Here is a 60,000-nt window from a genome sequence, read left to right on the forward strand (position 1 = left end):
GCCGAATGCCCCAATTCTGTGTTTGCTTCCAAATATGGTGTCCCCAACTCCTGTGTGCGTCTCCCCGTCTTTCTCTGTACTCGCCCTTCCCAGTTGCACCCAACTGCTCCTGAATTGTCTTTTGCACCTGAGAAGGTAGAAAAGTTTCTGGCCACACTCAACTCTGACTCTGCAACTGGAGCGGACAATATCAGCTCATGTGTCCCAAAACCCTTCTCTGCTGCTCTTGCACTTCCTCCCTCTTCCCTTTTCATCCCGTCAATCATCCTCGGTCATCTTCCATCTGCTTGGAAATCAGCCAACATCACAGCATTACATAAAAAGGAGAAAAAACGGATCCCCTCAACTACAGACCAATTCGCTTACTTACAAATCGCTAGCAAGGTCATACAATCCATCATCACAGTTGACAAACTCATTCCTTTTCTCGAACAACCTCATCTCAGATCATCAATTCAGATTCAAACCTGATCATTCTGCTTCTCCTCTCCCAACAATGGATGGAGGCCCTCAATACCAGTCATGAGATCAGGGCCATCTCTCTGGACATATCTCGAGCTTTTGATACAGTCTGGCATCCTGCCTTACTCTCCAAACTGTCTGCCTATGGAATCCAAAGCCAACTCCACTCTTGCTTACTGACTTTCTTTGCTCTTGCAGCCAATGTGTGGCTCTCAACGGAAACCTTTCATCTCCTCTCGCAGTCAAGGCTGGAGTAACCCAAGGCAGTGTTCTAAGCCCCATCATATTCCTAATCTTCATCAATAATCTCACTGAATCTCTGAAAAATCCTCTGAATCACTTTGATGATGACTCCACTCTCTGTTGTGACATCTCCCATCATTCTGACAGACAGACAGACAGCAGCCTCTTCCCTCTCCTCAGACCTTGACAAGATCACACACTCGTCAAACACTTGGAATACGTCATTTACTTTCTCAACAACCCTCTCAAGGAGGTTCAGTCATTCAAACTCTCGAGTCTCGCTCACAGCCATCTCTCTTGGGCAAGCCACATTTTAAAGTTTGCCTCCAAAGCCAGACGTCAACTGGGCATCCTCTGTCATGCAAGTCCTTCCCTGGCACATCTGAGCTCCTATCCACTGACGAGGCTTTCATCTGCAGCTTGATGGAGTACTTCTCTCCCCTCTGGGCGAACTCCCCTGCCTCACATCTTTCTCAGCTTGACGCCGAGGAAAACAAGGCCTTCAAGATCAATGGATTCTGCCACGATGAAACTGAGTCTATGAGCCTTTCACTTCACCAGTGCTGACAGGTTGGAGGTCTCTGTTTTCTTCCGCCTCATTTCTGGTCTTGCACCCTCTGCCTTCTCTGTGCGTTGTCTCTCCCCAGGTATCTGCAGGACGCATGTGGTACACCAGCAACCCCCTCCTCATGAATCTACCCAAATCCAGAACCACTGATCTCCACTCGTTTAGTAATCTGTTTTCCCACCTGGGGAACCACCTTACACACTCTCTTCAATCTCTTTCTTCCCTGCAAGTGTTCAAGATAGCTGTTCACCACCATCTCAGGTCACCCCAACCCTCCTCCCCCCCCACCCATCCAAAGCCATGATCTTTTCTACACCCGTTAAACTACCCCCCACCCCTCCCCCAAATTTTGTTGATATATCCACCTTGTCCACCCCTTACATTCTCCCCTACCCCTTATCGTTACCTGCATCCCTTGTTTGTCCATTTCCGTCAACTTTCTCCAACCACCCTGCTGTTGGCATTTCCGTTTTCTCCTGCTGTTCCCTTTGTTATGTTGTGTCCTGATCTGTTTTGTGTCCAAACTCTTCCACGAGCCTTGATCATGCATAAGAAGAAGAAGAAGGAAAAAAAAAAAGAAGAAAGAACCACATATATTAGAGCATATGGCCATGGAGACCACAAATGCATAATGCCCATACAAACTTGGAGTTTTCAAAACCGAAATAACTTGGATCGTAATCACAGCTCAATTAAGTTGTAACAACCACAGAAATCATGTACAGTACTACACATTGATAATGACGAATACAGTACATCAAGATGAATGTGCAATAGAAATAAATAAATAAAAATAATTTTTTAAAAGGGGGATTTGGTAATGAGAGCTGCATGACGCAGTACCCCACACTTCGGCAATCACAGCATCACCCCACCAGACCAATTGTGGATCCACTCACCTTCACTCAGGAAGGACATAGCTCTCCCAACTGACCTAAATCACAACGTGCCCCCACCAGATCACGTTTCCTTTGCCTACACTCCAAACTTGATGCAAACTTACTGTGACCACTTCACTCCTTTGGTTTCATTGCTTGAGGAAAAATTAATCTTTCAATCTCTGGTTTTATGCTGCATGAAATAAAAACACTGCTATTTTGATGTGGCCTAATGGCTTGTTGTTATCAGAGTGAGGCTGCTGTACTTACGCCAAGTTTATGACACACTCAACCCTGCCACATAAATCGAGCTGGTATCGACTCCTTTTTGAAAAAAAAAAAAAAACGAAATAAAACTGCCATGAACAAGTACCGATGTCACAAAGGATTGTATGTTTGGAACAAAAGTGAACAAATATATTTCAGCGTGCATGAAAATGGGGAGAGGGTATGGGGTGGTGGGGTCAATGCCAGCTTGGGTTTAATGTTGGATGTTATAGCTGTGGATGCGTAACGAGGGACTGGGGGCATTTTGAATGTTTGGCAGGATTTCAGGCACGAAAGCCTCAACTATCTACACGTCGAGTTCATTTCAGATAGTGAGTTAGTACAGTACCGTACGAGGTGCATCTAAAAAGTAACGGGACTGACTTCACAGAAATTTTATTACAAAAAATATATTGAAATCACAGCTTGTCCCCTTCAAAATAGTTTCCCTCCAGTCTCACACACTTGTCCATCCTCTTCTTCCACGCTTCGATGCACCCCCGGAAGGCTTCTTCTGGAATCCTCCGGAGCTCCGTCGTCACGGCCCTTTTGATGGCCTCCACATCAGGAAATCGGGTCCCCTTGAGCTTGGGGAATAGGGAAAAATCACAACGGGCCAAGTCTGGTGAATATGGGGGTTGCTCCAGAGTTGGCACGCTCCTCTCCACCAGAAACTGTAGGATGCTCAGGGCACTGTGAGCAGGGGCATTGTCATGGTGGAGCACCCAGGCGTTGTTCTCCCACAGATCCCTCCTCTTGTCCCAGACTGATCCCATGAGGCGCCTGAGGATCTCCTTGCACACGTATTGATTCACTGTTTGACCCTGTGGTCGCAACTCAAAGTGGACGATGCCCTTGATGTCAAAGAAACGCGATGAGCATCACCTTGACCTTCGACTTCAACATCCTTGCTTTATTTGATCTTGGTGATGCCGGACTTTTCCACTGACGACTCTGCCGTTTGGTCGCGGGATCGTATTCGAATATCCACGATTCATCGCCAGTAATGACTCTCCCGAGCAGGTCTCGATCGTCCTCGAGGCGCTCAATAATGTCTTGACAGACAGTGACTCTTTGCTTGGGGACAACAGTTTGGGGACCATCTTTGCGCACACCTTGTGCATTTCAAGATTTTCAGTGATGATGCTCCAGACAGTGTTCTTGTTGATGGAAAGTTCCTCAGCAATCATCCGCACCGTGAGTCTACGATCTGCGCGCACCATCTGTTTCACATGCTCGATGTTGTCTGCCGTTCTGCTCGTTGAAGGTCTTCCAGACCGTGGATCGTCTTCAACCTCCGCCCGTCCCTCTTTGAACCCTTTGTGCCATTCAAATTCACGTGCACGTGACATAGTTTCTTCCCCGTAGACTTGCTGCAGCATTGCGAAGGATTCGGAAGGTGTTTTGCCAAGCTTGGCAAGAAACTTCAGATTGGCTTTCTGCTCACGACTCATAGCGTGACGACTCAGACTAGACAACGTGTAAAGCACGACCTGTAAAGAATCATACAATGAGCGCAGTCAACCATCACCAATCATATATATATATATATATATATATATATATATATATATATATATATATATATATATATATATATATATATATATATATATATATATATATATATATATTACTGGAATGTTACGAAAGACTGTGACGCAACCTGTTAATTCAAGTTGTGTAAGTGGAGCACACAGCAGGCTCAGTCCCGTTACTTTTTAGACAGACCTCGTTATAATGGTTATTAGTTTCAGATAATGGTTTTCCCGCTTATTCCTCCCTCCCCCCTCTCTCTCGCTCTTTTATGATTATACACCTCCCTTGATTCACCACCACACATACAGTACCTGCGGTGGTGCACAAGCACAGTCCCACCATTCCATCGGAACCAGAGGGACTAGGCTTTTGGCACAGACTATTACACCGTGCGAAGGGACAGGTACTTCTGGCCATCTGCACATTTCTAAAGAGGGGGTCCAAGCAGACACTCAGCAGTACACCAGACACAATATAAGTGAGACAGGGGGAGGAAAACAGAAAGTAGATGTGCTGGCTCCACTTCTGCGACTGTATCATGCCTTCTCCTCTCTGTGATCATACCCAAGACATCTGTAACACTACCTAACAACTGCCCATGTTTCTCGATGTTTGACCAAGCTTGCCAGCGAGATGCACACCTGGCATGGACATCCAAACAGTAGACCAGGCCTCTTAATACCATCAACCATTACCTTCTATTACATCTTATACAAAATCTCAGCTCATGGAAGAGTAAGGTGACAGGGGGCACAAAGACAACGCACTGCCATTTGAGCAGTGGGGCTAGAGTTGAACACAAGAAGTAATGAAATGAATGAACAGGAAAGGTGAGGAAACATAATAACCTGCAAGTCAGAGTTAGGTTAGGTAGGGTTTATAGGAGTAGATACGATCGCAGGTAAGAGTGGGAGGATGTCATGAGATAGCCAGCTTGAAGCACTGGAGGGAAGGATGGGATTGAACCTATGCCAGAAAGCAGTTTCACAAACCAGATCAAAGAAGAACAAGATTGGAGTTGTGTAGCAAGACTTGATTTTGGAAGTCTAACCAGGAAAGGGTTACTGTAATACCGAGTGTGTCCGAGGAGAGCTGCTGGATAAGGTCAGAAGGCTGTGAGAGCAGAGGGAACCAAACCAGATGAGGGGTGGTAAAAACAAACAAACAGAGGCCACAGGCCTGTCTACGATGTGAGAACAGTGGATTTGTGCTTCAACCTCATTAAGGGAGATTCCATTAATGTTGAGAACTTTACGTTCTAAAAAAAAAATCCAAGAAAGACACATGTGAAGTGAGGGTGCCAGCCCACAAGGGAAAACAGTACTCCAATGGGATGTAGAAATAAAAACTGTCGGCTTTGATAAGTTTTAAATTTTTCAAGGAACAACCTACTCATAGAATGACAGAGGTAACCTCATCTGCAGCTGGCTTTGAAGGTCAGCTTGGTTATATGATCATCTGGGAGAGGTTTGTGAGTCCAATACTTCCTTGCTTGCCATTTCTTTGTTGATCTTGCCTGTTAACCCCCGGCTTGCCGGTTCTTTATTCATTTGTTTCCGTCCTCCCTCCCTCACCCTGAGTGCACAAATCAGGCTTGTGGCTACAGGATCAGGTTAAGATTCTTGGAACGTTGTCATCTTGATTTAGAGCCCATTAGGAATTGTGTCCTTGGAGGGGAAATAAAAAAACAATTTTGTTTACATTATTCATGATTATTTTCATATTAAAAATTGTGTTTAACCGTGCTTTGTTCACACTACTTTTAGAACCATTTCACTGACAGTCTTTGCCCCTAAACCCCACCTCCTTCGCCGAAACTACCCCTTCCACACAGATGGAGAGCTGCATTAAACCATGCGGCAAGCCGCCCAAAATTGATTGCCCACTCGTGCTCTGTAGCATCATACGTCATCGCGTTTCCAAGTACGTCGGTCGATCTCACCACTCACCCAATCTTTATGGTTCACCATTTTCACATTTTATTTTGTATTTACAGTTGGCCTTAAACAATATACATTAATTCTATAGAGGATAATAAGATAGCAACATAAAACTGTACACAAAACATTTATACACCGCTTAACAAAAAACGTTCACAAATAATCAGACAGTCCCCTCTTGTGTAATAATCATAATCACGAATCAGTGCAGAGTTATATATTCATTAAACATATTAGCCACCTGTGCAGTGTAGCATATTAATTTTTTTTTAATTGATGTTGTTGTTGTTGTTGTTGTTCAATTTCATCAAGGTCAGGTCAGGTATGGGAGCATGTGCCAGAACAGTGCGTCGCTGCGTCCACTTTCCGCCGGTACTCCAGGGGCCTCCGTCTGGCCATCCCCCAGGCAGATGCCAGGCCCATCCCCATCTCCTTGAGATGATGGTCAACCTGTTGCAACCATGATGCACGTGGTCGGCCCACTGGCCTCCTCCACTCATGAGACTCCCTCGCTGAGAGAATCTGGTGAGCAGGATCAGCGTCAGGAAAACGAGCCACATGTCCATACAGTCGCAACTGACGCTCACGGACTATGCAGGTAACAAATCTCATCCGAGCCTCTCTCAGCAACCGCTCGTTGGACACAAAATCCGACCAGCGATAGCCAAGGATTCTCCGAAGAGACCTGGTACCAAAGGAATTAAGTCTCCGTCTCAGATCCTTGGTCAGAGTCCAAGTCTCGCACCCATAGAGCAAGACTGGAAGTACCAAGGACCTGAAGACTCGGACTTTCGTCCTCCTGCACAGGTACCGGCAGCGCCACACCCCATGATCCAGTGAATCCATGACTCCCCAGGCCCGACCCAGACGTCTATTGACCTCTGACTCGCAGCCAGCAGAGACATGAATATCACTGCCAAGGTAAGTGAATCTCTCCACGACCTCAACATCCTCACCACAAACAGACACAGACAGGACAGCAGCATCCAAGATGTCACCGAAAGCCTGGATCTTAGTTTTGACCCAAGAAACCCGTAATCCCAATGACTCCTACTCCTCATTCAGCACCTCGAGGGCCCCCAAGAGGATGTCTAAAGTCTCCGCAAAGATGACTGCATCATCTGCAAAATCAAGGTCCGAGATCTTGACATTCCCAAATGATGCACCGCAGCTTGATCTCTCCGACATCCTCCCTAAAATCCAGTCCATACAAGTGCTGAAAAGTGTGGGGGCAAGTACACATCCCTGACGAACTCCAGTAACAACTGGAAATAAGTCAGAGATGGTACGACCACACTTCACAGCACTCTCAGTACCAGAGTAGAGTTCAGACATCAGATCGATCAGTTTCGGTGGCACCCCACGAAGACCAAGAATCCTCCAGAGGACATCCCGATTCACTGAATCGAACGCTTTACAGAGATCAACATAGGCTGCAAGCAGCCCCTGCCGAAACTCTCGTCTGCGTTCGGTGAGGACACGAAGAGCAAGGATACGGTCAATTGTTGACCTCTTTGGTGTAAAGCCTGACTGCTCTGGACGCTGGTGCTCAAGCAGATGGTGGCGAACCCTATCAAGAATTATCCGAGCAAAGACCTTGCCCGGCACTGAGAGCAGCGTCACCCCTCGGTAGTTGTTGCAGTCTTGGCGATCACCCTTCCCTTTCCAGAGAGGGACAACAAGGCCCCTCTTCCAGTCAGTTGGGATGATGCCTGTGTTCCAGGCAGAGCACAAAACTGCATGCAACGACACGAGTGCAGCATTTCCACCAGCCTTGAGAAGTTCGGCATGGATGCCACAGATCCCTGGAGCTTTGCCCCGTTTCAACTGGTTCACCGCAGCCCGTGTTTCCACAAGCGAAGGTGGACCACAGTTGATTCGAGGGTCAGCAACAGGGATTGTAACACCCTAGACGTCCAACTCGACAGCTGGGGGATCAGCCTGGTACAACCGCTCAAAGTAACTGGCCCAGCGGGCCTTCACTTCGGACTCCTCTGTCAAGAGCCTACCACTCTCTGCTCGAACTGCAGTGCTCCGATGGATGGGCTTGGATGAACGTAATGCATGAATTCCCCTGTAAGCGGGACGAGAATCAGAAGGTTCATTCATCAGAAGGTTCATTTTCAATCGCTGCATAATGCGGAATCAGGACAGACCACCAGTCTGCTTTGACTACTTCTTCTTCTTCTTCTTCTTATTCTTCTTCGTCTTGAATCGGAACCTCATCTTAAAAATTTCAAACAAGTTATTTAATATGATTTAAAGTGTAAAATTTAATGGGTGTTTTTTCCATTAACCTTACATTTAAATGCCTCAATGTTGCTCGAACAAACGGAACAATAGACAAGTACTACAATGTGGGGAACCGCTCGGGCATTCAGCAAGTAGCTTAAAATGGCTGTGGCCTAAGACCCGGTCCACACAATAATATGGCTTTGTGGGGATATGTCTTTTTTATGCATGCGGCTTTCGGTACAAGCTCCTTCATGATCCAAGGAAATTGTATTAACAAAAAGAACCACATCAAGTTCATACTCTGCAATTCCTGTTCGTTCGCCCACTGGTCTATCAAATTAATCGATTCGTTTTATAAGTCTGCTGCGCTCTGAGAAGTCTCATCCTTGACAAAAGCATCTCAACAAAAAATACTCATTCCTACAGAACAATTTTGCATCGAAATGAGTGTTCGTGTATTTTATTAATTGTTTTTTTTTTTTTAAATCAAAGCTCAGTGGAATGAAAAGCAAACTCAAAGCCACCATTTTACAATACAGTTATCATTATTTACTGGACGAAGAGGGAAAGACCAATCTGAACTGGACCAAGCAAGTTGTTGGCTTGATTTCCCATCTCCTCCCAGGATTAAAACATAAACTTCCACAAAGAGGAAGTTTGAAGTACTGTACAATACTTTCATAATTTGTTTGGAGGAATTTATTGGTAAAAGAAAAGTCCAACTTTGAAAGATAGTCATTACTAGAAGGGCACTCGGTGGAGCGCATACCACGTAATGCCTGATCCACGAGAACATATCGGGCCCAATACATTTCTGAAATATCACGCTATACAGTACTATATCGGTTTAGCCCTATCTCACAATGGTGAAGAATCACTTTAAAAATTGTAGTAGTCGGATCCGGATCTTCACCAAAATCGAATCAGTTCGTCCTTGTCACACACCCAACCTGTCCACAAAAATTCATCCGAATCCATCCAAACTTTTTGAGATATCCCGTACACAAACAAACAGACAGACAGAAAGGGGTGAAAACATAACCTCCTTCACCTTCGGTGGTGGAAGGAGAAAAAAATAAAAATGAAAAATAAAAAAAAAAACCTTCAACATTTACTCCATATTTCTAACCAAGCGTTGCAATAATAATATTATCCCTTTACCTGCAAGGATGGAGAAAGGACGCGAAAAGGTAGGTAATTCTACATCTGCCAACCTCCACGACATCTCCGCTAGAGCTGATCTTAGTGCTAGCTATATTCTTGTTCACAGCACGTCTGCAGCGCAACAACACGTGCATCTCAAAAGCAGTTTGGATTGTAAGAATGAGAGCGGTGCTTCACAAGTACACTTGCCACAAGATTGTGTGAGGCTGGAAGTATTCCTTTGAAAATGCACAACTTTGTCTCAACTATATATATATATATATATATATATATATATATATATATATATATATATATATATATATATATATATATATATACACACACTGTATATCATTGCACAGGTTGAAAGTAAGCCGAAAAAGGTGATACAATTATAATTAAAATGCAACATTTGGGTTATTAATGTGATTTTTGATAATCTTTAACAGGGTTCATTAAATCTTTAGACATGACATGGCTGGTTGAGGCAAAAACTTCAGGATATTTTGTTACCAATTTCTTCAAACAATTATTACCTGAACTTTAAGGCAAGTCTGCACAGCAATTGACAGCCCGACTCTAAAGCTGCTCGCATTTTTCAACCAACGACATATATTTATTAATTGACAGAGCAAGAGAAGAAAAAAAAAATCACGATTCGAGTTTATGTGATTGTAGAGATTAAAGTTTACTGTAAACACCCTCCCCTCCCCCCCCCACCCACCTTCACCACCCTACCCTCCCCAGCTTCCCATGCACTCTTTCAAGGGTAATGCAATACAAAGTAGTGGGAATGCATACGACAGCCTCAGCACTCCAAATAAGCTCCCGTGGAAGAGCAAAAGACAGTAGAATGACACAAATAGAGCGGTGGTGGAATTACCCAACATGAATGGTGCATTAGGGTACAGAGAAAATCCACTGTGTGTACTAAGGACATCACATTCAAAGTAAACAAAGATCATCAAAATGAAAACCATGTACGAAAAAGAGAGATTATATTCGGGGACAAAGTCTGAAGTTTTTTTTTGTATACATAGTCGAGGCTCATCGAAGAGCTAGTACACTGAACGGATCAGGATGTAACAGACAAAAACAGGACGCAATACATGCACGCAGGTGGTGGACAGGACGGACACATGGGGTGGACAAGATGGACACCGGGACGCATGGGGTGGACAAGACGGACGCCGGGGATGCATGGGGTGGACAAGACGGATGCCAGGGATGCATGGGGTGGACAAGGGGGACGTATGGGGTGGACAAGGGGGACGCATGGGGTGAACAATACGGATGCCGGGGACACATGTGGTAGACAAGACGGACGCTGGGGATGCATGGGGTGAAGACAGACACAGGGGACGCATGGAGTGGACAAGACGGACACAGAAGGAAACTCTAATGGAGGGAAAACCAGAAAATTGGAAGGAGGAGAGATTGGGGTGGGGTTAACGAAGGTGGAAAAGATAATGGTTTTGGTTAATCTGAGATGATGGTGAACAGCTGTCTTGAAGACCTGGAGGGAACAATGAGATTGAAGAGGATGTGGAAGTTGATACCACAGGAGGAGAAAAGAGAAAAAGAAAAGAGGAACAAATGAGTGGAAGTGAATAGTGATCCTGGAGGTTGACCTCAAACGAGCACTAGAATCCAGATAAAAGTGTACCTAATAACCATCCTGTAGAAGCAAAATGTGTGGGGGTGGGAGCAGTGGTGGTGGGAGGCAGAATTTTGGAGGTGAAGTGAAGTGAGAAACGTTCTACTTGTAAGGAACAGCTATTGGTAAGGTGACCACATGGAGTAGTGAATGTAAATTCTGCTGTTTACGTAATTTGAGTTATACAATTACAAAATTTACACACTTTGAAGTCTTACCCCATTGGTTTGGACTTGTGGGTTTCAAGAGAATGAAACGGACACCTTTTGTTCTTTTTGCTCATCGGAATGGAGTCCAACAGGTCACCAAGCTTTCTTCTAAAAACGAAGAACAAGACTGAGCATGTAACAATGCAGAGGTTCAAAGGGGAATATAGATTACAGTCAATCTGAGAATTAACAGACTCACACTTACTGGCACACAGACCTATCACAATAGCCTCTCCTGTCCCTTCTGTAATGTGCAAGGCTAATCAGGGAAGTTTTGTTTTGAAGTTCCTTTTTCTTTTTGTCCCATACGTTGATGTCATACAAGCCCATATTGACCAATTCATACATCTTTCATGTTTACCCCGTGCATGCCAAAAGTGGGATTAAGCAATTGGCTCACTTCTGTCTGTCTGTCTGTCCGTGTATTTACAAACGTCAGTTTATGATCGAGGAACAACTTGATTTGAATTGAATGTTTTATTTTGAACACGAATCGGATTTATTGAACCGGTAGTTTCGCAGTACTTTGGCTCTGAATTTGGCTCGATCACACATGCGCAGAGGAGAGAGATAATTATTTTACTCTGCCTGTCTGGCTGCGAAACAAAATGTTAAATAATTCCAAACAAGAAACGTACTGTTTTTAAGGACGTCATAGAAGGACACGGCATGCACGAAAAACTAATGCAACGTGTTAGATAGGGTGGTGTAAAAGACGCTGCATGAGTGGCGGTAAACTTCTGGATTTTTCTTCTTTTTTATACGACCTTTAAAAAAGTCTTTACTTTATTTAAATTGAATTATATATACACTGTAGAACACAAATTGCCTTCTTTCCTCTTCCAAAAACTTCTAGTTTTGCAGTACTTGGACATGTTAAATAAGGTGGTGTATAAGACTGCACAACGGCGGTAGACTTGCGGAATGTTTTTTTTAGCCGCATCTCGCGTAGTGAACGTGGCTCGAAGAGAGCTCCGCGTTGTTGTTGTTGTTGTTCTTCTGGTGAAGACAAAACCTTTAGGACTCGGCTCTTTTATATACAGGATCCGGATCTCCTTAAATACTAAACATCTCTACACATCCTCGCATTGACGGTGCCTTTTGAGAGCGTCTATCATCAACTTTTAAATATATTCGGACATTTGCTTTAAAGTTTCGAAAAGTTCACGTTACTATTTAAAGATTATTCCATTTAATGTGTTGTAATTTCGTAAATACACGATTTTCTCGTCATGAACAGGAGCCTCCATGACGGGTCTCGCTATTGGCTCCATCAAGGCACGTGACGAAATATCGGAAGTTGTTGTTATTGCCTTTAGGACGCGGCTCTTGGACACATTTGTCCTTGTTTTTATACGACCCTTAAAATAATTTTATTTCAATTGAACTATACCCATTGACACCGCGCGGGGTAAGGTGTTCTATAAACTCTTGTATCTCTGTTATTAAAACAAGAACCAACCATTGACAAACATACCCATGCAGGTAGAACAGGCTATACAACTTGCGCGAATCCATCACGTAACTACGGTACACAGACAAAAGGCCATTGGGTGCCAAGACCAACGGCTCCAAAGCGGGATTTCCACTCTCCATGAGAGCCGAGTACAGGCATTCGACGCTTCGTCGACAGCCAACGCACGGCAACTGATCTCGGAGGGAGTTCAGTATGTCTCGCGATGGGATCGTGGTTGCTCCGACCAGCTCCGACACCGACAGCAGTCCATAATGCTGCAACGAAAGAAGGCGGCGGGACAATAGCTTCATTAACATGCAGTCCTGGACGAGTCGAGCAGAAAAACCACAAAATCAAACCTTTTGAACTCATCACAGCAACCGACGGTCCATTCACCTTGAAAAACTGCTTTTGATGAGCTTGCTTGACCCGAGTACACTCTGCAGACATAAGGTTGTCTGGGAACTCCATCACCAACTTGAAAAAAAACACAGATTATTGTCCAAACACAACGTGCGGGTCAAAAACACATAAAGTTTGCAGCAACAACAACAAAGAAAGGGGATAAAATTACAGGGGGGGGGGATAAAACCACAGGGTGGGGGGATAAAACCACAGGGGGGGAACCACAGGGGGGGGTACTATGGGGGGGGGGGTCGTTCCTCACACATCCAAATGAATGAATGTTCAGTGACCCAGACGTCATACACGGAGCCAATGAAGCCGCTCAAACGTCACCAAACGTCACATCACCCGGTTTAACCATCCCGAGTTAACAAACAAGGTAAAGAGCGGAACAATTAATTCAAGGGTTCTTCAAAAGGCCGCTCACGTCGCCCTTGCCGCGACCACAGGTGCTCGACTAGCGGACAAAGGGCAAACGGACGCGCCCTCCCGGGATCAGCGACTAGGAAACACCGTAGGCCGCAAAGATCGAGGCATTGAACGAGAAGAAATCGGGCGAAGACTTTCACGGATTCGGCCGGGGTATTAGAGGGACACGTACCGTGAGGTTCTCATCGATGGGGAGCGGGATCTGTCGCTCTTGGAAGAGGAAATCCTCCTCACCGTCTCGACAAACAGCAACCAGGCGCGCCATGGCTTTCGGCAACGTTGACACGGTGCGGTACGAAGAAGGCCTAAATCCCAGGATAGTGATGCACACAACGCCCTCTCGCGGATCCGGTGGGGAAAAGGCAAAAGGACGAGGTTTCCGACACCCAGTGACCGGCAACAATGGTCCGTCACTTCGTCAACCGTCGAAATATCGCGAGAACGTCCTCTCGGAAACAGTTTTACCCATTCAACGACCGCAATGGATTTTCGTTTCGCTAAATCTAGTTAAGGAAACAGAAATGCTAATCTAGTTACAGAAAGCCTCGGCTTCAATAATCAACGTGGAAGTGGTAGCCGACCGTAAACTACCACCCTGGGCCTGGTGTTGCACAGACGGATTGCCACATCCATTCATTCTGCAGCGCACGTGGCTTCGGGTTTGCAGCATTGAGGGGGAGTGCGTGGCTGTACCGCTGATGCAGTGCCCCCTCTAGGTTGGAGTAAGGATTTGCAAAAAAATATATATATATATATACATATACATATACATATATTTCAGGCTGTCAGCGCGATGACTGTCTTCGCAAAACTCTCATTGTATCTTCAACATGCACCAACAACCGCAGCTGCTGACGGGTATTCCGGCTCTACGTCCTCTCTGATCGAGTATACGGTGCGCACGATGATATTATGCATTCGAGGCCACGTGCGAGACGGCTCAAGTCAGCGTTTTATCGAGGGTTTTCCAGAGCGATCCCACAATGCCGTGCGCGCCGCCATGTTGGTTTCATTCGTTTCCCTGGCAACGACAGCATGAGCAATTAAAGCTCTGCAATCCAGCACGTTCATCTCGTTATTCTGACTAACTGCAATGGAAAGTTGCGCGAATTATTTGTCCTTAGTTAAATTAGGTCTTGTTTACCTTTTCTCGTTTGTTTAGCTTTTCCAACCAATTTGGCGCCCGCGCACTGCATCATGGGTACTGAAACCGCTCCACATCTGGGAAGACATTCAAACACAGGACAGATAGCTCAAAGTGGAGCACGCACATACGTCCAAGTTATCCTGCCATCTCGTTACGCTGCATTAAGGGACGAGCATTCTCCATATACAAGGTTGCTGCATCCTGTATGTACATCTGACTTTCCAAATGGATTACGAATACTGTACGTTGTCATATATATTGTATTGATGGATAAAATATACATTTAAGCACCATCAGCCAGGATAGCCTCATTGTCTAAGATCGTGCATATACAGTGGCCTATGTAAATGCTATTCTCACCAATATGGATAAATATATATTGTTGCGGACTGGGGGTCCGTTGAGAAGACCCCGGGGGGGGGGGGTAGCTATCTCGGGTTCCCACCAGACCCTGGAATTTCAGGCCGTCACACACGGATAATTCCGTGACGCGGCGGGTCGCTAACCGATCGTGAATGCCAATAACTCAACCACGTGACTTAGGGTCCTCCGTCTAGTTTATCCAGTTACCTAGAAAAAGAACCACGTGATCTAATTACCGGGGGACACGCCCTCGGTATGCTTGGTCTGAACCGGATCACCTTGTCAGATCAGATGCAGCCGAGCGACACTGCCAAGGACGTACCGGCTCAAAGAACGGATCGTTGGGAATAAAGTCCCGGCAAGGTTAGGACACGGACGATGCTGGATCAATGAAAGAAAAGACAAAAATGAGCTGGGAACATTTCCACAAAAGGATTTATGACAGGCAGGAGAGGAAAAATATGCGGCACAATGAATAGATTTTATTGTTGTATGAAAGCAGGGCTAGGAAGAAACGTGAAAGGTGTGATAATAATACAAAGAACTTAGAAAAGCAAACACAGAGCAGAGTTATCCCGATATAATTCTTGCACACTCTTAACTTAAGCGAGGACAGATGCCATGACACACACACACACACACACACACACACACACACACACACACACACACACACACACACACACACACACACACACACACTCCGATGAAGAAGAGTTAATGAGAAGAAAGAGGAGAGGAGATAGGCTAACGGTCTCTCAATACCTTGCACGATTGACCGACCACACCACCAGTACGTTTTTGGGAGATGCTCTGCTGGGTGATACCTCCCTGACAGCTGGCACGTCATCTGCTTCAAGGCACTTCGTGTAGCTAAGCGTGGAGCCACAGAATGTGGCGTGACCATCAGGCATGAAGGAAGGACTTTGGGTGGAGTCAGAAGCCAGTGGGTGGAGGAAGGCGGAGTCTGGGGCAGTGGATGGAGAAATGCGGAGTCAAAAAGGAGTGGGTGGAGAAAGGCGGACAGGATCAGGTGGGTGGGTGGAGCCAGTGACAAGGCGGTGAAGAAGGCGGAGTCAGCAGGCGAGTTGGTGACGAAGGCGGAGTCAGAAGGTGAGTTGGTGACGAAGGCAGAATCAGCAGACGAGGGACGCTCGAACGGCCCCGCGACCCGTCCTTTTATAGATCCTGTGGTGCGGTGCGGGGGCGACGACCCGAAGCGATGTCGTCATCCGAATCGGGCGCTCTGGTTGGGCCCCGGCCAGCATATGGCTCAGCCGTGATGGCCGGAAGCGGCTCCACTTTACATCCGGCCAGATGTACTCCACTATATAATTATTAGAGTCAGATATAGATATACGTGAAGTAGTTCAGAAGACCGGGACCACATGTGAACCAGAGCCTCAGGTGAGTTTTGGGTGGTAGCCTGATGCACGGAACAGTGACGAACATAGCTCTTGAGATCTTCATCTACAACCTGCCACCAAACGAGGCTTCATCTCTACCCTGCCACTAAAATTGACTTCATTGTCCGCATATGTGGATATGATCCATGTAGTTCAAAACACATCTTGTTCTGACCTTTTGAGGTACCAAACCCTGTTGCCCCACAGTAGGCAATCAGAATGCAAGGGCAGCTCATTTTTCCATTCGTCCATGATTCAATTTGTTTGCTTCAAGTGATTGGAGCATTATCGCAGTCGAACACACTCATCGTCTGGGGTTAACTGGCAGTGGCAACCTACTGAAGACGTTGACAGCACAGAAATTCTCACTGCCAAGACGATACCTCATAGAAAAGTCATAACCTGCCAACCTCTCAGCCCAATGCTGAATGTGTGCAGAGGCCTGTGGATTAATTCCCTTACACTCATTTAACAGTGACCACAATGGTTTGTGGTCGGTTACGAGTTCAAAATGTCAACAAAAGAGATACTGATGCATCTTTGTTACACCAAAAAACATGCAAGAGTTTCTTTTTCAACCATGGAGAAGTTATGCTTTACAGCTGACAAAGTGTGTGATGTATAGGCGACAGGCCGTAGAATACCATCATTGTTTTGTTGCTGGAACACACAGCCAATGCCATACGACAAGTAATCACAGCTTAGAACCATTGGTTTAACAGTGTCGTAGTACACCAGTAGTTTAGATGAACGCAACAACCGTTTGCCTCAGCAAATGCCTTACTCCACTGGAGTGGCCACTGCCATTCAACACAACACCTTTATGTCGGAGCTGGTGGAGAGGTTCAAGAACGATGCTCAGATTCGGAAGAAAATTACCGTAATAGTTCAACATACTGAGGAACTCTTTACGTAAGCTCCGTAGTGTTCGCAGGAATAGGAGCATCACTGGTAGCCTCAGTCTCAGCTGGGCCTTATGCCATCAGTACTGACAATACAACCGAGAAATTACACTTCTGGAAACAAAAATCTATACTTGTCACATTTCACCTTAACACCGGCTTCGACGAGACGTTTGAGAACCGCCTCAAGGTTACAGAAGTGTTCAGGCTCAGTGCGGCTGGTGATCAAAACATCATCTTGAAAAAACTACAGCATTGGGAAAAAATTGCTTTCAGCAGATTCTCCATATTGTGTTGAAATATGGCATTGGCCAATGTGATGTTGAAAGGACAGCGATTACAAATAAACAGCCCCTTGTTAGTGTTACAACATGTATACTTCGTGGAGTTCTCATCCAGTACCATCTGAGTGTGAGCAGATTCTAAATCTGGATGGTTAAACATCTTTCCACCAGAAAGTGTCACGAACAAGTCATCTGCCTTGAGCAGTGGATCATGGTCCTGCTTGGAATACCTGTTGATTGTTTATTTGTAATCACTACAAATCCTAACACAACTGTCATACTTTAATACAGGGACAATTGGACATGCCCAATCACTAAACTCAACAGGACTGATAACCCCTCCTTCTGCAGGTGGTCGAGCTCTGCCTCAACTTTTGGATGCATCATGTGACGTACAGACATACAGTAGCTTTGAAGAAAACTGGCTTAGCATTCTCATCCACATAGATTTGGCTTTGACACTTTTAAAGGTACCGACACCACATTCAAACAAAGAAGGGTATTTGTTAAGAATGGAATTGTGATCAACATCACAAAAATCTATTTGATCGCAAGCCAATCAATTTTGATGGATTCAAGCCAATCATGCCCAAATAGTGTAGTTCAGAACAATGTTTGAAACGACATATAGGTGGGGTAAGTGATTGGCACCACAACACCAGAATGATTTGCCTGTTGGAGAACGAGACGAACTGCTCCCACGCTTTGGCACACAAGAGCTTGCCCTCTGAACTGAGGTGATGTGCTGAGAATATTGGTGAAACTGAGGTTTACTGGGCCTCTCACCTGATGATGATGAGTTCAATTTGTTTCCATTAAACTAACCCGACTGGGAGTTCTGCTCCCTGCTGGTAAGACCTTCCTTCTGCAGGTGCCCCTCATCAAGAGTCATACAGGCATTAGAAACTGACACAGCTTTAGCAAGGTCAAGATCGGGAACGGCCAACATCTTCCGGATAATATTTTCCTTGTTGATGCCAAAAACGAAGAAATCTGTCAGCATCTCCTAAAATGCGGCACCAAATTCATAATGTTCAGCAAGCCAGCGAAGGCAAGAACTTGTACACAGAACTTGAACGGTGTGTGTAGGACACAGTTTTCCCGGGTTTCGGCTTGTAATGTTTAGCAACGATCTTGACAAGTTAATCACAGGCTTTGTCCTTTGCTTTATCGGGGGGAACGAGGTCCTTCATCGGGGCATATGTTAAGTTGCCACACACGGTGAGTAGAACAGCCTGGCACCAATTAGCATTTTCTGCTGCCGACATATTGTTAGTGATGAAGTATTATTCCAAACGATCGACAAAATCTTCCCGGTCCTCATCTGGCTGTTACCCTGACAGAATCCCCACACACGCCATCATGAGCAATGCCAAATGGGTAATACGTCAAACTTGTCGCCAATTGTGATGTATCTGCAGGATTAAGGGGTGAAAAGCAAGGCAAACAACCAAGTCGGACCAGAATGTTTACTCCCTGGCATGCACGCACTGTGCATGCATGCCTGGGTCATTTCACACAGAACATGCCACCATCCACCACGTTTTTAAATATTGTGCTATATATTGTTAAGGTTCTAGGAACCGTACGCATACAACATACAGGTGTCCCAAGTCAGTTAAGCCGTTAAGTATATGTGTAGACAGAACCCCTCCTCGTGTGTAGTGGGAAATTGAAGGAGTGCGTTGCGATGTTCATTTAGTTAGGGTAATAAATCTTTATATCACGTCCTCCATTGCCACCCACGGTACCCGAGCGCTTGCAGCCTTCGGTTCGCTGGCAACAACGTACCACGGTCCACCTCTGGTCTCTGGAGGCTCGTTTTTCCGAGACAGAATCTTTGCTGTCGCAGTTCCTATTCGGCTTCTCCAAACGCTCCAACTCTTTCTTGACGAGTCCACACGCATGGAGTGGGCGGGCCTCGCTGGTGCCTGGCCGAGGCCCCGCCCAGAAAGGGTGGACCCATGGGAGCCCCGTCCAATCAGGGCGGACAGTGACGTCAGTTTTGACCCTCCCTGGCTGCAAAAGTCCTTTGCCTTCAACTGGGTTTATTTTGTCTGAGTGTGTGTCTGAGTGTGTGGCACCAGTCTAATAAGTAGAAACTGTACAAGTGTGTTTGATCGTTGTAAATCTTGCCTGTATATCCCGCGATAAGTCTGCTCTGTGTCTTCTTTTGTAAGTTGCTGTAAATTGTCGCACTAAATCTTTCTTTCCCCTGCATAACACCCCAATAAACCTGTTTCTGTGCCACATAAATTTCCTCCTCTATTATAAATAAATTATTGGAGAAATGTTCCCAGTTCGTTTTCGTCTTTTCCTTCATTGGTCCAGCATGGTTCAGATCTGAGTTTTAGCCGGGTTCTTGGTTCCCGTTAATCTGCTCATCCGAGCCAGCACGGCTTTGGCAGTTCCGCTCGACTGCACCTGAACCGGAGTTGGTAGTCGGTAGTTGGAACTCTACCGCAGTCGGTAGAGTGACCCAGTTCGAGCAAGACGTGCTGAGGGCATGGTTCCCTGGTAGACAACACCGCGTAGTTAATTAGGTAAATTGGTTCCAGACAAAAAGACCCTTCGCTACGCGGTGGAGGTATTGGTGTCCACGGTCGGTTCAGCGACCCACCACCTCACGGAGTTATCCGTGAGCGACTGCCTACAATTCCGGGAGTCTGGTGGGAGACGATGTAACTTCCCCCACCTTGCGGTCGTTCTCGCCACCGCTCCCCGGCCCGCAACAATATTGTTTCTGGCCCTATCTCCTAATGGTGAAAAATCACTTTAAAAATTATACTACAGTATCTGAATCTGGATCTAGATCGTCACCAAAATTGATTCAATTCATCCATGTCACACAGGAAACCTGTGCACCAAGTTTCGTTGGAATCCGTCCATAACGTTTTGAGATATCCTGCGAACAGACAAACAAGGGTGAAAACAACCCTCATCCACCTTCGGTAGCATGGGTAATAAAACTGAACAACATGATGTTTGTTTGTCATTAACCGTGATGTATAGCGCCACCTGATGGTGGCAGATGGTATTACAAGTCATCTGTGGAGAAGACTTGCATTGTTGCACTAACCACATGACAGTGTAAGCGCTTTACTGACCCCCACCAAAGGGAGGGAGGTTTACTCTCCTGTAGGGAGGGGATTTTACCCTCCCTTGGGGAGCAGGTGTTTTATTTGAATACCATCTTGGGATTTTCTGCCTCTTCCACAGAAGCACACCAGGTCCATCCCCCAATCAGGTTTTATTTCAATACAATACAGAATCTATAATACTGTATACAGTGTGGTATATAAAGGCCACTTCGGTTTTGTACCATGTTTGTGTGGACGGACTACCTTCATCCTCTCAAAGAATACTCAATTCCTCTTGCACATTTGAACCATTTAATACATATGCAAATGGAGAACCAGAGGAGATTCAATAACACAAGCAAGCAACATGCTCTTCCTTTGATTCTGCAGTACATGGATTATTTTGAGTTCTTATATAATTTGCAGGGGTAAAGGGGTAGAATCATGAGACAATGTCTGGTCATCCTCGAGACAGAATGGCGCCAAGGCTGAAGTTTTGGGGTTCAGGGAAGAGATCACTCATAGCCTTATTGCAGCGGCCATTTGGGTGTCAGCTTGAATTCAAAGGGCTGGGGAACATTTACGATCTGAAGTTTGATAGAAGTTCAAAGAGACATTTGGACATTACCTTCACACACATTCCATTTAAGCTAGACTCCTACTTCCAGCCAGCATTTCAGACACCAATATATAATTATTTATATATCAGGTCAGGTATGGGAGCATGTGCCAGAGCAGCGCGTCGCTGCGTCCACTTTCCACTTTCCGGTACTCCAGGGGCCTCCGTCTGGCCATCCCCCAGGCAGATGCCTGGCCCATCCTCATCTCCTTGAGATGCCGATCAACCTGCTGCAACCACGAGGCACGTGGTCAGCCCATTCTCCACTCAGGAGACTCCCTCGCTGAGAGAATCTGGTGAGCAGGATCAGCGTCAGGAAAACGAGCCACATGTCCATACAGCCGCAGCTGACGCTCACGGACTATGCAGGTAACAAATCTCATTTGAGTCTCTCTCAGCAACCGCTCGTTGGACACAAAGTCCGACCAGCGATAGCCAAGGATTCTCTGAAGAGACCTGGTACCAAAGGAATTAAGTCTCCGTCTCATATCTTTTGTCAGAGTCCAAGTCTCGCATCCAATGAGCAAGACTGGAAGCACCAAGGACCTGAAGACTCGGACTTTCGTCCTCCCGCACAGGTTCCGGCAGCACCACACCCCATTATCCAGTGAATCCATGACTCCCCAGGCCTGACCCAAACGTCTATTGACCTCTGACACAGCCAGCAGAGACATGAATATCACTGCCAAGGTAAGTCAATCTCTCCATGACCTCAACATGCTCACCACAAACAGGCATTTCACAAAATTCTCCAAAGAGACCTGGTTCATCAAGTGCGGCACTTGCCTATGTAAGAATCCCTTAATAAACTAAATAGGAATAATTGATGATTCTATTCTAATGAATAAGATTAAAGATTATTTGGAAGGCCAATCTGTTTTGGGGAAGAGGGATGTTTTACTTAGCAGACTAGTAACCTTCCAATACAGTAAAGGGATATCAGGTCGTTTAAAATGCAAATATATATTATTCAAAATAGATACATGTTCGAGCACTTCGATGTAATAATCATGTTGTATTCAAATACATTTCCCATGAAAGGATTATCACAATACATTGTGCTATATGCTAAAAACATTTACTTTTTCAAGTTAATTAATTATCAATCAAGTTCAATTGGCAACATTTTATCTTGGAGAAATTTGCATCCAAAACCCCATAGGTTGGATCGTTAGCCCGACTCCACCCAAAATTTTTAATCTGACATCCACCATTTTGTGATGTTGTTACAGGTTTCAAGTCTTAGCTTTAGTCTCAGGCTTCTGGTGTCAGCCCCACCAAATTGGAAAAGATATATAGAAGGAGCCTAACGCATGCGAAGTGTCACCATCTTGGTTCGCACTGCTCAAGTCACTAGAAAATCCAATCTTGTTGTTTTTGAACACATCTCAAACTGAATACTCTGTGAAAATGCCATTTTGTGCAGCAATACACCATTCCAATCGTTAACAGAAGGGTTGTGGAAAGACATTTCATCGGTCATTGTACACGTTCCTGAACAGGAATAGTGTAATTTCATCCTGAAATATCACTGCAGTAGCACAGCTTTCATAATGCGTTCATCACGTGTCGGCCATTGCACAGGTGGGCCACAATGTCTTGTCACCCCTTGTAAAAATTGTGACATTGCCTTTGTGTGCAGTGTTAATTCGTTTATTTTTTCCATTTTTTTTGTCAGATTGAGTGAACGTAACCATGGGTGATACGGGCAATTACACCATTGAACAAGGGATTGTTGTCAGTGTCTGGATTGCCACTTGAGTGGCCACCTCGAAGCTCAGACCTGTTGACATGTGATAATCCCCTTTGGAGCTTCATAACAGAGATTGTTGTCCAGCAGGGCTACGAAACCACTGATTATCTTAAACAAGCAGAGAGACTTGCTTTTAATCGTACCATCTACAAATGATCCAGAATATCCCACAGAACATGCGGTGCAAAATTATTCTGTGTACCGACAATGATGGAGCACAAACAAATCCACTGAACACTTAAAAGGCTTGTGTCGTATGCTGTAAATGTATGTGGTATAACTTGTAGAACCCTTCAGTGTCATCAGCTGATATGATAAAAGACAATGTCACAATTTTTACAAGGGGTGACAAGACATTGTGATCACCCTGAAGTCCCACGCATGTAAAATGCTGTAGAGAAGGGTCATAATTCATAAAACGTACACATTCCATGAAATACTGTCTGAAGCACGATGCTAGTGTACATATATGAAAATTGTTTCCTCTCTTTCATAAAATGCACCTTGGGACTAAATATTACTGGGTTATTCTTCAGGTATTTCACCCAATCAAAAAAAGGGTATTTTTTTTTTTTAATTTTAAAAAAAAGGGTTTTAAGGGGTTTTTTTGTATACCTTGGCGAGGCTCGTGTGAGAGCTAACACACAACGCACAGCAAGGGGGGCATGAGACAAGAGGGGCGGGAGTGGGAAGGACAAAACAGTGGGGAACAGAGACATGAGGAGATCTGTGGAAGGGAGAGCGATGGGGCAGGGAACATGGGGAATACAAGATGGACATTACAGGGACTTTCAGGAAGGAAAGCAGGGAATTTGAAGGAGGTGGGCTTGGGTGGATTATCGGGGGTAGAAAAGATCGAGGACTTTGGGTGGAAGTCTTGAAGACTTTTCCAGTTTTCACTTACATTTCCCTCAAGACACAGTGAGTCCGGAGGTTTAAATTGCTCCATACTGGATAGTTTACCGCTGCCACCATGTAACGTTCACAGCGATAAATAAGCGGAGAGTCGAGTTTATCCAACTCCCTTTACGTGTCCAACATGGCGTCAGGAGAGCACACGCCCCACCCATGCCAAGTGCAGCACTTGCCATTGGCTACATCAATTATTGGCTGCTCTTAGAGCACCCTTATTCTGGACATTTCCATCTGTCTGTCTGTCCGCGAAACTTTGGTCAAGCCTAGGGGCAAAACCACTCAACCGATTCCAATGAAATTTGGTAGGTAGGACCAATATTTCTGGGAATCATGTGCTTTCGAATATGGGACCCCTGGTCCTAGCAACGGCATAGCAACGGCCCTTTAAGGTGGTCAAACAATCAAAAATAAATAAATCGAAAAATCGAAGCTTAGAGTTCTGTGCGCAATCTATCTAGCTCCTTTCATGCCAATTTGCAGCCCTACCAAAAAATATTTGTAGGAGGAGATAAGTTTTGTGTAATATGTGTAATATTTGTGTAATAAATGAAGGTTTTTGCGCGTAATTTCGTTTTTCAAAGCCTGAGTTTTCAAGGCTAAATAGTGTGAAAATACTGAACGTTTTGTTTCATGGACGTAATCCAAATAAAGAGATGAGCAATTTGCCAGATTTTTGTTATTACTCGAGTTGTTCTTCTGAAGATGGCATCTGTTGAGGTAAAATGTATGTGACCGTGTATCATTGAAACGGTGTGTATTTTGTTGACAAATTGCTTCCCTCACCGCTAATCTCCCCAGGGAAAGTCTTATTTGTTGAACTGCAATGTAATATATTGTTGCGGATTCCGCGCCCGCCGGCGTGCTGGTGGCCACGTAACTCGAATCGCGGCACGTCGCCCACCGGACGGACAATCCCGTTGTGACCCTCTCGGACTAACGCCGGGAACTAGTCACGGGTGGGCCTTTCGGCCTCACCACGATCGTGCCAATCGGCCCCCCGCGTGGGATAGGGTTGTTCGCCAAATTCGACCTACCTAAGTACCCACACGGAGGGTAGACCGGGCGATCGCACCTCGCCGCAGGTCGACTTCGGACACAGGCCACTTTAAGCGACCCGTTCCGTACTATCGGGATAACCGAGCAGTGTTATCGTCAACCTCGACGGTTCCGATTAATTATCGGGCGTATTTAGGCCACGACCAACCCTTTACGTGAAGTAAGATGGAGATTCAATTAAAGAAAAGACGAAGCGAAACGGGAGAAACAGTTCAACATAAAGCACATTTATTCTGCGGCAAACGGAAAGCACACATATACAATTACCACAATTATGCACCAAAAGCAAATGTAACAAAAGAAGAAACAACAATTACGCACCAAAAGCAATTGCAACAAAAGAAACACAATGCAGATCTACTACCGACTACGCGAGCACATGGCAACACTTACACAGTTTTACTTCACAGACGGCGCCGACAACACATATACTCCAAAGCAAAAGAAAAAAGGGGCCACCCTCAACGATAAGGGGGCAGACGGGCCTGGGGCCGAGACCGCGTCGAGCCTACCCGTCTGGTGATGAGCCGCAAAATGGCGGCGGCGCCCCGACTCCGCGGGCCTCGCTGGCACTGCCTGGAATGGGGTGGGAACGGGGCCCCCTTCTCACACTATCTCAGCGCGGGGGGAAACAGGGGGGGATTGTTGATGCTCGGGGGAAAGAGGATATCTGGCTGGCTTGGGTCCCGCGACGAGCGACTCCACTGCGACCTCGACCGCCTTCCCGGCCTCCCCTCTCCGCAGCTCCCCGACTCTGACACGAGCGCAGACCTCCACAAAGCTTCTTGGCTTCTCCAGCCTCTCCGGACCCCGACAGACACTCTCTCGACTGATTTCGCCGCCGCCACAACTCTCCAACTCTTTCCTCTTCTCAACTCTTCAACTCTTCCCAACTGCCTCGATTCCCTCCGCGCTCGGTGCTTTATAGTCCGACAGGAGAAATCATATGCAGATTTTTGGATCAGGAACGGCTCGGGGGCAGAGCCACGCTCGCCCATTGGACGAAGGAAAAGTGGGCGTGAATCATTCTTGATCCGCGAATCTGCATATAGCGATTATACTCCGACGCGCCTGGAGGCGGGGCCAAATCGCCCCACGCTCGCTGATAGGACGGAACAGAAGTGGGCGTGAATCATTCTTGATCCGATTTCTCGGAAAGGCTGGTGTTTTTGCACCCGCTGCTCGGTGCGCGCCCTGTACGAGTCCAGTATCGGTGCCCACAAGCGGCGCGGGAATGGCGGTGATGCGATGGTTGCGAGGGCGAGTTGTGACGGTAAAGGTCATGGCTGTTGGCGTTGCTGTTGTTGTGAAGCGGCGTTGCGGTTGGTGGTTGGTGTGTGAAAGCGGTTGTGGAGAAGGTGGATGTTGTGAAGGCGGTTCTGGAGAAGGTGGCTGTGGTTGTCGAGATGCGGTTGGTGGTGGTTGTGGTTGTAGTAATGGCGGTTGGTCCAAAATAAAGATAGTAAAAGAAAAACGGCTATCTAAAAGGGTCACAGCCCGAATGAATGACATTTATTCCCCCTAAACAACGGGTTTGGGCTAACTACACATATACTTACAGAGATATCTCACCTACGGGACCTGAATGGTGGTTTGCGAATTTCGTCAACCACAACAATATATTGAATTCATAATTTTATGTGTGTTGTAATTCTCTGTGGTGTGTTGAGTTTCGTGTGCCCGTCATTTTGACGGGCTTTTCCTCTCGTCGATACTATAAAAGGTACTGTGTGTGCCTGTTGTATCGAAAGTACTCCAAGAGTGAGGAATCCAATATTCTCCAACAGTTTTATTCAACCGAACATCGGAACGTTACAAACTTTTCACTGCACACCTCCTGACCTCTCACCCCCAAACTCTTTCTTCCTCATCACACCCTCCAACGTCCAGTCTATGCACAACACCACATCTCCCCCTTTCTTTAACCACATGCATCACACCGTATCTCAATGGATAACAATAATATCAATCAACTAGAAGTTGAAATGTAGTAATTGCCACAGCAGGGATTAACCATAAAACAAGTACTAATAAACATGGCAACAGTTTAAATTAGATTCCTTCTCTTATTCTCAAAGGACTTTACATTACTTCATCACATAATCTTGAGTCCAGACTGGAGGTCTGCGAATTCTGGCATCCCGGCACATGTTCTGATGTGTTTTGCGCTAGTGGTGCGGTGATGTCAGGAAGGAATGGTAGCTCAGCATCATCTCTTGCATTCCTTTGACAGGCAGATGCTAAATGAGACGTATTCCAGATCCGTCCATTGGACAGTTTGTATGTGTGAGATCCTCTTTGCTCCATAATTTGGAGATTTGGATTGCCTTTTCAGAGGATGTCAGGTTTCCTCACTCGGACGAAGGAACCGCATTCAAAGTTCACATCCTTTGCTCCACAGCATTTGTCGGTGTACACCTTTTGCTTGTTCTGCTTCTCTTGTACTCTGAGCGTGGTGTCTTTGTGTGACCGTGTGTTGGGCTTTGGCATCTGTAAACCAGATACATGTAGCTTGGTATGCATCTCTCTCCCATGAAGCAGTTCAGCAGGTGATCGTTGTGTTGTGGCATGTATGTTTGAAGAAAGTCCATTGTAAATGTTTTCCAGTCTTTCCCTTCAATGTTAGCAGTGAGCAAGCTTTCCTTTAAGCTTCTATTGAATCGCTCAATTTCCCCATTCGCTTGTGGGATAGTACACTGTTGCCTTCCTGTAGATAATGTCTCTGTCTTTCAGAAAGGTTTCAAATTCCTGTGATGTGAATTGTGAACCATCGTCAGATATCAACTCTTTTGGGATACCTTCTCTGCTAAAGACAGTTGACAGGAATTTGATCACTGTAATGGAAGTGACCTAGGAGGTGAAGGCAATTTCTGGCCATTTGTTAAAGTAATCAATGAGAGTGATAGCAAAACGACAATCCAGTGGCGCAGAGTCGAAGGGCCCCACTATGTCGATTGCCAATTTCTCCCAAGCGGCATCGGGATAAGGAACCAGCTGTAGTGGTGATGCGTATGTTACCGCTGTCTTGTCATGCTGCTGGCAAGTGATGCAAGCCTTGATTGTGGACTCAACGTGCGCATCCATTCCCGGCCACCAATACAGATCTCTTAACCGCTTCTTTGTCCTTTGTCCTTCTTTGTCCTTCTAACTATGCCCTGGTGCGTATCGTGCGCTAATTTGATGAAATGTGGCTGTAACGCCTCCGGGACAAGAAGGCGGTGAGTACCTCTCATCACGCAGTCCTCTTGTCGTGACAGTTCAGTCTGCAATCTGAAGTAAGGAAGCTGATCAGGATCCAGGCCTTTTGACGTTTTTGGCCAGCGCTTTGAAAGAAATTCACACAATTTTGTTTGAATGGGGCAGGAAATACAGGTAGTTTTGAATTCTTCAGCTGTCACTGCAGTGAGGGTCGATGTGAGTGCGACAACCTTAACATCTTCCTCCAGACTGGGCTCTAAACTAGGTAGTGGAAGGCGAGACAAGCAATCAGCTGTAACGTTTTCAGAGCCAGGCTTGCACTGAATGTCTTAATTAAATGACAGAAGCTGTGCAGACTATCTGGCCACGTTGATTACAACTCTTCCCAATCCTTTTGTGGAAAGCAGTGTAGTGAGAGGACTGTGGTCAGTGTGTAAAGTGAAATGTCTACCCCAGAGATAAGTCCTCCACTTCTCTGTCGCCCACACACATCCAAGTGCTTCCGTTTCCCCTGTGGAATATTTTCTTTCTGATTCGGTCAGCATTTGGGATGCAAATGCGATAGTTTTCTCCGTTTTGTCAGCATGAATTTGGGTCAGGACCGCTCCAAGGTCATAATCGGAGATGTTAGTTGTCACAATGGTGTGTAGCTCTGGATCAAAGAGAGCGAGAGCTGGACTACTGACAATCAGTTCTTTAACCGAATCGAAACTTTGCTGTGCTGTGACTGACCAGGAGAAGGTGTATGGTCCCTGCAGTAATTCTCTCAGGGGTTCAATGACCGATGCATAGTTGGGGTTGAACTTCGCACACCATGACGTGAGCCCGAGTAAAGAGCGCACGTCTTTCGGTGTGGGTGCTTCTGACACCGCAACATGGGCAGGGTCAGGTTTCAATCCTGTGTGTGAGGTTTCAGTCCAGAAACCCACTCTGATGATTCGATTGGCCCAATTACATCCAGTTTAACGAGCTTTTTCAGTTCCTGTGAAACAGAATCTCTCACAGACAAAGGTAAACGGAACAGCTTTTGCTGGACTGGAGTCACATTGGGTCGCATTTTAACGTGATGAATAAATCCCTTTGCTCAGCCCAGGGTGCCCTCCATGCTGTCACCTGTAACATTTGTGACTGGAATTTGATTTGCAGTGCTTTGGGTGGTAGAAGTGATACGACCATTCAGTCGTTGCATGTCGAGTGCAGCAACCAGGTCTCTGCCCAGAATGGCAGTGCCGCTCCGGACTATATATAAAATTCAGCGGGCGCACAGTAATTCTGGAAAGTCACATCCGCATGCAGGCATCCACGCACAGGTATCGGATTTTTCAGATAGCTAACCAGGTGTAGTTTTGGCTCAGTCAGTGACACATTGTTGAAACATTGCAGGTAGACGGATTCGGAGAGTATTGACACGGCCGAGCCTGTATCTAACAGTAATTCAACGTCCATCGGCTCTCCCCCGGCAGCAGTAACTTGTACAGTGCACGTTATCTTATCAGAATCTCGAGCCCTATTGTCTCCACTCAACACATTCACGTCAGGGACAGTCACTTTGTGAACCTGTTTGGAGCCCCGGCATACTTTAGCAAGGTGTCCTCTCTTTTTGCAACTGTTGTACTGGGCGTCGTTTGTAGTTGGCTGTGTGATTTACAGATCCACATCTATAACACATTTCCCTTTGAGCCGGTTGAGATCGCTCATCTGACATCCCTCTCACAACGAGTCTCAAGGGTCTCTTGCTGCTCTGCGAATCCTGTGTCTGAACAGGGTGTATGGCCTGTATGTTGCTAGCAGTGCCTTGGCCTATGATCTGAGCCTCCGCCATTGCCGACTCAATCTGTCTAGCCATGGTTATAGCTTTCTGTAACATCAGTTCCATTTCTAGCAGTAAACATTCTCGATTGCGAGGTGAGTTCATTTTCTCGATGAGATGGTCCCGGATCATTTCGTCGGCCAGCTCTCCAAACTCGCATGTGAGGACAATCTCCCTTAATGAAGCAATATATTGTTCCGTAGACTCGCCATTTTTATGAACCTTGTTGACGAAATGGATATCGTTCTTTCACGACGTTAACTCTTGGGACAAAAAAGGTTCCTCAAGGCCATAAGTGCAGTCTTGTAGCTATTATCAGCTACCGTTAGTGCATAGAAAGAGTGTCTGACCTTTTGTGTCGAAGCAATGCATCAAAAGTGTGTGCTTTCGTGCATCAGTGAGTGCATTATCCTATATCGGCAGCACATCGTTTTCAAAGACACGAGTCCAGGCCCTTTTAGGCATTGAAGGCTCATCCGGGTTTTGTGGAAAGGGTGTTGGTGGATTCAAGTTCAATCCCATCTTCGTCGCCAATTTGTTGTCGTAAAATACTCCAAGAAGGAGGAATTCAATATTCTCCAACGGTTTTATTCAACCGAACGTCGGAACGTAACAAGCTTTGCACTGCACACCTCCTCACATCCTCACCTCCTCAACCCCAACTCCTTCCTCCTCATCGCACCCTCCAGCATCCAGTCTGTGCACAACACCACAGTGCCTACATTCATTCAACATTCCCTTCCGCCCATTGGTTAGACAGTTTGCCTGACTCCACCTGCAATTCCAACCTGAAAGATCATATGGCCGCCATGTTGGTGCTTACTGCTATGTGAAGTCAAAGACGTCTTCAGAGATGTCATATTCATAATTGCCATGCCCTCCCTCTAAGCTTTCCGTTCAGTGTAAAACGACCAAGAGTGACAGTTAAAAGGATATTTAGCTGATAGGCATCACGGGCCTTGTGAAGATCGGCCTCAATGATCGAGGCAGCAATATTTTGTCTATATCACGCAATTTTGTTTGAATGGGGCAGGAAATACAAGCAGTTTTGAATTATTCAGCTGTCACCGCAGTGAGGGTCGACGTGAGTGCTACAACCTCAACATCATCCTCCAGACCGCCCAAATAATGATGTGGCATTCTCTTAAGCATGGCTTTTACCGTGGTTGTTACGCAGACCCTTTCTCTGATTACTATTTTCTCTTAAATGACTCGACTAGGAAATATAGAGCCCATGTCTTTGTCGAAGGACTTCCGGGAGTGTCACAAGATTGTGAAAGAAAACATCCATCATGATTTACTTTTAACGATGTGTATATATACATGTGTGAGGGTGAGGAGGGTGGACAGTGTTGGGGTTTTCAGGGGGGGGGGAGAGAGCAAAGTTAGGACAAAGTTGCAGGGGGAGGTTGAGGACTTTCAGTGGGGGGAGGTGAGGAGTTGTGATGAAGGGGTGGCGAAGGGGTTTGAAGGCTTGAAGTGGGGAAGAGATTGACACCTTAGGGTTCGGAGAGTTTGGGAGGGGTGGTTAATGATAGGGTTTGTGATGGGGTGGGGGAGGGGGGAGAATTGAGTAATTGTTCCATGGGTCCCTGCTTGTATACTTTATCCCTCAAATACTCAATGTACAAAATACACCTGATGGGTGCGTGAACTTATAGATCTGTCATCTAGTAGTGCATCCCAAGGACAGGCAGATAGCAGCTGTGTCAATCTCTAGCGATCTGGAACTTATTACATACTGCTCTGTAAAATGGAACACATCCTTCAATCTTGGAAAATCTCACTCCTGTCCAGTCACTCCAGGATTGCCAAACTGACCCCCCTATCTATTTCCCAAGCTTCAAATCTCGGCTTAGCTATAATGTGTTATCCTGGTGTTTTGCAGGCAGGGTCATTCATCAGTGTGTGTGTGGTGTTCCTAATTGTACTTCGGTGAAAGAAATACTCACATTGTAATTGTTCATCCTTTATACACGTACTCACATTCTAAGTGTACATACTGTTACGGTTGTGGAAATTCGCAATACACCATAAAGGGTCCTCAGGTGAGATATATCGGTAAGTTCATGTGTAGTTAGCCCAAACCCGTTGTTTAGAGAGAATATATGTGATCCATTCGGGCTGCGATTCTTCAGTTAGCCGTTTTTCTTTTGCTGTCGTTATTTTGGTGCAAGAACAACAACGAACATCGCCACAACCAACATCTCAACGATCACGCCATTCACTACACGACGCCAACAATCACGCCATTCACACCACGACGCCACCTTCCACAACTACGCTACCACCATCTTCACCACTCGCCATTCAACGAGCACCGTGCGGTCACAATCTCTGCGGAACGGATGAAAGGAGCGGAGTGGCAGCAGCAACAAGGGTGCGAAGGGGCATCTCCCGCCCAAAACTCCCGCTTAAATATCTCCCGCCAAGATCTCCCGCCCAAAACGCCCGCGCAAATATCTCCCGCCCGAATCTTCCCTCGTCATACGGCGCGTGGAGAAGAAAACCAACAATGCCTGTGGGGTTTTTCCACCATTTCTCCCCGCGCTTGGTGAGAAAGAGGGAGGGGTGGCACGTCCTCTCCCGATTGGCGGAATCGCGGTGTGACGCGGCCAGGGGAAAGGAACACCCCCCTTCGAGGCATTTTCTGGAAGCGTCTCGAAGGAAGGAGGAGCCAAGAACGGGGCGGGGCGCGGGGCGGAGCGAAGGGCGGAGCCCGACCCTACAAAAAGGGTGGGCGTGGAGAGTCCCTGTTCCCTTGTCCCTGGCGGAGAATTGTCGAGAGTTGTGGAGAGTCGCTGGGCGGTTGTCCCTGAATGAGAATTGTCGAGAGTTGTTGGAGAGTCGCTGTTCCCTTGTCCCTGAAGGAGAATTGTCGAGAGTTGTTGGAGAGTTGTCGGTTCCCTTGTCCCTGAATGAGAATTGTCGAGAGTTGTTGGAGAGTCCCTGCTTATGGTTCGTTCGGAGGGAGAGGTTGAGGTTCTGTTCGTTCGTTCGGGTCGGGCGGACGACACGTGCAGGCGCGAGGCACGAGCCCAGTGGACCACGCCGGAGGGACTCGGAGTTGCGGTCGACAAGGGCTGGACGACGTGCTCAGGGAAGTCGCGACTTCCTTTTCTTTTGGGGTTTTGTGTAAATGTCTGTGGGTGGCGCCAATCTTGAGAAGTAGAACTGTTTTAAATGTTGCCGCGTGAATTGCCTTATTCGGTTGTAGATCTGCGTTGGTTCCTTGCTTGTGTTTCTTTACGGTGATTGTAAATACGTGTATTGATTTTATTGTATCCCTGTGACTGTAATATACGTGCCTTCCGTGCTTCTGTATTGAATGTGCTTGTCCGATAGTTCCCCGTTTTGCTTCGTCTTTTCCTTTTATTGAATCTCCATCTTGCAGCACGTAAGGGATTGGTAGTGGGTTTAAAACGCCCGGTAAATATTCTGAACCGTCAAGGTCAACGATAACTCCGCTCGGTTATCCCTGTAGCACGGACCGAGCCGCTTAAGCGGTTCGTGTCCGGAGTCGACCTGTGGCGTGATATAACTCCCGGTACGCTACCCGCGCGGGTACTTAGGTAAATCGACCATTCGGCGATCGGACCCTATTTCGCGCGGGTAGAATGCAGACTGAGTTGTGGTGAGGTTAAACCCCCACCCATGACTAGCTCCTGGCGTTGTTCCGAGAGGGTCACGACTGAATTGCACGTTCCATGGGCGAAGCGGCCGCTATTGGTTACACGCGGTCGTTCGCACGCCGGCGGGGCGCGAATTCACAACAATACTTTATAGCATACTCACATTCTAAATGTACTTACATTAAAGAAATACTCACATTCTAATTTCACATCTAATATATAAAGCTCTTTCTAACCACTGAATGACTGATATTAAAGATTGAGACCTTCCGGTTGACATACAAAACTGAAATTTTTCAAGCCGATGGACATCGAAGCCTCTATACTGGAAAATATCACAGAATCATCACACAACATTCACAAATGTAAATGTAAATAAATGAAAAAAATGCAGCTGAGTGACCCGAGACAATGGGAAACACAGTTCGTATGCTTACACAATGTGTAAGCACACCCCACTCGTACTTTATAGACGTACTCACATTCTAATCGTAATACTTTATAGATGTACTCACATTCTAATTGTAATACTTTATAGATGTACTCACATTCTAATTGTAATACTTTATAGATGTACTCACATGCTAATTGTAATACTTTATAGATGTACTCACATTCTAATTGTACATACTTTACAGACATACTCAAATTCTAATTGAACATACTTTACAGACATACTCACATTCTAATTGTACATACTTTATACAGTAGTGTTGCTGAAAGGAACGGAACAGAATGCTGAGGAACCTGACCAATCGCCAAACAGTCTGGGAGCATTATTGAGCAGGGAGGTAAAACCAGCAATCATAGATGGTGGGTAGTTCTGACTTTCACACGTTCTGTCTCTTTTCTGGCTCATCTGTTGTGGATGCACAAGAGCTATCATCGATGGCAAAACTCGAACAACTGCTCCTTTTAGAGCACTGACTGACTCACACCCTGTCTTTCTCACTCTAAGCACCTGACACCGCATCTCACTCGCACCTCTTCATCATGCACCCAGACATCCCATTTTGGTCTCATTACCCTCTACCCTTACCTTCCCTGCACTTTGGACTAGCACGTTCCCTCATGTACATGCCGGGTAAGCCAGAGGCCGCCAACACCTCAGCTTTTCTTATCACTCTTGCTTATCTACACTTCCACGGAGTGATTCTGATGGCACCTGTCATGTTAACTTATGTAAGACTGTGTAAGATAGATAGCTTGGGTTAGTTTTGCTCTTTGTCTCTTTACTGCATGAATTTGTATCCTTGTATTGTTTTGCCACACCAAATGAATACTGTATATCCCTGTTGTACGAATACCCACTGTAAATAAACCCCTTGCTTTCGCTGTGCCATATGCCTTTCCTTGTGCTTCCTTATAAATATACCGATGTCAATTGTTCAGTTCAACCTGCTCGTGGTCACCTTTCCTCCATTGGTCCAGCACAGTCCGCAGTATTGTTAGATGGGAAATTTCACCCCGTGTAATTTGCTCTCGTTAGCCAGTGTGTACTCACTGTATCACTCTGCAGTAGTCCGATAGTGCGCTAAGGGCACGAACCTCTGTTAATCTAGTCAGCTCCTCATGTAAATGGTGTTAGGTGAGTAACACCGTGAGTTGACGAACTTAATTAATGTTCATGGTTGCTTAGCAACCCGCTGGGCCCCGGAGTTATCCGTGACATGTCGGCATACAGGGTTGGGCGTTTGTGAGGAACCCGAGCGCTGCCCCTCGTGGTAATCCCCGAACCCCGTACTCGCATTCTAATTCTACATACTATCAATAATGTGATATGCCTCAGCGCCGGGATCCTTTGTCCCAGGGAACGGTCGATCGGTTTCTAACTTACGACTGCATTCAGTTATTCTACAACTTTACTGTTCCCCAAGGTCACCAGAATGAGGCAAAATTGACGGCATGTGCATGGGAAGCAGATGGAACAAATATGTTTCTTACCTTTTTAAAGTTTTATTATGAGTGAATATGGGGGAAAACGTGGACGAGATGAGCAGTTCAGAACAAACCATGTGAATGAACAGATACAGAGGGAGAAAGGAACACGTAAACTTATATATGGGAAATAAATAGAAAAAAATAAAACTGAACCCACAATTCTACCACAGATCACATTCTAAAAACATTAAAATTGTGGGCGAGGACTTTCTCTTGGCACGATATGCAGGGTGGAAGGCGATCATGCAGCCCGTTCTGGAAGCCAGTGCCAAAGAAAACCCCTCAGGATGTGCACCTGGAACCAGCCCTCATGACACTCTCTCAAGGCGCTGCTTCTTCACCCTCAAGTCCTCCTGCACGTCGGGAACTCCGTTGTGTCTGTTCTCTCGGCCCCTCTTCATCATTCTGTGAGAAATCATCCTCTGGGCCGTCCCGCCCACGGGGAGGCCCTAGTGAAAATAAATCCATTACCTGCTTCTGCACCCTACAGCGCATTACACCGCTATGGCTGGCACACACTGGGCAGACAGATTGTGGCTGCCTTTTGTGGTGGGAAGTCCTCACCTGGCCAAACCCACGAACAAGAGGCATTTATGTACACCATTATTTTACCCTGACTATTCTGTCAATAAATTACATACAATGCCACCTCAACTTCACTTGTAACAAAACGACTTACTCTGACAGGTCCCTGTTTCATGGCAATCTAACCTACTCGGATCACACGGACCATGTTACACTTACCAGAGTTTTGCTGTGGATGCCCCCCACCCCCCCTTTCCATGTAACAATACTTTATAGACATACTCATATTCTAATTGGACATACTTTATAGACGTACTTACATTCTAATCCTATATCTATATACGAGGTGAGTCGAAACGTATCCGCAATGATTTATTAAAAACTGTGTTGTGTTGACTACATTGCTTATTGTACTTTCAGGTACAAGCATGAACTGTCTGTGCCATTGTGAATCAGCTTCAACCTTGAGCAGTCAGTAGTTGTGCCGTTGTAAGGGAGTTAACATGGCCGTTCTGCTGTCCGTTTGCACCAAAGAAGAGCAGCGTGCAGTGATACGATTTTTGTGAGCTGAAGGTGTACCAGGGACAGAAATACATCACAGACTTTCAGCACAATATGGGCACAGTGCTTTACCATAGCAGAGTGTGTATGATTGGATTACCATGTTCAAAAAGGGTCGCACAAGTGTCACTGATGATGAACGATCTGCACGCCCATCCACAACAGAAGAAAACATTGAAAAGTCCGCGCCACGATTTGAAATAACCGACGGTTGACTACTGATAAAGTGGCACAACATCTGAACATCAGTCATGGTTCTGCACATTAAATCAACAACCGACTTGGCTTTCATAAAGTTGCTGAAAGATGGGTCCCAAAACAATTTACAGAAGAGTACAAGTGCAACTGCATGACAATCTTCCAAAGTCTTCTGAACCGCATTTGTCATGAAGCGAATGCTCTTCTGAGACGCATTGTCACTGGAGATGAGACGAGGATCCACCATGATGAGCCAAAGAGCAAATGCCAGAGTATAAAGTGGAAACGTCTGACATCACCAGGCAAAAAGAAGTTCAAAAGTCAACCATCGGCCAGAAAAGTGATGTTCACACTTTTCTGGGAGTCACAAGGCCCAATTTTGGAACACGATCTTGAGGGGAGGGTGGGGCACAACGGTAAACAGTGTTCGTCGTTATTGTGAAATGGTCCGGGACCAGTTGAAACCAGCTATTGGATGGAAACGCCAAGGGCTACTGTCAAAAGGTCTTGCATGACAATGCCCGTCCACACACTGCCACCCATAATGTGGAAACCCTTCGGCAATTGAACTTTGAGGTGTTGAATTTTGAGGTTCTGACCTGGCCTCTTTGGACTTTCACCCGTTTGGTCCACTCAGAGACGCTTTAAAAGGCCGCCACTTTGCCAGTGACCAGCAAGTGAAAGAAGCGGCGCATGTGTGGCTCGTCACTCAGCCAAAAACAATTTTTCTGAGGGCATACAGAAGCATGTGCACTGATGGACTAAGCATGTTGAAAAGGAAGGGGACGACGTGGAATCTGAGGGCATACTTGTGAAACAATGAACTAAGTGTGTTGAAAAGGAGGGGGACAAAGTGGAGTCTGACGGCATACATGTAAAACAATGGACTAAGCATGTTGAAAAGGAGGGGGACAATGTGCAATCTGAGGGCATACTTGTGAAACAATGGACTAAGCATGTTGAAAAGGAGGGGGATAACGTGGAATTTGAGGGCGTACAGAAACTTGTGAAACGATGGACAAAGCATGTTGAAAAGAATGGGGACAATGTGGAAAAATTATGCTCTTGAAGATGATAAATTGTCGTTATTTTATGAAAACAAAAAAATGTTGCGGATACCTATTGACTTACCCTCGTGTATATGTATATGTATATCTATATGTATATGTATATATATATATATATATATATATATATATATATATATGTATATACAGGTATATTTATATATATATATATATATATATATATATATATATATATATATATATATGTATATGTATATGTATATGTATATGTATATATATATATATATATATATATGTATATATATATATATATATATATATATATATATATATATATATATATATATATATATATATACACACACAATGGTGGCTGTCCCTTCATCCGTTCGTTGTCACTCAGCTGATTGGCTGTGTGAGGTTAGCTGCAATGTGATTGGCTCCTGGCAGGATTGCTTAATGTATCTGATTATCTTATTAAAAGCTGATATTCGAAATCTGATATCATATTAACGATTGGACATCATGGCCTAAATAATTACCTCGGAATCTGGAATGAAATCGGAAATTTTTTTTCGGAAAAAGCGATTTTTTCCCCCCTCACCCGATTAATTAAATAATACGCTTGCGTGAGGTGAGGTAAACATGGCTCCAAAATTCATTTTTCACCCTTTTAAAGGTAATTCGTGTATATCTGATTTTGTTTTACACTGCCCATGGACACCTGCAGCGATATTTTTGGATTCGGATTCGAATTTTATTATATGTGTTTGTTTTTAACGTATAAATACAACATGGAATCACAGTTTGTTCATTAACAACACGTCACGATACAACCTCGGCTGACAGGATGACCTTGAGGTATATACATAGTATATACATACTCACCTCGAAGTTGTCTGGCCTGGGTTTGAATCCCAGCCCAGCTATAAAACGTCATCCCGGTGTTTCACAGGCAGGGTGAATCATCGATGTGTGTGTTGTTCCTCCAATGGACGTTAAGCTGGGCGTCCTGTCTTTCTGACATTAGTGGATGGAAACTTACATGAACGTTAAAGATCCCCACAGTGTCCTTCATGAAGAGTGAGCGAGCTATCGCCGGCACCGTGGCCAAATTACAAATGCCTGTCCGAAGTTCAGACTACTGCTTGGAAGGAAAAAGCAAACCGCTCAGGAAGCTGCTTCGGTGGCACACACGCTCAGTAACGAGTATGGAACATCAGATCTAATAAATAAAAGTTACAACTACATCGGAAATTAAAGCTGTTTTTAAAAATGATAAGAGTACGGACATATTAGTCTGGGATCCAAGGTCCAAAAAGGGCCTTAAAAATGAAGTTACCTGTCACGGAAAGATATACTTTGCAGGCCACTTTTTTGCAAGTTCAGACCCTTAGGGAACAGAATCCAGAGGCCTGCTCTGCCCGAGGACTTGCAAAATTGGAAAAAAATTGCATTTTATTCCACTACTACCCTCAAATCGAAACTCGCCTCTCGTGAAAAAAATGTAAAATGCAGAATGATAAAGTTAGGGTAATTTTAATGGAAATAGTACTAAACTTGGCACATTAATAGAACATAACATCCTGAAAATTGCCACTATACTTTTGACATAAAATTTCCAAGATGGCCGCCATTTTTTTCAAGATGGCCGCCATTTTTTTCCAAGATAGGACAATATGTTTGACCATGGATATCAATCTTCCATTATACATTGAGTATTATTCAAATTGTTTCATTGCTTTGTGTTTGTTATAAAACCATTGCATGGTTTACACTATTAGGGAGTGCAATACAATGTATTGGGGCTTGTTTCTAGTGTCAAATCTGTTATCCTCCCAATGTTGACCCAAATGATTTAGCACATATATTAAAAAGGTATTGCGAAGTTTTGAGTTTCTCATATGTCTGTGACCCTCAGATAAATAATTTGGAAATATACATAAATATGGCCCTTATCTTCTAAAATACTTATTTTTTTTCTCAATAAAAATACCCATAGTTAAAAGAAAATTCACAGAATATTTGACATGTCAAATGATTAAATTATTTTATTTTACTTAAAAATCATGTACACAACTAATATCAGGCTGGATATTTAAGATAACATTTTCATTTTCTTGTTTAAATAAAGTAATAAAAATATTACAAAATGCATTTTGAAACGATGAATACTCCCTCTCTTCCAAATTGGCATACTTGCAGACGACAACATTGAAGCAGATCTCCACAGAAAAAGATACGTATGTTGTTATAGTATGCATGAAACCACATTGGAATGTTGCTTAATATATGTGCAAGTGACCATGTTATCAATTAAACAAAACATACCCATAATAGTAGGGTGGTGAAGGCAGTGGTATGTGCATTTTGTGTTAAAAGCATGAAACTTGGCACACTTACACATTGACCCATACCTTAAAAAAATTAGATATAGAGCCACTTGTCACGGACCAATTAGAGGCCTGGTTACATGTAAAACCTTTAGGCGGAATAGCATTTATACATTAAATAATAAGATTAATCAATTTAATATAAAATACTTTTGCCTAAAATATTATGTCAGCTAATTAACTATTCTGAATGCAATATTTAAATAATGCCAAACACATTAGGATTTTTGGTTACCATGGCAACAGAATTACAAGTATTGTTGTAGTCTACTTACCGTCCTTATACAAATATAACCCTCCCATTATTTTTCCTAAGATGCATATTAATAACATATGTGAAAATGAAATTTTTGTTTTCGTCCGTTTGATGATGCGACTAATAATTATTTGTTGACATGCAAGTAGCACAGGAAGTGCACCTGCTCCGGTGGTAAATAACCAGAAGGTCATCACTGTAGCCACCTTTAAATGACTGTTTGGCGATCAATTTTCAGAAGAAGGTGAGTAATGCTACATTCATATCGCAGATTATATACTTCTGCACTCATAATGATAAAAAATACAATCAAAACATGTAAAGAAACGATATAATGGCAAATGAAACCTATCATCAATTTGGAAATCCCCCCACTCATACTTTTGACCAATGTACTACTTTCTACAAGACATGTTATACATGTTTTATATATATATATATATATATATATATATATATATATATATATATATATATATATATATATATATATATATATATATATATATATATATATATATATATATATATTGTGAACCTGAGTTGAACTATGCCCCAAATCCTAATTTATTTAAATACATATCAAGTCAATGACATTAATAAAACAAATGGTAAATCTCAAAATTCATCTAGTTCTCTAGAATGTCAGGTCACTTAGTGCAAAGGAGCAGTCCTTATTTAGATGTGCATACTTGTTCTTGCTTTAGAAGAAATTGTCTTATTACAAGTGGCTGTACATGTAATGTTTTTGAGATACAAAGATATTCTTGTATTATTCTAGACTGCAACCTATAGTACATATTTGTTTCTTCCACAGATTATCTGGCATGGTGGAGTAGACTGAATAAATCATGGAACCAGAACACACAAGGGAGAAAAGATCCCGATCTGACACAGATTATTCCAGATGTCTAATTTGTCAGCATGTATCAGAAACTGTGCCGCTCCAACAATTAACGCCACTGGGTAATCCAGCACTTCTTAACGCTGTCACTAAACGAATGGATGAAGTAGCTTTTAGATTGGAACAAGACATTATAGATGAACATAACTTTATGCTACATGAACCAAAAATGCATGCAAAATGTCGTAACAGTTATACAAACCGAAAGACAGTTGAACAGAAAATACGAAATGTTAAGACTACTGTGAACAATTGTGACGAATCAAGCTCTAGTTCCAATACAGCACATATGGGAACAAGGTCAAGTTCTGAGCAACCTATCCGATACAAGCACCAGTGTTTCATTTGTTGCAAAGAGCGAGATAAAAAGGGTGAATGGAAGCTCTTGCTCATCACAGATCTAGAAGGGCATAAACTGATTCAACAGAAAGCAAGAAGCTTTCATGATGAAGTCATGCTGAAGAGATTACATATGTTTGATAGTGGTAGCATTGACATAGTTGCAGCAGATTTTCACTATCACCGCTCTTGCATGACAACTTACATGAACAAGAGGATCACTGGCGCAAAACAGCAAGCTGAGAATGATCCATATAATGATGCATTTGAAAAACTGATTTCCAAGATAGAAGCGCCCCTATTTCTTGAGAATAAGGTATTCTATATTACAACCCTATGAAATCAGTACAGGACTAAATATGTTTTGTTATCCTCAGTGCCTACATCTTGAGTGGCTGTGATACAGTCAGCTATCCATTCCAAAGAGGAAAGAAGTGGGCTTTCAAATGTGCTGTAGACAATCCAGAAAAGCTTCTTCCACTCGCTCAGTATGGCAAACCTGACGAGAACTTTATCCTTGATGTATCGACTGATGTCATTGAAGCTGGTAGATTCTTCTTTCTGGCCCTCTATACACAATCTGATTTTCTGGGTAGTCTGGATGTCCTGCGTGCACACATTTTCGTAACCAAAAAATGTGACCTCAGATGCCTGCCTCCTACAGAGGATGCATTTTACCTTCACTTGCTACGAAGTCTTCACCAAATGGCTGTGTGTAAGAGTGCTCACATTTCGAAACCAGTACACCCAATAGCAACTGCATTCGGCAGAGAAATCAGGAATGGCAAACTGGTGCCAATAATGATGACAAAGGATCCAAAGCCAAGAGCTGTACAGGAAAAGTTCCGTAAATGCAAGAAGAGCAACTGTCTTTGGAGCTGCCTGTGCGCTCGAGCCAACTCGAAATGTGTTTTTGCTTGTCTTTGCATGGGCGACCCACTGAAATGTGGACGCGTTGAAGCAAACCTCTTGATTCCTGATGAGAACTAAATAATGAACTAGTCAGTGGAATATTCATTTTCATTGATGAGTGCAACATGATACATGTCAAATTTTGCAAGACTATGTAAAAAGATGTAATTTTACTAAGTGTCATCATGTGAAACTATTTGTATTTATTATATTAGAGATGGTCACAACATAAAAGACACAAAAAGAACTCATGTTGTGCATTTATATCGAATCTGTGGTGAGAACAGACATTTAGTCAGAAATTTACAGCCATTTTGAAAAAAATGGTAGCCATATTGAATTTGTCATTAAATTTAATAGTGTGTTTTCTTGTCCAACTTTCAAAGGTCGAATAGTACATATATCAAGCAAGTAACACAATTCTGAAAATGTTTCTTTACGGACCAAATTATCGTCAGTCATGCAAAATGTCAGCCATCTTCGAAAGATACAGCTGAAATGAGAGCGAGAGATGAACCTTCAGAGTTTAGGCTTTATTCCATTTGATTGGAGCCGCTTCTACGGGCACACCGGGGAATACAGGTTCAGCTAGGAGTACATAAGCAGTAACGTATACATGTGCAGTTAATCATTGCAGAATAAATTCGCGTAAGCACGGAGTTCGATATAATCTCCATTCTCACCAGTCAATGAGCACCTTCAGTTAACGAGCATCAAGTGAACAGCCGATGTAAATGGCAATGCCCCGGGGACCACCACTCGTGCCGCAGAGACCTCCCCTTATACGCGAGACGCACAACATGTGATCCCGCGTCATGTCCCTCAATTCACCTCAATTCACCACATTCTCCTCACCTTTAAAATGTAACTAGGGGCCCATCTTACACACCATGATTGCTTTAGCACTATAGGAGTATACATTTCAAGCAACGCGGACTAATAGATCTACAGAAGCATACATGCCAAGCAGTGATTATTTTGAGTTGTAGGAGCATGGAAATGAGCATCGATATATGATATAATGGGCATATAGGAGCATGAGCAGCGAGAATGCCGATAATCCCCTTTACAGATTGAGTCGTCGAGGGGGCCTTATTCGTCGACCTCTCCGGGAGTAAACGGCAGTTTCACTTGAGGGAGACTCCCGATCCTCTTGGTGAGCCTCGACTTGTGCCGGGGATGACTCCTCGATCGCTCTCGGGTGGAACGCGGCAGCCCCGTCGCCCGGCGGAGTTCCTGGGGGGGAAATGTCAGAAGGAGAAGTGCCAGAAGGTGGTGTACCTGCGGGAGGAGTACCTGAGGGAGCCAGATGGCGAACCGACACAGTGGTCTCCCTGCCATCCGGGAGCCTGACATGAGCATACTCTGGATTAGTGTCAATGAGTTCGACCCCCTCCACCAGCGGTTCATACTTGCTTTGTCGTACCGGGCGTTTCATGAACACTGTACCGGGATGGGTCAGCCAGTTGGGCACCGTTTGACCGTCAACATAACGTCGTTGGTGAGTAAACATTCGTTCGTGAGGAGTGGCATTGGTGGACGTGCAGAGCAAAGAGCGTATGGAATTCAGAGCGTCGAGAAGGGTAACCTCCCACCGCTCGGGGCCCAGTCCTCTCAATTTCAGCGCCAGAGTTACGGCTTTCCAAATAACTCCATTATACCGTTCCACCTGCCCGTTTCCCTGTGGGTTGTAACCCGTCGTTTGACTAGTTGCTATGCCGTGCTCTAATAGGAATTGTTTTAGCCCGGCCGACATGAAACACGGCCCTCTGTCTGAATGTATGTACGAAGGTCTCCCAAACATAGCGAAGAGGTCAGAGAGACATTTCACGACAGTGCCCGAGGTCATATCCGAGCACGGAAACGCGAAAGGGAACCTTGAATATTCATCAACAACGGTGAATATGTATCTGTTGTCTGTTTCGGTCGGCAGGGGCCCTTTGAAGTCAATGTTTAGTCTCTCGAAGGGGGAAGTGGCCTTGATCAGTCTGCCAGATGCCGCGCCATAGAATCTGGGTTTTAGTTCAGCACAAACAGGGCATGAAGCATTCATTTGTTTAATATCTTCAACAGAATAGGGAAGATTTTGTCTGCGTACGAAATGTGCCATCCTGGTTACCCCTGGGTGGCACAGAGACACATGGAGGTCTTGCAAAGCCTGACTGATTGTTGCCGAACTGTAGACCCGGGAGAAGGTATCTGCAGCAGGGTTTTCTTTCCCGGGCCAGTAAACAATGTCGTAACTGTAGCAAGCTAGGTCTATCCGCCATCTCATAATTTTTTCATTCTTAATTTTCCCGTTATTTTTCCCATCAAACATGAATGCCACGGATCGTTGGTCCGTAACGAGCGTGAAGTGGTTTCCCAGTAAATAATGTCTCCATTTCCGCAGCGCTTCAACGATGGCGTACGCTTCCTTCTCTATCGCTGAGTGTCTCTGTTCGCTTCTAGAGAGAGTTCTCGAGAAGAACGCGACCGGCCGCCCAGACTGATTAAGTGTAGCAGCTATGGCGTGATTTGAAGCGTCGGTTTCCACCACGAAGGGCACCGAGCTGTCGATCGATAAAACCACGGACTTACTGATATCATCCTTGAGGTTGTGGAAAGCTCTTACAATAGCGGCATCTGGTGGAAAGTTTTTGCAATGCACTAGGGGATGTATTTTCTCGGAGTATTGCGAAATCCATCTCGCATAGTAAGCGAACATCCCGATCACCCGGCGCATTGTCTGCAAGTCCTGAGGTGGTGGAAGCTCACGGAGCGGGCGCAATCGCTCAGGATCAGGCTTAATTGTGCCGTCGGCTATTGTGTAGCCGAGAAGGTCAATTGACCTTGCCGAGAATACGCATTTCTCGTAGTTGAGAGTCAGATTATATTTTCTAGCAATGCTCAAGAATCTGTCCAGATTCCTATCATGTTCCCTCTGATCCCTACCGCACACTGTGACATTATCCACGTAAACAAAAGTGTCTTTGAGGTTTACATCTGAGATGATGTCGTCCATAACCCGTTGGAAGCAAGCTACCCCATTCGTGACACCGAAAGGTATTCTCCTGAATTGGTAGAGGCGCCTCCCTGCCTGGAATGCAGTGTAAGGTTTGTCTTCCTCTCGGATGGGAATTTGATGATAGGCGCTTCGCAAGTCGATGGTACTGAATACCTTATAATTGGCCACGCGTTCGACCATCTCATCTATGCGCGGCAGGGGGTAGGCGTCGAGTTGGGTGAAGCGATTGACCGTTTGGGAATAATCGACAACCATTCGTTTCTTATGGTTCTGACTGCTGGTTACTAACACCTGTGCGCGCCATGGCGAATCGCTCGGTTCTATAATTCCCTCTTCCAGTAATCGCTTGGTTTCCGAAGTGATGAAATTCATGTCAGCAGTGGTATATCGCCGCGATTTGATCGCTATCGGTTTGCAGACCGGCGACAAGTTAGCGAACAGCTGGGGGGATGTCACCTCCGCGGTGGTCAACGCATTTAAAATTAGACGAGGCTTGCTTCCTCCAAAGGGTATTTCGACGCTCGTGTGCTGCTTGAGGACATTATGACCCAGAATTACGTCTGCGCACAAATCACGAAGCACCAGTACCCTTACATCCCGATGCGTGTACCCTTTTACGTCCAATTCAACATTGCAGTACCCTCGTACGCGGGATTGTAGTGAGGTGGCGGCCATGCATACCGTATTGTCAGTCGGGTGGATTACCCATTTCCTGCCCTTCACTAGCGAGCTGTTGACGAAACTTTCAGAGCTACCGGTATCAATCAGTGCCTCAGCCATATGCCCGTTAATTCGTACGTTGATGATAGCCTTGGATAGATTCCCCGGGGAGGCTGCAGTTAATTTATTCTGCGAGTAGAGAGCCGCAGAAGTGGGTTTATTTCTCCTTAGAGTAGATTTACATACCCTGGCATAATGCCCTTTCTTGTCGCAATTCATGCATGTGGCATCTCTGGCGGGCCATTTTTGACGAGGATGCCTTTTGTACCCACAAAAGAAGCATTTACCAACCGGAGCAGTTGCTGAGGAGTTTGACGTGGCCTGGGTATCCGGCTCCTCGGGTGTTTCTCCATCCCCTATGTCTGGCTGTGTCTGTGCCAGTGGGGTTCCTTGAGTTCCCACCGTAGCAGCGTTCATTAGCAGCATCGGTGTCCCAAATGACTCAGATTGCTGCTGAGCCGTATCCATCGCTCGTGCCTGATCGACTACCTTGTCAAGAGTGGGTTGCGCTTTCTCTAGTAAGCGTTGCCGTATGTGGGCTGATCTGAGTCCTTGGATGAATGCCTCCCGTGTGGCTTCCTTTCGGTGTTCCTCGGCGCTTACGGCCCGGAAGCTGCTGTCTTTTCCCAGCTGATTCAGAGCTTGCAGGAACTGATCGATTGTCTCCCCGGCTGCTTGCTTGCGTGTGTTGAGAAGATGTCGTATGTATACCTCGTTCTTGGGCTTCGCGTAGAGCGCCCGCAGCACGTCAATCGCTGCTTCGTAAGTGTCGCACTCCGAGAAGAGCCTGTACACGCTGGGCGAGACATGATTCACGAGAGCGGCAAATTTGTCAGCTCCCTCCTCGATGATGGTCAGATAGTGTGAGAAGGAACAGAACCAATGCGACCATTTCATTTCTGCGTCAGTCGCGTTTGGGTCTGCGTCGAACCTCTCTGGTTTGTAGATCTTGTCCATCTTTGGTTGAGAGAGCCGAGAAAATCAAATGGAATAAATTGAAATGAGAGCGAGAGATGAACCTTCAGAGTTTAGGCTTTATTCCATTTGATTGGAGCCGCTTCTACGGGCACACCGGGGAATACAGGTTCAGCTAGGAGTACATAAGCAGTAACGTATACATGTGCAGTTAATCATTGCAGAATAAATTCGCGTAAGCACGGAGTTCGATATAATCTCCATTCTCACCAGTCAATGAGCACCTTCAGTTAACGAGCATCAAGTGAACAGCCGATGTAAATGGCAATGCCCCGGGGACCACCACTCGTGCCGCAGAGACCTCCCCTTATACGCGAGACGCACAACATGTGATCCCGCGTCATGTCCCTCAATTCACCTCAATTCACCACAACAGCCACAATACATTGGGTTTTTTACACCAAAAAAAGAGTAAACCAAGCAATGGTTTCGTAACAAACACAAAACACTTGAATAATTGCAATAATACTCAGAATATAATGAACATAGATATCTATGGGAAAATATGGCATCCATCTTGGAAAATAGTGGCCATCTTAGAAATATGGCGGCCATTTTGAAAACCTTTCGTCAAATTTATAGTGAATACTTTAAAGGATGTTATGTTCTATCAATGTGCGAAGTTTAGTACTATTTTAATTAAAATTACCCAAACTTTATCCTTCTGCATTTTACAATTTTTCACGAGAGGAGATTTTTTATTTGAGGGTAGTAGTGGTAAAAAATGCATTTTTTTTCAATTTTGCAATTCCTCCGGCAGAGCAGGCCTCTGGATTCTGTTTCCTAAGGGTCTGAACTTGCAAAAAAGTGGCCTGCAAAGTATATCTTTCCGTGACGGGTCATCTCAAATTTTGATGTCCTGAATCCCAGACTATATAGAGAGGGAAGGGGGGAGAGAAGAGAGGAAGTGGGGGGAGGAAGAGAGAGGGGAAGAGGGGGGAGGGAGAGAGGGGAAGAGGGGGGAGTGAGAGAGAGGGGAAGAGGGGAGTGAGAGAGAGAGAGAGAGAGAGGAGAAGAGGGGAGCGAGAGAGAGGGAGAGAGGAGGGGAAGAGGGGAGGGAGAGAGGAGGGGAAATGGAGGATTAGGTGAGGGGAGGAAGAAGTTTTCTTCTGTATTCATCCTGTCCACCCCATTCCTCCCTACTCCATTGTTTGTCCAATTCTCCCTCTATTTTGTCCTTCAACTCCACTGCTGGTGTCCCCCCTACCTGTGTTGCTTTTTGACCTTTTGAGTCCTGATTCATTTTGTGTTCTATCTCTTCCATGAGCCTTGATTGTATATAAAAAAATCATAGGTTAGCAACCATTGTGCAGACTTTATGGTCTGAATGGTCTTTTTCTGTGTTGAAGTTCTTTGTAAGGGAAATCATCTCTTTCTTGTTGTGAACCATGCGTGGTGTCTGTCCGTGTGTCCGTCTGTCTCCCATTTATGGCGGCCTCTTCTCACGCTGCATTGAAAAGCTAAACATTCACCTTTTAAATGACGGGAGAACAGGCATGAGTAATGTGGATGCCAAATTTTATTTCGCAACCAGGATATTGTGCCCTTTTTTTCGGCAAATCCAACCTTCGCCACTATATGTTGCACCACCATTTTGCGGTAGGCGGTATAAGTAGCTCAGATCTTTGGCTCTACGTGAAACTAAGAGTGCAACAGAACTGACCTTTTTAAAAGTCCATGAAATATTATTTAAATTGATAGATTAATTTTAAACTTTTCCTGTCACTGGGGATGGATACTCTTCCTAGTTATACATAATTTATGGAGGTACTCAGTTGAAAAAAAGATAGTGTAATTCTGGTTACCACCAGGTGGTGTTTGTGACCTACTGTACATTAGCACATTATGTGCGGACAGACAGACAGATAAGCGATCAAACGGATCCAAATGTAATACTTTCTCCTTTGGTGAGAGTAATTGGGAAAGGATGTAGGATTTCAACCTGACATCGGAGCATCATTATGCAAACATTGTGATGAAAACAAAGCATATAATTTATGCTTGAACATTTATACAAGTTAAAGAAAAAGCAAAGTCAAAGCAATACAAGCACAAGATTGACATTTGAAAAAATTTGTGAAACCACCAACATCTCGCATTCAGCATATTTACCTTACGCAACATTACCCGGTAAAGCTTGAGTGCTTAAAGTCGAAATAAGTTTGTAAATACAAACTAGAACTATACAGTGGTGCTACATAACTTTAACGCATTTATAATAGATTGGAATCCAATGGGGATGTTTCATCTCTGACAAGACAAAATGGCTGTAGTACTTCCACCAAAATTAAGCCAATTATCTAATTAGGTCTTGCGACTTGCGTACTTGTGAAGATCCTACTACGTGCACAGACATGTCCTGTAATTAAACGAGGCTTTCTGAGAAACTCGCAGCTGCTTGTTACCATCCTTTGTTTTAATACAAATTCTCTTGTCTTACACTTGTCCTTGTTTATTTATACTTGACTTGCATGCACATTTGGTATCTCTTTCCACAATACTTAAACACCTGCATGTTGAATCTTGACACTCCTTCAAAGTTAGCGAACAAACGTCCGACAGGCAATTTATTAAACAATGTTGCCTTCAATTCCGTGCAAAGCCGAAGATTTTACATCAGTCTGGTTTAATCACCAGTCATTATATTGATGTGGTTATTTTAGACCAACAGCAATGTTAAATGTATGACGAGGGATTAGCCAAGTGAGTTAGTAACTGTGGTTTCACACACTCTGACCACAAGCAGGCCATGTCTATCAAACCGGAGCTGAAAACATTCCACTATGGCGAGTCATGTGGTTCACTGTACAAATGAGAAAAAAAAATTATTTTTTTGGATAACCACCGAGCAAGGCATCAGTTATGATATTTCATGAGGATGTGATCGGCTGACTTATGCCCAGAGATGCTAGTACACAGTATAAGGAGCCATTTATTCATTACGTTTGTACGGATTGGGGGACAGGGGGGAACGGGGGAGTCGAGAGCAAGATCTTTAAGAAAATTGAGAAAAGAAAGATAAAGGAGGGTGATAAGAAAAATAAAGTAGGTGAAGGAAAGTGTTGAAGGAGTGGCGAGAGAATGGAAAGAAGGCTCAGATATAAAAGTTATTCGTTTGCCCTTCATAGTCGAAGAAGGCTGTTTACACATGACATGTGAACACCTATGAGCGTGAATTTGTTTAAAGTGTTGGAGCTGCTGCCCGCACAGCAACCAAACCCTGATGCAGTGGAGTAAACAGTGTATTACCTGCTGTGAAGGAACACCTGAGAAGTCCAATCCACTAAGAACCCCCGGTTTAAACAGGAATTTTGAATAATTTGGTGAGGGTGCTGTTATCACCTAGACTTCATGAAAGACACCGCAATGTCTTTAACATTCAGGAAGGATCAATGCTGGCAGACGGGTCCGCCCGTTTAACGTCCTTCCGATGGACAGCACACATTGATGCCTCGCCCTGCCTGCAAAACACCTGGATGACAGTTTATATCTGGGTCGAGATTCGAACCCAGCTCAAAGGCGATTGTGAAAACCTCTAAGTCAATGCTACCTTGCCAGCCCTGATAGGAGTAAGGAAGGTATATAAATTGGGAGAATTTATTATTTTAGAATCCACTGTAGTTCAAAAGATCTATTTCAAGCATACATGCATATACATATGTTCACACAGCCATACTTAAGTATACACCTTTATTTCCTCTTGTGTTATAGAGTGTTGATTTTGCTGAAGCAGTTTCTTGGCCTCGGGTCATGCTGGGCAGTTTGCCATCCCTCTCCCAGCAGAAGTAAGGGAAGGAATTTGGTCATGGTGCTGGAGACAGTTCACCTATTCCTAACGAAGGACACCATGGGATCTTTAATGTCCATCAACTCATCCCAGCAGTGGGTACACCAGTTTGGCATCCATCCGAGGGACAGCATACACATTGATGATTCAGTCTGGCTGTGAAACATCGAGATGACAGTTTTAATATAGCTGAGTCGGGGTTCGAACCAAGGCGAGACTGTGAAACATCAGGACGACAGTTTTAAGGTTGACAGTTTTAATATAGCTGAGTCAAGGTTCGAACCCAGGCTAGACAGGTTAGAGGCAAGTCAGGTTAGAGCCAAGTCAGGTTAGAGGCAAGTGTCAGTGTGAATACCTCTAGGCCATTCTGCCAGCCCATACATGGGGTAGCAACATTACACTATGTTATTTAGAATTAGATGAAAAGTAGAGATTATTTTAATTATCTGGGAGTGATTTTTTTGGAGTGGATTTATCATAAAAGTAGTCATATTCAAGTAAGTACAGAAGAACAGGTTTGCAAAGAATGGTGCTGTATCAGATCCCATTGGTTATTCGTATAATGATGTGTTGAACTTTTTTTCTACAATTTGAAAGTAGCTATTGTTGATCAAAAATTTGATGCTTTCATTGTAATTATTCTTTGCAAAAAGTACAGACTGTAGTTTAAATTTAATGTGTCCAATGCACTGACTTGGGATATACAGTACTGTGGAACCCCGATATTCACGGACCCTGCGTGTCTGCGATTTATATAACGTGACCTGCTTCTACATTAGCACTTTTTTATTCTATATTTTGGTTTTTTTCTTTAATTTTTTTTCCCTTTACACTTCAGGACTGGTTTCCTATATCCATCGTCACTGATATTAATTCATTCTGGGAATTATTCCAAAGAAACCTGCGATCTCTTATGCACAGATTCATCCCATCTCATCTTCAGTTTTTTTTACCCATCCTCCCGCTCTTGGTACTCTGAATTCTGTGGCGTGGCAGTTGCTTTAAAACGACTTGAATTCTCCTCCTGGAAAGCAAATCCAACTGAAGGCAACCTCAGATTATTCCACAAAGCCTGCCACCCAGCATCACCCTTGCACCAGGTACATGTCTACTCCCAGAAGAGCCAGAAAACAACATCTGTTCAATCTCAAGAATGAGCTTTCAAACTTGTCTCCCTCCTCTAAAACCTTGTGGTGCCTTGTCAAGTATGTTTCTGGAGTATGCTCCCCTTCCATCCCTTCCCTCACTTCAAGAGACACCACAGTAGACTCTGCTCATGAGAAGGCCGAATGCCTCAATTCTGTGTTTGTTTCCAAATCTTGTGTCCCGAACCTCTTCCTCTCTGTACACGTCCTTCTCAGTCGTACCCAACTGTTCCTGAATTCTGTGTCTTTTGCACCTGAAAAGGTGGAAAAGTTTCTGGCAACCTTCAACTCTGACTCTGACTCTGCAACTGGACCACACAACATCATCTCATGTGTCCTAAAAACCTACTCTGCTGCTGTTACACTTCCTCCTTCAGCCCTTTTCACCCTGTCATTTACCATAGGTCATCTTCCATCTGCTTGGAAATTAGCCAACATCACAACATTACATGAAAAAGATGCAAAAACAGATCCCCTTAACCACAGACCAATTAGTTTACTTACAATCATCATTAAGGTCATGGAATCCATCATTACAGTTGACATAAAATCATTCCTTTTCTCCAACAGCCTCATCAGAGATCATCAATTCGGATTCAGACCTGGTCAATCTACCTTGGACATGCTGCTTATCCTCTCCCAAGAATGGACAGAGGCCCTCAATATCATATTTGAGATCAGGGCCATCTCTCTGAACATATCTCGAGCTTTTGGTACAGTTTGGCGTCCCGCCTTGCTCTCCAAACTGTCTGTCTATGAAATCCAAGGCCAACTCCACTCTTGGTTACTGACTTCCTTCACTCTCGTAGCCAACGTAAGTCTCTTTACGGAACCCTTTCATCCCCTCTCGATCAAGGCTGGAGTACCCCAAGGCAGTGTTTTAGGCCCTGTCTTATTCCTAGTTTTCATCAATGATCTCTCCGAATCTTTGGAAAATCCTCGATCTCTTTATTGATAACTCCACACTCTGCCACGGCATCTCTCATCCTTCAGAGAGGCAGCAGCTTCTTCCCTCCCCTCAGACTTTGACAAAATCACAAACTGGTCAAACACTTGGAATTATGTCTTTTAATCCTGATAACACCCCCCCTCCACCCCCATACACACAGACACACACACTCTCTCTCTCTCTCTCTCTCTCTGAAAGGACCATGCCACACATCCTCCCATCTACTTTCTCAACAACCCTCTCGAAGAGGAATAGTCACTAAAACTATTGGGTCTCACTCACAGCCATGATCTCTGTTGGTGAAGCCACATTTAAAAGTTGGCCCCCAAAGTCAGCCGCTGACTGGGCATCCTCCATGTGGTGCCATTTGAAATAAGGGAAGGGAAGCATATACTAGAGACGGACTTGACAAGGTGACACCATGTTTTAGAAGAAGAACACAAGCTTGAAAGCTCATTCTTGAGATTGGACAGATGTTGCTTTCTGGCTCTCCTTAGAGTAGACATGTACCTGTTGCGGAGGGTGATGCTGGGTGGCGGGCTTTGTGGAATGATCTGAGGTTGATTTCAGTTGGATTTGCTTTCCAGGAGGAGAATGCAAGTTGTTTTAAAGCAACTGCCTCACCACAGGATTCAGAGTCCCAAGAGTGGGAGGATTGGCCAGATAATTGAAGAGGAGGTGAGATTAATCTGTGCATAAGAGAGGACAGGTTTCTGTGGAAGAATTCCCAGAATAATATCTGCAGTGGTGGATGTAGGAGACCAGTTCTGAAGTGAAGAGAAAAAAAAACAAAAACAAAAAGAAATAAAGAATAATAAAAACCCTATCCCCCCTTTTTCTCATTTAAATATTACCCCAACATTCACGGCATTTTCCAGAAACGTATCCCCCGTGAGTCTTACGGTACTTTAATACAGCATGTATTTTACACTCTCCATCAAATACCTTGCCAACCACCATTAACTTGTTTCCTTTAACTTCTTATATCAGGTGTCTTCACCAAAAATTGAAATTGAATGTTGATAAATATTTAGATTTATATTGAGCATGAATGCTGTTAACTTATCGATTAGGTTGAGGTTCTATACAATCGAAAACATCAGTTCTTGAAATTAGCAACTTATGAGTGTGGTTCCATAAATGTTTCCTTTTTTGCACGAGATAACTGCATATGCAAGAAAGGACTCAAAGGACTGTGGAGTATCTGCTGTGATATCATTAAACGTCCAATGTATGAATGTTTATTTGTTTTAAAATGGTTTGTTACACGTTTTTTAATGGTATTAGTCCTGTGTTTTGTCCCCTTGATGACGTGTTTGTGTCCATCTTTAATCTGTATCTTCCCCACAAATGTGATGAGGGCATTGAGGGTGATAGTTGACATGATCTCGAACTGTTGTAGGTCTAGGTACATGATGATACTATGACTACAACTATTGCTACCACTACTCAGGTCAGGTCAGGTATGGGAGCATGCGCCAGAGCAGTGCGTCGCTGCGTCCACTTTCCGCCGGTGAGGTGAGGTGCACTCTCATCTGCATTCGGTGAGGACACGAAGAGCAAGGATACGGTCAATCGTTGACCTCTTTGGTGTAAAGCCTGACTGCTCTGGACGCTGGTGTTCAAGCAGATGGTGGTGAATCCTATCAATAATTATTTGAGCAAAGACCTTGCCCGGCACTGAGAGCAGCGTCACCCCTCGGTAGTTGTTGCAGTCTTGGCGATCACCCTTCCCTTTCCAGAGAGGAACAACAATGCCCCTCTTCCAATCAGTTGGGATGATGCCTGTGTTCCAGGCAGAGCACAAAACTGCATGCAACGACACGAGTGCAGCATTTCCACCAGCCTTGAGAAGTTCAGCATGGATGCCACAGATCCCTGGAGCTTTACCCCGTTTCAACCGGTTCATCGCAGCCTGTGCTTCCACAAGCGAAGGTGGACCACAGTTGATTGGAGGGTCAGCAACAGTGATTGTAACACCCCTGACGTCCAACTCGACAGCTGGAGGATCAGCCTGGTACAACTGCTCAAAGTAACTGGCACAGCGGGCCCCCTCTGTCAAGAGCCCACCACCCTCTGCTCTAACTGCAGGACACCGAGGGATGGGCTTGGATGAACGCAATGTGCGAATTCCCCTGTAAGCGGGACGAGAATCACTCGACCACAGGTGATGCTCTACCCCCTCACAGATTCCTTGCACGTAGGCCTCCTTGTCCACCCTTAGTGCACGTACAGTTTTACGCCTCAGCTCCCTGAACATCTCAGCTCTGAATTCAGCCTGGTCCTGCGACTCTGGTCAATGGTATCCAGTGTCCCTTGAGAGACAAAATTCTTCTTTGCCCTACGGCGAGTTCCAAGACATCCACCGGCAACATCAAGGACGGTGGTCTTGAAGGCACTCCACAACTCTTCAGGACCTCCCAAAGCACCCAGACCCCCCAAATCTCCACTCAGCTTGTTCGCAAACTCCTCAGCTACCCTCTCATCCTTGAGTTTGCCAACATCCAGCCTAGGCTGGGATGGTGCCATTCTCCTGGATTTAAGGTGCAACTTCAGAGTTGCTACAACAAGCCGGTGGTCAGTATTGAGGAACTGAGCACTCCGGTAGACCCTGCAGTTCTGGATTATCCTCCAGCAACCATCAACGAGAACATGGTCAATCTCCTTTGCGACACCACCAGCGTTGGAATCCCAAGTCCAGTGATGAGCTTGTGGGCGCTGAAACCATGAACCAGCCACCCTAAGTCCATTACTTCTTGCAAAGTCAAGGAACTTAGTGCTATTCTGGTTCATAGTTCCTGACCCATGGGGACCAACACACACCTCATAACCATCCCTATCAGTTCCAGTCGATGCATTGAAATCCCCCAAGACTAGAAGTGTATCTCGTCTGGGGCACTGATCAACCACAGACTCAAGCGTGGGGTAGAATGCATCCTTCACGGTGAGATCCCTCGCCTCAGCTGGAGCATAAACAGAGACCAGGGAAATGACACCTCAGGAGTGACGAATCCTTAGTCTCATAATACGCTCGTCGACCGGTGTTACCTCAATTATGATTGGAGTCAGCTTATTGGACACAGCTACAGCAACTCCTTGGGAATGGTAACCATCAGAGCGACCAGACCAATAGTAGGTGTAACCACCCACCATGATCTCGCCGCAATCCGGTATCCGAACCTCAGAGAGTGCTGCAATGCTGATGTCCAAACGCTTGAGCTCAGATGATAACAGAGACAGGTGATCATCCTCTCTTAGGGATAGGACATTCTAGGCACCCACCCGAAGGGACTGCCTCAGGTTAACCCAAGGAGACCGCCGTCTGGTGGACGACACCTCAGCACCACCCCGACACACTCTCCCGCAATCTGACCCGGGAATGTTACCCCATGGTTTCCCTCCTATCATCAAAGATTGGGGGTCCCGAAGGCTTTGCCCCAATCCCGTCATCCGGTGGGCTGCCCTGCGAAGGGAAGCTGCACAGGAGGTACTCCCACGGAGTGGGTTTTCAGATTTCTTTGCGTTTGTGTGTTTTGCGGAATGAAGGGTTTTACGGTGGCCGGAGTGCAAATCCTGCCACCAACCTCCTAATAAGAAGTAACCCAACTGCAGGAGGACGTCCGCAGACACAGTTGGGCACTAGATATGGATGGCCGTTGGCTCACAAGGAGCTCCTCCACCCTTTGACAGGTTTTGTTTTTAATCCTGCTGGGTGTCCATATCCAAACACCCTCCTCACCAAAAAACCTGGTGGGGGAGACGGTTTAGTCGCCGACAACCCGACCATGGAACAGGTTAGTACAGGTTTACATGATACCTGTAGTAAGTCACAGATCTAATCTGGCCTGACCTGACAAACTACTACTGGCTGCCCTAATTATTTTCTCCTGCAGGGTTGGCTGAGGGGGAAGTTTTGGTCTGTCTTTCATAAACCGGCTGACAATACCTGACGTTCAACTGAAGGTGATTTTGGCAGGAATTTCTCATTTGTTCGATTTGATGTGACAACTCATCAACTTAATGAAACACACCAAGGGACCTTTAATATCCATCAGTTGATGCTAGTGGATGGGACGACCAGTTGAAAGTCTATCCGAGAGAGCGCACTTTGTGATGCAATGCTTTGCCTGCAAAACACCAATGGCAATCCAACAGTTTGTAGTCCGGCCTGGAATCTAACTCAGACCAGAGAGCTCAAAAGTAAGTGTGCTTGCTACCTGTGCACATGTGCATCATCCTTTTTCAATATGTACAGTGGGGAGAACAAGTATTTGATACACTGCCAATTTTCCAGGTTTTCCCACTTACAAAGCACGTAGAGGTCTGTAATTTTTATCATAGGTACAGTTCAACTGTGAAAGACGGAATCGAAAACAAAAATCCTGACAATTACAATGTATGATTTTTAAATAATTAATTTGCATTTTATTGCATGAAATAAGTATTTGATCACCTACCAACCAGTAAGAATTCCGGCTCTCACAGACCTGTTAGTTTTGTCTTTAAGAAGCGCTCCCATTCTCCACTCATTACCTGTATTAACTGCACCTGTTTGAACTCGTTATCTGCATAAAAGACAGCTGTCCACACTCAATCAGACTCCAACCTCTCCACAATGGGCAAGACCAGAGAGCTGTCTAAGGACATCAGGGACAAAATTGTAGAGTTCAACACGGCTGGGATGGGCTACAGGACAATAGGCAAGCAGCTTGGTGAGAAGGCAACAACTGTTGGCGCAATTATTAGAAAATGGAAGAAGTTCAAGATAACAGTCAATCTCCCTCGGTCTGGGGCTCCATGCAAGATCTCACCTCTTGGAGCTTCAATGATCATGAGAAAGGTGAGGGATCAGCAAAGAACTACACAGCAGGACCTGGTTAATGACCTGAAGAGAGCTGTGACCACAGTATCAAAGAAAACCATAAGTAACACACTACACAGTCATGGATTAAAATCCTGCAGCGCACGCAAGGTCCCTCTGCTCAAGCCAGCGCATGTCCAGGCCTGTCTGAAGTTTGCCAATGAACATCTGGATGTTCCAGAGGAGGAATGGGAGAAGGTCATGTGGTCTGATGAGACCAAAATAGAGCTTTTTGGTTTAAACTCCACTCGCCGTGTTTGGAGGAAGAAGAAGGATGAGTACAACCCCAAGAACACCATCCCAACCGTGAAGCATGGAGGTGGAAACATCATTCTTTGCGGATGCTTTTCTGCAAAGGGGACAGGACGACTGCACCGTATTGAGGGGAGGATGGATGGGGCCATGTATCGCGAGATCTTGGCCAACAACCTCCTTCCCTCAACAAGAGCATTGAAGATGGGGCGTGGCTGGGTCTTCCAGCATGACAACGACCCAAAACACACAGCCAACTAAGGAGTGGCTCCGTAAGAAGCATCTCAAGGTCCTGGAGTGGCCTAGCCAGTCTCCAGACCTGAACCCATTAGAAAATCTTTGCAGGGAACTGAAAGTCTGTGTTGCCCAGTGACAGCCCCGAAACCTGAAGGATCTGGAGAAGATTTGGATGGAGGAGTGGGCCAAAATCCCTGCTGCAGTCTGTGCAAACCTGGTTAAGAACCACAGGAAACGTCTGATCTCTGTAATTGTAAACAAAGGTTTCTGTACCAAATATTAACTTCTGTTTTTCTGATGTATCAAATACTTATTTCATGCAATAAAATGCAAATTAATTATTTAAAAATCATACAATGTGATTTTCAAGATTTTTGTTTTAGATTCCGTCTTTCACAGTTGATGTGTACCTATGATAAAAATTACAGACCTCTACTTGCTTTGTATGTGGGAAAACCTGCAAAATCGGCAGTGTATCAAATACTTGTTCTCCCTACTGTAGGTGCAGGAAGCTCAGCCTTAAACCAGAAGGGCAGATGCAGAGAGTGTGAGTGAACCAGAATGATGTGACCTGAGAACAGTGGTAATCCCAGCTGTAGAAAACGTGGATGGAAAGAGCCATTTGGGACTCTTCTATTGACTGTCACCAGACAGTGGCCATTGGCTGTTTCAAAAAAACACAACTGCATAAACTTATTTCTAAAAGCCTTGATTTTTGTTCATTTGGAGAAATGTTTAGAGTTCTTTCGTTGCCTCATTCTGAAGTAGCCAATGATTACATGATTGTGACATGTGCAAAATTGACAAATTACAATTTGTTGTTTGTATACGGTGCTCACTGTTTCTTTGTGATTTAATATTGATTTATAATTGATGATCAAATACCCTGTAGTATAATTCCTGGATGTTCTTTGATTACCTCTCCCATCGAAGGGGAAGAAGGTTATGTTTTCATCCCTTTCCGTCTGTTTGTTTGTTTGTTTGTGTGCAGGATATCTCAAAAAGTTGTGGATGGATTCGGATGAAATTTTGTGGACAGGTTGGGCGTGTGACAAGAACGAACTGATGAGACGTTGGTGAAGATCCGGATCCGGATCTGGCTACGAGAATTTTTTTTCACCCGAGAATGTAAATGTTACAATTTGATAAAATAATGACAGAAAACTTGAAGATAACACCAACAGAAATAAAAACAACAGAAACTAGAAGAGCATTCGGTAGAGCGCATACTTCCGCCGCATAATGCCTGATCCACAAGAACATATCAGGCCCAATACATTTTTGAAATATCATGCTATACAGCACTATATCGTTTTGGCCCTTTTTTTCAATGGTGAAGAATCACCTTAAAAATTAAATAATTCTCGAATCTAGATCCGGATCCGGATCCGGATCTTCACTAAAATCGAAT

General features: G+C 44.8%; 2 protein-coding genes across 8 annotated transcripts in view; one reads left to right on the forward strand and one right to left on the reverse strand.

Annotated features, from left to right (window-relative positions):
* The window catches only part of GGNBP2 (gametogenetin binding protein 2), a 51,805-nt gene extending 37,957 nt beyond the window's left edge, over positions 1–13,848 (reverse strand). For 4 of the 7 annotated variants that reach the window (XM_085879030.1, XM_085879031.1, XM_085879032.1 and 1 more), the window contains exons 1-5: positions 13,607–13,848; positions 12,997–13,077; positions 12,622–12,875; positions 11,154–11,252; positions 9,294–9,407 (exon numbers count right to left, since the gene is read on the reverse strand). In XM_085879030.1, the coding sequence (XP_085735156.1) occupies positions 9,294–9,407; positions 11,154–11,252; positions 12,622–12,875; positions 12,997–13,077; positions 13,607–13,699 (641 nt within the window). In that variant the 5' untranslated portion in view covers positions 13,700–13,848. Of the gene's footprint in view, positions 1–2,883; positions 3,869–5,349; positions 5,695–9,293; positions 9,408–11,153; positions 11,253–12,621; positions 12,876–12,996; positions 13,078–13,606 lie in introns of those variants that run through there. The other 3 variants (XM_085879033.1, XM_085879036.1, XM_085879034.1) reach the window with 3 other exon arrangements.
* A 28,262-nt stretch (positions 13,849–42,110) lies between these two features.
* LOC147028542 (uncharacterized) lies at positions 42,111–43,144 on the forward strand (the record flags this gene model as incomplete). The annotated part of the gene is made up of 1 exon (XM_085876556.1): positions 42,111–43,144. A coding segment is annotated over one exon (624 nt), but the record flags the coding sequence as incomplete, so codon positions are not given.
* Between the last annotated feature and the right edge of the window lie 16,856 nt (positions 43,145–60,000).

This window comes from Eptatretus burgeri, chromosome 4 (assembly GCF_056783735.1).
Source record: "Eptatretus burgeri isolate ZD-2024b chromosome 4, Ebu_testis_v1, whole genome shotgun sequence".
NCBI classification, from domain to species: Eukaryota; Metazoa; Chordata; class Myxini; order Myxiniformes; family Myxinidae; genus Eptatretus; species Eptatretus burgeri.